Source organism: Pavona decussata, unplaced genomic scaffold, assembly GCF_977016875.1.
Source record: "Pavona decussata unplaced genomic scaffold, jaPavDecu1.1 SCAFFOLD_9, whole genome shotgun sequence".
Taxonomy (NCBI): Eukaryota; Metazoa; Cnidaria; class Anthozoa; order Scleractinia; family Agariciidae; genus Pavona; species Pavona decussata.
The window spans coordinates 1436392-1508480 of record NW_028145432.1 but is presented as its reverse complement, the minus strand read 5'-3'; the positions used below and the strand labels follow the sequence as shown (position 1 = coordinate 1508480).

Here is a 72089-nt window from a genome sequence, read left to right as displayed (position 1 = left end):
ATCAAGACATGAAGCAAATCATAGAGTCTCCTTTACCAGAAGACCAAAAAGTCCTCATGTTGGATCAACTTCTACAGCGCTATCAAGGGCTGACAAGACAAATGAAAACGGAGTCGGCAATAAAACCGACTGTGGTCCTTCCCAAACCAGCTCCTTTGCCTGCTACAGAGACATCCGGCACAACAGATGAAAGTACACCTGCAGAGGCGTCCAGGAAAAGAGACTTCAATTCATCTCAATCAAAGTCTACAAAAATACCAAGAAAACTGCCTGCGACATCTGTGACTACACTGGAATCCAAAATTCCTCGCCGGATTGAAACGATGCCTTCTATTTCACCCGAGGATATGGCAATCCCTTTGTTGTTGGATACTGCACCTGAATCAACACGCAAATCATCTAATAAACGAAAGGTGAGAACACCCATGGTGGCCAGGTTATGGAGCAGGAAACGATGGGAACATTATTAAACTAAACATTATTACTCATGCAGGGAGCGGTATTAGTTAAAATTTGGGCTCCGTTTTTCTTGTTATTTTTATTTGTGTCATGATTATCACTTCCGGTTCATAGCGCTGCTATAAAGACTTCCGGTTTGTTGACTTCCGGCAAATGTCACATCCGGTCGTAAGCAAAACAGCGTTACTGAAGTGTCACGAAGTTGTATCTTAAAACCCGCGTTACATTACTGGCTTCCTTGTGGAACAGTGTTCTTTTATAAATACCATAAACTTTTCTTACGCATGCGCATGAGTATAGGCTACTTGAAGTCTCTTGTTCATATAATAGTATAATTTGTTACAGCCTTGAATAAACTTTGAGGTATATGTTAGTTTTGATAATTGACACGGAACTTGTTAGAACGTCAAGTAATAAAAAAACTGTGTGATCTTTGTATTAAAGAGTATTTTAAACCAAGATAAAGTTGGTCTCCAAATGTTTTCTCACAAATACGATTCATAGATTGAAATCTGACGAATAAGAGGCATTGGGAACCATTTTGTGAAGTTCGTATCATTGGTCATTGGCTTTTACAATATTTGGTGGCTCTTAAAAGAGCCCTTGGTGTCTTGGTAATCTCTGTTCTACTCCTCAATCAATGGACGAAGAACAGAGAGCAGTCCTTAATAAATTGCTCTTTTTCCGCCAACCGCTTCCGCAGAAGAAGCTCCCTTGAATGTTTCAAATGTTTGGTGTCAGTTCTCGCCATGAAATTTCTGTCAAGGCGGTCTGTACCGTTGAACTGAGGTTTCGGCTGTATAATGACAGGCGGTGGCGTCCCGTCGACCACACTGTTACCAGGCAGAGACAAGTCTCGTTCGACTTCTTGAATTGCTATAGCAAGAGTTTCCTGAAATTTCTTTGAGATGTCCATGGCGAACTGAAGTTGAGGTTAATGCAAGTGTCGATTCTGTTAGCCTTTTTATACTGGCCTATTACCATAAAAATGCGGTGTGGCGGCATAAAAAAAAACAAAGGTAAAAAGGTAAACCGGTTCGAAAGAATGCGGTAAAGTTTATAAAATGCGGCAGCAGAGCCTCTATCCCACTCGACGCGGTAGTTTTAAACGACGATTGAGTCTTGCCCGTCAAAGAAATTAATGTTGCGGCAAAAGTTCCCAGCTAAATCAATTAATCACAGAACTATGATTCAGTTTGAAAGATAAACCTGCGATCAGGTTTTATTTTGGTCCTAAAAGTGCACGGTCTAAGAACTAACATCATCAGGCAAAGAGTTTGGAAAAAACTTCATCTTGATTTGGCGAGCGCAACTCAAAGAAACCAGCACAAGTTTGTTTTGTTTTCGCTTTTCACATATGCAAATTCGTTGTTGACAGTCTCTTGAGAGATTTCTTGCGCACTCGCGCACTCGCACTCTCGCGCTCCGATAAAAAATATAAAGCGCTTGATCGCAGGTTATTCGAAAGATTGCAGCGGCAAATCATCTATTCAAAATTAACTTTTATTCACTTCAATGTTCGGCGTTCTTTTTTTCCCTCCCCGCGCTGTCCCGCTTCCTCGCATACTCGCGCTCTCGCGCTCTGAAAAAAAAATAAAGCGCTTGATCGCAAGTTATTCGAAAGATTACAGCGGCAAATTATCTATTCAAAATTAACTTTTATTCACTTCAACGTTCGGCGTTCTTTTTTTTCCATCCCCATGCCGTCCCGCTACCTCGCGCACTCGTGCTCTCGCGCTCCGAAAAAAAAAGCGCTTGATCGCAGGTAATTCGAAAGATTGTGGCGGCAAATCATAATCACTTCGACGATAAAAAGAAACGGGCGAATAAATGCGGTTAATGCATATAACATAAAATTCATCCGAATGCATCACAGAGGAAAACGTATTCCCACCAAGTCTGGATAACCAACGCTGACACAATGTGATCAACATGTCCTAAATCAGTTTATTAAAAACAAGACAGTTTCTATAATTTACAAGGTAGACTTTTCGTCTTTGTTTATAAAGCTAACTCTTTCGACCTTTTAATGTTTACAAAGCTTCATTTTTTTTACATAAATATTAAGAATTGAATAGTTGTTGCTTGGCGTTTACTGAGGGATCAGGCTGCTGAACTTGCTGAAGCTGGTAATCATTACGTACGAGTTGTTGGAACATTTTACGTTCCAGAGAATCTCTGTTTCGTTTGGATAACGGAAGATCAGCCCACTGAAAGAAATTACACTTGATCTTGTTGTTGCAGTTCAAGAACATGCGTCCAGGGTTCTTGATTGACTTGCCGACCTTCAGTACTGGTTTAGCAGGATAATCACAATCACAAGTCAGGACGGGAAACTGCTGCTTTAGTTCAGGATGGAGTTGATGACGGGCAGCTTCCATGTAAGGGGGCGCCTCTCTTTGACTAGCAAACAGCCAACAATCGTGCACTTCACATTTCAAATAGCGCCATCCATTCTTAGAGGTACGAAATTGCATCACAGTATCGTGAATTGGACACCACATTACGGCTGTTGTATTCGGTGGTGGAAGCGGTTGTGGCATGTTCACCTCTTCAAGGAGGTCTGTGACGGCCTTCTCGTATTCTTCTGATACACTGAGCTGAGGTTGTTCAGGTAATGGTGCCATACACTGGATAGCGGGAAGACTTGTCTCTTCTTTCTTGTTCACTTTACTGTCATTTTTGTTTAGAGCTTTACCTTCACGTTTCCTTTTTGTCAGGTTTGGATTCTTGGCGGGAGGAAAAGTTACCTCATAGGAACAGTCAGTAATCATCTTGCTTGGCTTATTACACGAATGGTAGCTAACAAACAGCAGCGTGGGTTTTATAGGGTATTGCACAATAAAACTTGTTTGGCAAGCCCGGCCTTGTCCGGGCATGCCCGGTTTATGTGGGTCCCAATACATGGCTCCTTTTCGATCACATATAGATACGGCCATGTCCGGGCATGCCCGGCTTATGTGGGTCCCAATGCATGGCTCCTTTTCGATCACACATACATACGTTTCTATTTTACAATTCGTAAGCGGCCATTTTGAATTCATTATCCACCCCTCAATGCGCTTTGGCGCCATCTTGAATATATTAATCCAGAAGGGGCCATCTTGAATTCATTATCCACCCCTCAATGCGCTTTGGCGCCATCTTGAATCTATTATCCAGAAGGGGCCATCTTGAATTCATTATCCACCCCTCAATGCGCTTTGGCGCCATCTTGAATCTATTAACCAGAAGGGGCCATCTTGAATTCATTATCCACCCCTCAATGCGCTTTGGCGCCATCTTGAATATATTAATCCAGAAGGGGCCACACCCGTATGAACCGCTCGACATTTTTACTTATGTTCCTCCTGATCTGGAATCGAAGATGTTCTTGACGTAAAAGCTCTGGTTACGGGAGATCATCTTTGTAGGTGTTGATGATCTCATCGGTGTTTGGCAAATCACTGGTCCTGTCACACAGCACTGACCTTACGAGACAGAGGAGGCTTGACGCCAACACAGACAGATCTGTTCGGAGGAAAGAAGAGCTTCAATACTTCAGTCGAACAAAGAAATGTACGAGCTGATGGGGAGGTAAAAGGAAAAAAGAGCAATTCAATAGAGATTTAACTCGAAAACTCATTACCGGAAAATTGCTCATCCAGTTCAGCTTTGATATGGTTAATAAGTGGAACGGCCACATTTCGCTCATGGTACTGCTCGGGATTGTCAGCAGGTGCATTGCAACGATGGATCTGGCGACCATCCACCCTCGGCATCGTAGGGTCCACATTGACGTTACGTGCCACCCTCACTCCATGCTTATAGACATGCGCGAATTTCTCGTCCATTTTAGACGTTATTTTGTTGTAAGTCCTCTTGACATCTGCAATCCTGAAGCCATTTGACAGTGTAAATTCTTGCTATTTTAATTTGTCATTAATAAGGCTGTAATTTCTTTCTCACATTATTTTAAAAAAGAATAATGTTCCTTTCAAGATCAATTGACTGGCCCTGCAGCTTCACGGTGACACCTGACAAGTGAGAGAGAGGAATTCGTAGAGCACAAGAAATGATACAATGAAGTCAAAAGTTGCTACACTTGCCAACAGTGCAACCGCGTTGTTCTTGCTCTTTCGGTCCCAGGTGGCATCTTGGTACTCTTCGCCACACATCTCGTGATTAGCCCCACAGGAGGTGTTTTCTAAGCCTGCAATGACGTAGGGGTATGCCTGGTAGAAGTGCGTGTATGCTGTGTGGCACGCGGCGCGTGGCCCATCTAGTTCTGCACATGTCAGTAAGTCCTTTATGGCGACTTGCCTCTGGTATGGCCTTCGTACTTATGGACTGTAGAAGACCTTTGACGGAAAGGTGCACAATAACAAGTTTGCATTCTTATCACAAAATGATGTCTACATTATTTTTAATACGTTACCCTTTTAACATAATTAGTACTTAAAATGTAATATTAAAAACAAAATTACGAATTACTACAATATTATAACTACAAAAGGTCAATGACAAGTAAAGCTATAATCCGCCTTACCCTCTCGCTTACTTATAACTGTGGCGTTTCAATTTAGTCTTAAAATCATTCAAGGAAGTTGTTTGCCGTGATTCTGTTGGCAAACTGTTCCACAACTGAGCCCCACTGTATGAGAAACTTTTCTTTAAATAATCAGTGCGCGGTTATGGAAGAGTTAGCGTGTTTTCAGTATTCCTTAAATGATAAGGATTCAAATTATCGCGAAAAACAAAGTTAGATCTTAAATATTCAGGTGTCATCCCATTTAAAGTTTTATACATCATAATTGATTTTTTATCCAATCTTTGATGGCAGTGTTTTCGCCACCCTAGTGCCCGGAACAAATCATCCAAGTTGCTATCATATCCAGCGGACATCAAAATGCGGGCTGCGCGATTTTGAAGCTTTTGAAGCTTATCAGACAGGCCTTTGTTACAATTTCCCCACACCTCATTACAATAATCAAAGTGGGGTTGAACAAGGCTATGATAAACATTGATTAAAATATTAAATGGCATTAGATATCTTATGCGCTTAATTGCACCAATAGCGGAAGCAATCTTTTTAGAGATATTTTCAATATGACATTCCCAATTTAAAGTTTGGTCGACGTAGACCCCAAGAGATTTGGCTGATGCTACCTGTTCCACAGCCATGTCCTTTATAGTTAGAGAGGGTCTCTCTGAAATATTCGATAACTTCTGCCTAAATGCAATGAGCATAAACTCTGTTTTTGTTAGATTTAAAGTAAGCTTGTTGGCTGATAAGCAAGTGTACACTTTGCTTAGATCATAATTAAGACAATTATTTAAATGGTTAACGTCAGTACTAGCAAACGTCAAGCTGGTATCGTCAGCATTCATCCTAGTCTGTGAAAATTGCAAGCAATTCGGTAAGTCATTGATATATAACAAAAATAGAAGAGGTCCTAGAATTGTTCCTTGTAGAACACCACATGACAATAATTTGGGGGTTGACTTACAACAATTTACATCACAGATTTGAGTTCGTTTATCTAAGTAAGAAGTAAACCATTGAAGACTAGTCCGTTGTATTCCGTAATATTGCAATTTACGTAATAAAATTTCGTGATCAACTGTATCAAAGGCCTTTTTAAGGTCTAAAAAGACAACAGCGTTGACAAAACCACGATCAATATTCAAAGCCCAGCTATCAGTAGCCTCAAGTAGTGCCGTAACCATGGAGTGTTGAGAGCAGACACCAGATTGATGACGCGTAGTGAGGCTATTCTTAGTTAGATATTTATATATCTGGTCGTAAATTACGCGTTCAAACACTTTGGCCACCACTGGAATTACTGATATTGGTCAGTAATTTGTCGGCTCAGTACGCTTCCCAGAGTTTTTATACAGTGGGGTAACTCTAGCAGATTTCCAGTCATTAGGGAAGATACCGGTTATCAAGGATTGATTGAATATTACGGTGAGAGATTCAGCGAGTAAGTCAGGGCATTCCCTCAATAAGTTCGCTGAAATGTTATCTAAACCAGTTGCCTTTGGCCGGCAGAGTTTTGATAGGAGTGAGAAAACATGTGCAAATGTTGTTTTTTCAAACATGAAATCTTTATCAGTCTCGCTAAGAAACTCTGCGAAGGAGTTATCAACCTTTATTACATGTCTGCTGAGGTTAGGCCCAATTTCTGTAAAAAAAGAATTTAACATTTCTGCCACATTAGTTTGGTTTTCCGATTTTTGCCCATTGTATTCTATCTCATTTATAACGGTTTTATTCGACTTGCCTGAAGTCAGTTTGTTAACAGTTTTCCGTGTTTTGCGTTGATCACCAGAGCAATTTCTGAATGCGTTTTTATAGTAATCTTGTTTGGCAGTGTTAATATCCCTATTTACTTGATTCCTCATACTTCGGAATTGGTTCCAAACGGATGGATCATTTGCTTTGGGCTTCCAAGGAAATACAATCAGAATTGCTTCAGTTTATTGATCACGTTCCTGATTTGTGGTAAAGCACAGCTGTGGGAAATTACCAGATTCTGGCAATGACCACTGCAGTGTACATATTCAGCCTTTGGCGAACACTCTCTTATTCGATGCTGAACCCCCGCGTTGTCACTGGACATGTTAGTGGCACCATCGTACCCCTGACCCATCATGTTCTCTATTTTCAGACCAAGACCTTGCAAAGTAGACACTATCGTTTCCACTATTACCTCGCCGGTTATTCATGGCAGATGAATAAAGGCAATAAAGTCCTCCCTGACATTGTTGTTCTTGTCGATTAAGCGTGCACACAACGCTAGTTGCTCTTTGTTGTGACTCGTTACCTCGTCCGCCATTATACTGTAGAGCTTGGCAGCCTTGATTTCCTCTAGCAGATTCTTTAATATGATATCCTGTCCAATAATTTCAATGATCCTATTCCGGATTAAAGTCAACATTAGTAATGTTTCTGCTGGAGAGTTGGATATTGTCTCAGTGTTGTTTCCAAATGTCATTTGTTGTAAATCTGTCTCTAACACAGTTCTAAACCTTAACTTTAACTATTCTCAAGAAAGAAACGAAGTGAAAACTGCCAAACACGTGCTCTCGCACTGAACTCAAACATGGCCACCAAAACAGTTTGCGGGGTGGCCTGGGAAACAGTCAGGGACCCAGAATCCCGTGGGGTCACTAGTCAATAACATTACGACATCTCCCCTCTAACAGGATTCAATGAGTCTTTGTGGCTTTTTAACTTGCCGTCCAGATCTTGTAGTAATGGGTGACCTGTGTGCATCTGCTGTGAATTTGGTTGGTACTTCTGCTTCTGTGGATGCCGGTTGGTCAAATTCAGGCAAACGTGGACTCCTGGGTGAGTCATGAAATGGTGGAATTACAGGATCACGCAGCGGTGAGTGCATGGGCTGATCATTTGGAACTGAGATGATCTGTCTCCTATTTCTTCTGTAAATACGCCCTTGGTCATCTTCCAAGAGGTATGACCTTGGCAACACTTCTGCTTTGCGCCATTCTTGCTCTCTGTTTGGACGAATTCGCACCTTGTCTCCCACCCCAAGTGGAGGCAAATCTTTGCTTTGTTTGTCATAGTTCCTCTTAGAAATGTTCTGGCGAGGTTTGAGTGCTTTAGCAACTTGGTCAGGGCCAGCAGCTTGTGGTAGTAAGAGACGTCTATGAGTCGGGGTCATTGTGCGTGTTCGACGACTCATCAGCAACTGTACAGGTGATACACCTATATCTTGAAAAGGTGTATTACGATACTTGAGCAGTCCTTCAAATGGGTCTTTGTGGTCTGCTGCAGCCTTCTTTAGGATACGTTTCGCAGTCTGTACTGCCCTCTCAGCTGCACCATTCGATTGAGGATACTCTGGTGAGCTTGTAGTATGGTGGAATCCCCACTCCTGGGCAAATTCTTTGAACTCTTGTGTACTGTCAAATAAATTTCTGGTATTGCTGTACTGTGAGCCATTATCACTAATATCATTACCACTCTCTCTTATCACTCTCTCTCAATGTTGGCATATCTTCCCTCACTTGTAGTTAGTGTCTTGGAGCTGAATGCAACTGGTTTACCATCTTGCATGATCACTGCACCAAGTCCAGTGCTACTTGCATCCACATTTAGCACTGTTTCCTTGCTGTTGTCAAAATAGGCCAATACAGGTGCAGTAGTTATGACAGATTTCAGTTTGTCAAAAGCCTCCTGCTGTGGTTTCTCCCAAACAAATGCTGCATCTTTCTGAGTAAGTTGTGAGATGGGTCCTTGAAGATCAGCTTTGTGCTCGATGAACTTGTCTAAGTAATTGATTGTTCCTAGAAACCGGAGAACACCTTCTTTGTCTGTAGGTGGGGGCATTTGAGTAATGGCTCTGATTTTCTCAGGATCCGGTTTCAACCCTTCTGACGAGAGAATGTGTCCAACATAGCTTACTTCTGGAACTCTGAGTTTCACTTTCTGGGGGTTGAACTTCCATCCTCTGCTCTTGTCAAGCACCGCTCTCAACCTCTGATCCATGTCTCTCTGATCTTCACTATGTATCAGGAAATCATCTACTATTATTTGAACAGGTACCCCTTCAAAAAGTCTGTCCATCTCTCGTTGGTAGATTTCAGGAGCTGGTGAAATGCCAAAAGGGAGTCTCGTGAATCGGTAACGCCCCCAAGGGGTATTAAACGTTAAAAGTTTAGAACTTTCGTCATCAACTTGGAGTTGCAAGTACCCACTGCAGGCATCAAGGGACGTGAAGCTCTTTGCACCCGACAGGCGATTTGCTACCTCCTCTACAGTAACCATTGGATAATAAGGCCGTTTGAGAGCCTTATTGAGGTCCCTTGGGTCAATACAAATTCGAACATTGTCCTTAGATGGTGGAATGTTCATGTCTCTATCTTTGGCTTTCCTTTTGTCAACAACTAGCATAGATGACACCCAAGGTGTATGTTCCTCCACTTTGACAATAATACCATCTTCTTCCATCTCTTTGAGTTTTTCTTGTGCTGGCTCTAACAGAGCAATCGGTATTTTCCTTGGCGGGTGGACTACTGGAGGTACTGAAGGATCAATCTCCAAATGCACTTTGGTTGGCAGTTTACCAGGCTTGTCACTGAAACAGTCCTGATATTCACGCAGCACAGGGCCAGTCTCGAAAGTACTCTGGTCTTCATCTTGTCTTGATGTGTCTGAATTCACAACATGTGGCTCAGGTGTATCTATTAATTGAAGATTCATAAACTTAATCACTTCTAGATCCAGGTAGACATCACAACCCAACAGTGGTGTGAAGTTGCCTTCCACAACAAGGTACAACACATCGAGTTTTTGGTTCTTGTACTGAGTCAGAAGAGATACAGAGCCCTTCGGGTGTATGGGTTTCTTTGCAAGCAAGCCTTTAAGCGGTTGATGAATCTTTTGTAGAGGTTTCTTAGTGATTTGTGTGTAAAGGCTGTAGGGGATTGCTGTGGCTTCGGCACCCATGTCTGCCTTGATTCGAACGTCTCTTCCTGCAATCTTGAGAGTAATCAAGCTTTTGTTTCTCTTTCTACTGTCAGAAACAGTTCCCAGTTCAACAGATCCAAAATATGTGTGCACATCCTCACTCTTGCCCTGACAGTCTTCATCAAAAGAATTCTCCTGCTCCGCCGTGTCAACTTGTGAACCTTTCTTAGCAATGTCTTTGCACACCTGTGCAAAGTGTCCTTCTTTCTTACACTTCATGCACTTTTTTCCAAATGCAGGACATTTATTTGGCTGATTAAATGGGTGCTTGTAACTGCAGAATTTACACCACCGAGCAGTTGCCCTGCCCTGTCCGTTTGACTTCTTCACAAACTGAATTCCTGATGAGCGTTCGGTACCAGCACTTGTGGGCACATTAAACTTGAACTTTTGCTGTTCAGCTGCCTCAAAAGTTCTACAATAATCATGAGCACTGTGCAGAGTGAGATCTGGCTTTTTAAGCAATTCGCCTCGTAATTCATCCGATAACACTCCACCAACAATACGATCCCTGATTAATGAGTCTTTTAGATCTCCAAATTCACATGTCAGGGACAGTCTCTTTAGTTCACTCACAAAATTATCAATTCGCTCTCCCTCCTTCTGGTTTCGCTGATTAAACACTAATCGCTCATAGATAACATTCCTAGCCCCCATAAACTTCTTACAGACATCGTCATAACACTCATTGCTCTCGCCCGTGTTGAAAACAAAATGACTGTACTCCTCGATAGCTTCTGGCCCAGCACAATGAAGTAACATGTTTACCTTTAGTTTATCTGGTTTCTCATCTTCCGCTTTCGCCACAAGGTAAATTTCAAACTGCATTAGAAACTTCCTCCAGTTTTCCGATGCGTGTGCATCCAGCACTAGCGGACCAGGTGCGCGGGAATCTCTTTCGGCCATTAGGACACAACTTGTCACCTTTTTCGTACCTTCTTGCAATTCGTTCACTTCTCAAAAATCGACCACGTCTGACACCATGTTGTAAATCTGTCTCTAACACAGTTCTAAACCTTAACTTTAACTATTCTCAAGAAAGAAACGAAGTGAAAACTGCCAAACACGTGCTCTCGCACTGAACTCTAACATGGCCACCAAAACAGTTCGCGGGGTGGCCTGGGAAACAGTCAGGGACCCAGAATCCCGTGGGGTCCCTAGTCAATAACATTACAACATCGTCGTGGTTAGCTATCATCTGCAGAGCCGCTAAGAAATTGCCTGTATTTCCACAACTGTCTTAGCTCAAGACTTCGTTATCTCCATGCAGGGAAATGCACTGTCGACCACAGAAAAGGATGGCTTCTGAAACATTTGACGATGTGCCTATTTCTGATAATATTCTTCCTCTGTTCGTCATCTATTCGGTTGTTCACGTTTTGCTCTTGGTTTTCAACCGAAGTAAGGAAGGATTCGGTAGCGATCATTGTGTCGTGATGGTACTTCATTTGCTCTTGTCTTTTTGCCTTTTCTTGAAGCTTATGCCAGTTTACGAAAGGCTTGTTAACAAAAGCGCCCTTGTCTTTCCTGCAATGCATAGGTGTCATCAAAGCACAGTGTTTACAGAATACCCCATCTACTGAAGAGCTGTAGACCATCCACAAGTACTCACTGAGGTGTCGTGACTGAAACCCTCTTCGGCACTGATGAAGAAATCGCGTTGGAAATTTGTAGTTAATCGGTGGCACCAACTGACTTTTAATCAAGTGATACTTCAGATCAACTGGCAGCTTATTTGCGGAAGAACTAAATTTCTTAGAGGTCGTTGAAAACTTTCCAACGTCATTTATTTCTTGTTGCATCATTGGTTCTAAGTGATGCTGCGTTAGATTGTCATCAGTATTTTCAGGTACTGGAGCTTGAGAAGTCTCTACAATTTTATAAATAATGCAGAATTGTTAAGAAAGTACACATCGGCTTTTCATAGAATATTGACATGACATCAGGAAACCATGATAAGAGACCAAGAGAAACATAAAATGTATTTTCCGTCTTTGTGTCTCGAAAACTTTTATTTTGATGGTTTGGGATGCCTGTGGATTTCCAGAAGGTGCTGCTTTAGATTAACCCTCCCCCAGTCCTTCTCCGAATTGTTACTCTGTGTTCCCTCACTGGCTATTTATTAAGCGATGTAAGTTTGTTTTATATCGAGGAATAGCGGCTAAATCTCAGCATCCGTGAGAAAATATCTTTGCTGATCATTGTATTCACTGAATAACCCAAATTACAGTAACTGTCATTGGTGGAAGCACAGCTGGGGCTGACTATGTTTTGGTATCTGCTTAATAAAATCAAAGGCTCGTGCATGCAGAAGGATTCGTGGACGCCATGCCGCATTGCAGAAAACGTTATGTATAGACAATTAAACAATTAAATTACACACGCACTCTGATTCCTTCCGATACGCGAAGAAATACAAAGGTGGACGTGTGCGTTTTAGTGGTGGTTTTGCTTGGTTGCCAATCGACACGAGAGTGTCCAGTTTTTCGTCCAAACACCTCCGTAATTTTTTCCTCGCGTCGTGTTGTTGCCAAATGAAACCTGATACATCTGAACGATTTTGGTTGCCTAGCACGTGACCTAAATCTTCCTGTTTTCACATGGTTATATTCCTTTCTACGTTCAAACAATGGCTTTTGTCACGTTTAATAACATCGGGAAAAGGTTTTAACCTTCCTAAAGTTGCTATTTTGGCCTGTAAACACTAAAAATTTGCATCACAATGCTTGATCTAAGTAAACGTAAATATAGAAATACATCAAGTGTTGTGATGCAAATTTTCAGTGTTTACATTTTTTCTGTTGAATCGATGTTATCGCTCAAACTGGACCCCAAATGAATTTTATTGCGGCTTCTGTTTGGGCGAATTTCATCCACTAATTGCGAGGACATGTGTTTGTTTACAATATGCTTAGTTGTCACATTTCATCAATAAAAATAGAAAAACACAAAAAGCTTTCCTAAATAAAAAATTTATTCAGATAGCTAGGTCTTTTTCAGGCTGGTTCTCATAAAATCGTTATGATCGCTGGAAAATGCGACCAGCAATCCCAGCGATCAAATGAGAATCGTTCTGTTCAACGATCACGATCGCTGACATCCCAAGTATCCGACGGTCGCGATCATAGTGATCAAAACGACCATATGAGAATTGGTTTCTGCGATCGTAGCAATCGTAGTGACTGGAAATATCCCATAAGTTATTACAACATTGGACTTTGTATCCCATAATTCAACACAAAAATATAACTTCTTTGCGGGAAAATGTCGTCCACAAGCAATGCCCAAGTCCATAAGGCAGAATTTTGTGAAGAAGTACAGAAATACGAGTGCCTTTACAATAAGTTTAACAAAGATTACAAGAATAAACATATTAAAGCCGATTGTTGGAGAATAATTGGCGAAAGGTGTGGGATCACTCCAGAAGATGCCCCTCATGGATACAAAATCGCGGGAATTCCAATATAAAATTTTAAATAGATACCTAGTAACGAATTAATTCCTCTGTAAAATAGGTCTAATAACTTCGCCTTTATGTACATTCTGTGAACGTGAGAACGAATCCCTCGAACATTTATTCATTACATGCTCCTATGCTACGAGTTTCTGGCTGGACTTTATTTGTTGTTGCAAAAAACTAAATATAGACTTAGAGGAACTTTCTTATACCGATATTCTTTTGGGAATCTGGCAGAGAAAGGACGATTTTCTTTTATTAAATCATCTTGTAATTTTAGCTAAGCAATGTATCTATGATTGTCGCCAAAAAGGTACCCATCCTTCTTTTAGAATATTCACCAATAAGATCAACTACGTTTATCGATTAGAATGGCAAATAACGAGGTCAAATAAGAACGAGTCCAGTCACAAACTTAAATGGAAAAAATATAGACTGTACGCTTTAGATACTTTATAACGGTATAGTGCTCTCGTGTTTTCTCCCTTAGTGACAAACTGTAGAAAACTAGGTTAAAAAATAAAAATGATATGTATTATAAAAATAACTAGCATAACTAACATAAGTGTTGTATTTATAGTTAGTATTGTAGTAATGTTACTATATTGTAAATAGTGTTACGCATTGTTAGAAATTTAGTTTTTGTAAGTAATGTTAGTATTGTAAGCAGTGTTAGTGTTGTAAGTAATGTGTGGTACTTAAATGAAAAAAAAAAACATTAAAAAAAAACTCCAGAAGATGCCGAGAAGAAGTTCAAGAACACGCACACTGCGTATGGACGCTACTTGAAAAAGATTAAGAACATTCCTTCTGGCTCTGGTTGTGATGCTGTTCCACCAAGAGAATTCGAAAATCTCGAATGGCTGCAGCCTCACATGACTTCAAGATCGACTACGTCGAACTTTGTGAAAAAACCCGTTGGCGGGAGTGCTGGTGCCGCCGAAGAGGAACAAGAAGAAAATGAAGCTTTCGAAAATGATAGCATGGAATCTTTGAATCGAGAAGCTGCTGTGGAGTGTGAAACTGAAATCGGAAATGGATCAAACAGAAGTTCAAACGATGTAGAGCCAGAATCTGTCAATCAGCCTTCAAAAAAGAAAAAAACGATAAAAGCAAAGGGATGCCATGGAGCTTTCACAGTAAGAAAAGCAAGAAAGTGAAGGACCCTGTAGAAATCGTTTGCTCAAAAGCGCTAGTAGCATAGCAGAACATGTGAAGCAGGCATCTGAAGTGAAAAAGCGAAAGTCAGCAGGGCCATTGGATTGCGAGGACACTTTGTATTGTAAGAGCCTCATTGGAAGATTCAAGAGACTAGATGCAAGGTCCAAGGCGTACATACGACTTCAGATTGAACAATTGTTTTTTCCAGGCTGAAGACAATTTTGGAGGTGATAATGCTCCCAGGCACTTTAGTACCTCACAGCCTAGTGATATCAATTACCAAGGGCACAATTCACATCTGATGGTTTAGGCATCATTTCAAGAAACTGACCCTTCACCCTGGACATTGTTTTGATGTGTATTATGACACATGTTCTAGTTTTACTATCATTACAATGTTTATTATTTATCACTAACAAACACAAAAAAGACTATTGATATTATTGTTGCCGAAGAAGAAACGAATTCACTCCGGCATTTTTTACTCAGCAACTGTATTGGAGGTAGACATATGGTTTTTCAATATTCTGGGTATGTTTTCTATTTGGGATTAGTAAACAGAACCTAATCACTATTCGCAGAAGCATTTGAGCAACAAAATATTGAATAGGATGGATAACTCCAGACCAATACATGTTAATGTTATGTTGGTGGCGTGTATGGTGTTCGCAAGTATCAATCAAAGCTGCATAATGAGTCAAGAGTAAAAGAACTATTAACTTCGTTTTTTTATAGTTCAATAAAGCTTTGACAAAACTAAAATGATGTATAATTAACTTCAGTTGAAAAGTGGGTAGCTATAGCTGTAATCTACAGAATATTTGCAATATTACAATACTACAAGGCTGTAATCTACCAGGTATTACCTGGTTAGATCCCTTCCTCATTCTACAACAACTTTCAAGCAGTAAATGAAGTAATCATGAGGGGCCTAATATTTTAAAGCCACAGTCCAAGTAACATTCAACAATAAATTGTTGTAAAGCCCTCAAATGCAGCTGGAAAACTAAAGATTAATAAGAAAGTTTAGGAGGACAGCTAAGGAGGAAACCTTAGTAGGCTTCCATCATATCTCATCCATATTTGTTATTTTAATAATGTTTGATCCTTGGTCAATGAGGATGTGTGAATCTGAGTGAAACAAGCAAACCAGCCTCTTATCTCATCTAAAACTGACACTATAATTGTAATCATTTTACATGTTGAGTGTGAAGAGCCAGCATAACACTGTGCTGTAACAGTATTGTATTTTCCCACAAATCATACAATGTTCACAGACATAAAATTGAAATATTATAGTTATGAAAGAATGACCATCCTTTCCACATATACACCTTAATTATTCTTGGAGATTCTACCAGAAATGAGATTTAATGTCTTTTTTCTTTGGTGTTTTAAATTAAGAGCCAATTATTACTTTAACCTACGTTTTCACACAAACCACAGCTTATTTTTTGTTTTTGTTCAGCGACATGAACTTCATTTTAATTTTTTTCTATCTTGTAAGTTTTATCTTATATGACCCCACAAACATTTTCATGCTTTATACTTATACTATGTGTTTGTTGTCTTTCTATTCTGTTTAGCTTTTTTCTTCTGTCAAATAGCCCTGGCTTTCTTATGTTGGATGTTGATATCTGTGGGTTTTTACTTTGGCCTTCAGAAAATAACCAGAACTAAGAACAGGGCCAGCTTTAAATATCAAAGCCATTTTTTTTATGCCAATAATACCACATATTTTACTTTATTTCATTTTATTATTTTTTTTTTTTTGGGGGGGGGGGGTTGTTTTGTTTTTGTTGTTGCTGTTATGACATAACGCTCAAATCTCCCTCACTATGAACAAGCCAACAAAATAATTGGCCATCGGTAAACAATTTCCATAATCCCTTCACTGTTTATATTAATGTGCTTGACCTATATCCAGGATATTTTTTTGAAGACTCTCCTATCAGCTATGTTGGCAGTTTCTAAGATCAAATTTAAAGTTATGCCTTTTGCTGTGGCCCTCTCTGATAACCATTAGAACAATGAGAATACTCAGAGCACAAGAATGCATGCCGTGATCCCACTGGCCAAAAACCTTTCCTGTATAAAGATAAGTTTACCCTTGAAGTCAGAGGCCAGTCTTGCTGTCTACTCTCACCTTGCCTGCAGCATTGTGGTTCTTGATGACATGGGTATGACAGCAACTTTAAAAAAAGAAACACACTGTCACACACACAGTCTGCATTACCAGTACCTACTTGTCATATTGATATGATATCAATGCTAAATATTGCAAAAATTTGCTGGTAGTTCTCCTCCTCTCCCTTCCATTTAAAAATTTGCACATTATGTACAATGTAAACCTTAGTGTAAGATCCTGGCCCATTCTTCTGGACAAGGTATCTTCTGTAACTGTGAAAAATGCCTTCATGCTTCCCTAAACTAACCCTAATAATACAGATCCCAGTATTTTAAGGTTTAGGAAGTGTCGTTGACAGATCTAAACTAAAAGCTAAGTGAGATTTACTATGGCATTATTTACCATGGGTAGTCCTATTTACCATGGTGTGCTTTGGTGACCTTGTTGACGCCTTTGTACTGTCTCTGGTATATACCAAAACAGTGCAATACTTTTTTTTAGAAATTTATTATGTTGTTCAAAAAATGCTGTAAAATTGGCTGTCCATATAACAGACTTTGCCAAGAAGACAAAAGAAGGCACAAATACAAAATTAATAATTCAAACACAAAGATGAAATTTACCAAGCACTGGTAGTTTTCCACACTCTTTAGAATAGGGTATTGGACAAAATACTGTCTCATAATTTTGTCAGTTTGGTTCATTTGTTCTCTTTAGTGCAAACTAATATGGTTTAAATTGTAGATATTATCTTGACTTGTCCCACAAGATAACTTTCAGCATAATATTCACTGCAAGTCTGCACAAAGGTGCAGTCAAAGCATATTTACAAGTGATATTTAAAAAAACTGCTCAATAATAGTATTATAATTAGTTAATAACACAGACGAAATAGGATTGCTACAAGACCTTCTTGACTCACAGTAATCAGTGATAGCTACATTAGAGAACTTTGCAAGTTGGAGTGTCAGCAGGTCCACATCAGCTGGAAAGTTGCCTGCAAATTTCTTCTGACCTGTACTTTCACTTATCATGTGATTGTTTCAATATAGAGAGATTAATTTTTCATGTCAATGTCACAATCAGTTTAATTACAATTGCTCATTTAATACAGATCGAAAATCTCGCCTTGCTGTGTATTTTACAGTCGGCATACAAGTCTTTCAGAAATGTGTTGGGTGCTTTGTACGAAGAGAGCATTCGAAAAACTCGAGGCAGTTGATTGTCAATATTTATTATACCACAAGCAATTATTATTATTATTTGAATAAAATGGAGTACCTATGCACTTTTATTTTACCAAAGCATGACACTTATAGGAAGTAGACGTAATGAACACTGGACAAACAAAGCATTACAATGAGCTATAAACAAAACATACACACCACCACTCCGCGCCACTTGCTTTCATTGCACGCATTCACGAAAACACTTCGTTTCCGATTAGTTACCTTGGCCTAATCGCTTCACTTAGTCCATCGCTTTACCCTGGAAAAGTAAGCATCGAGGCAGTAGCATTGCATGGCAGTCCTTGCGTTTGAGTTTCCCTCGAAGCAGCTGTCGAAGTCGTCGAGAGGATATGTCTTTACAGACTTTAGTACTTCGGTGCGATGTACAAAAAGACGATTTGTCTGAAGAAATTACCCCCTTTTGACGTATTTCAGAACCATAAATGTTCAAACAACCACCATTAGGTTTCTTTCGGTTGCCCACAATACGTGTGCGTTGTAAAGATGGCCCTTGAGCCACTAAAATAAAAAGAAATGGCTTCTTTCAGCGAGATCGAACATTCGAAAGCAGGCCATGTTGTTGTGCGCGTATGACGTCATATTGCTGTCGGTGCAACTAGATCCAGCTCTCTATGTAGTTCACGGCCATTTGTCGTTCGAGTAATGGCGGCACAGTGAAGCTGAACTTCGCGTTTAAAATAACTGGTCTTCCCGTTGGAATTTCGATGTAAAATTTGGCGTGGTTAGTATTTATCACTTCTACTTTCCAAAGCTGAAGAAAAAAAGGGATGCAAAATTTTGATCGTAGTGGCACTTTAACAACAGAACCAGCCAACCAACCAAGGAAAACTCCACTCATCGCTATAACTCGTTCATTGCACATGCGCGCATTTACGAGTTAAAAATTGAGTTTGCTTAATACAGTGCTATTAAGTTTCTTGCTAACTCCATTAATTTGTTAGGCTATTGACTGGTCACCCAGTGAAGAACTCAATCCAAATTAACAATAGGAGGACGAAGGTTGGCAAGGGCGGCACATACTCTGATTATCTTTTCAATCAGTGGAATTTTGCTTTTGTCCTCGGAGTTGCACATGAGGTAGTCTGTTGACAGGGTACTTTGTAAGATCGTTTATTTTTGTCTCAGAATTCTTATCACTCTCTCCACATGAATTTTGACATTGGCAATTTTCCATGTCTTTTCTACGTAAACTGGATCTAGATGGTTTTTGCCCCTGGTAAATGCAGGTATGTTAAGTTCTGCTTGGTGGAACCACACCTGCTCATGAACAGTAAAGCCTCTGTCTGCGAGGACATGATCCCCCGGAAGTAATTATTTTTTGAAAAACCACAGTTCTCTTTTAGAAACTTGTCTGAAGTACGTCCCCCCAGGCCTCATTTACAAATGATATATTTCCTTGTGGTGTTATTCCAATCAACACTTTTGCTGTGTTATGATGCTTGTAGTTAGAAAATGTCTGTTCGCTGGTTAGAAGATTAGATGTTCTATCAATGAATATCTCGAAACAGTCGATGATCACACTTGTTTTCAGACCAAAAGAATCCATGAAACATTTTGGCATTGTTCTTTGAAGCTGTTCCCGGCTTGGCCAGGAAATTAAAGGTGATAAACAAATATCTATCATGGTTAACCAGGTGAGAAGAATACATGAAACAACAGGTCTTGAAACATTAAAACGATAAGGAAGGTCTTGGTGTGGAACAGCCAGCCGTAGTTTTATCAACACCAGAACAAACTCCTAAAATTTACTCAATGACAGAGAGCGTCTTTTGACATGCGGCGAAACAAAAGAAAACGTTTTCATAAAAACGTCCATTGAGTGCAAACCAGTATAAAAACGAACTTTTTCGTCATCTCCCTCAAAGAAATCCTGTTCAAACACGGTGGATTTTTCTGGTAGCCAAGGTTTCGGTGTTTCAACCATGTAACAACATTCCTCTGTTTGAGTGCACCGTGAAAATGTGAACTCGCTTGGATCAGTTTGCGTGCCAATGCTGTTTTCATTCTCCTCCTCATCCACAGTCTTCTTCAACCTCGAAATGAATATCCCGGATTCGTTCTCCGTCACCTCCCTATTCGCCTTCCTTCGGTATTTTTACTTTAACAGCTTCCTCTTCCTCGCATTCCCTCTCACGTTTACGTATTTCTGTTAGCCTCTAGGCCTTTTCCTTTTGTTTTTCTAGTTTGTCCCCAGAGTTGTTCAACTTGTTATGTCCCAGATGCAAGCTTGGAACCCAATTTGGATTAAATTCATCCCAAAGGGAAGCTGCTTTTCCAGAGTGAAAGAGAATACCGCAAACACAGTCTTGCTCAAGGATCCTTTCTGTCAAGTCATCACGACTTATGGCTGCTAACCATCTCGTTGTCGTTCAGTGGTCAAAATTTCCGTATGGTCGCCTTGACTAGTAATAATTTTCGGCACTCTACGAAAACTAAGGTCTGGACGATTATTTTTATCGTTAGAACATCCGACGATGGCGGCAAGCAATTTTTCGCCTACATCACAGTCGTGACCGAACAGAAACTATAAACTATTGAGTGCCGAGAGGTGAATCCACAGACTAATTAATTTTGAAGTTTTAAAAGGAGAACCTTTTGAAACTGTTCACAAAAGCGGCTTCAATTCCTATGCATGCAGCCAGTTTTCGACTGGGTTTTCAAAGTTCTTCAAATTCTACTTGATAAATTTAAATCCAGCATCGTATATTCAATGTGCAACTTATATTCATGGCGGTTTCTGCGCGGTAAATTAGCAAACGTTTTTCTGCGGAGGTCATTATGAAAATGGAATTTGCAAAGGCCGTCGTTCTTAGGTGAAAGAGAAAAGTTGTAACGTGATTAGATAGAGATAATTTCTTAAGCGCCCAAGAAAGTTATAAACATAAACTACGCAACAACAGAGAATTAAGCAGTGTTTCATTGACGTAAAAAATTGACCATTTAAGAGTTTTTTCCAATTTTGCCCAGACATAGTTTTAGCAAAAGGATAAACAAGTGAAATAGCGAAGTGTTGTAAATAGCTGAAATAGGGTATTCGACGTTCCTGCAATAGTAAAAAAATTGATCGTAATAGTGTGAGTCGTCAATTTTCATAGTCTAAATGGATTAGTTAACTTCTCACCTTCATGAACTCTGTGAATGATTTTTTGCTTTCATTTCTATATTTTATTATTTATTCTTATTATCGGATAGATAGATAGAGAGATAGATAGATAGATAGATAATGATAAAACTATTCTTAAATCTATTTGTTCTACAAATAGGTACGTGAAAAGCGTGCTTTCTCCTTAAAGCTACGGTACTAAGATTACGTGGCGGCAAAAGACCATGTAATTTGTGGAGGCTGTTGTCCTTGATCTCATTGAATAGTCACTCCGTCAGCCATTAAAGCCGTTGATGGAGGGTGGTAATGTTGCACTCTTTAAGAGCCTCTTGGTAGCCTAAGTTTTAGGAAAATAATTCTAAGTGCACGGCGCTGAATTTTCTCTAGCTCTTCAGAGAGATACTCAGGCAGACCATTGTGGAAAACTTGGCAAGCATTTTCAGACACGGATACACGTAGTATGGAAACAAAGTAGCTGTGCAGGATCTCCCTTTGCACGCTTAAGTTGCCTTAACAGATAAAGCCTAGAGGCTCCTTTTTTGATAACATTCTCGATGTGAGCATTCCACTTTAGATTGTTTGAAATTGTGAGACCAAGAAGTTTTACGCTAGTTACAACCTCTATTGGTTTGTTGTTAATAGTAACTGTTTCGAAGGGATCTACAGACTTTGAGAAACTTATCTGCAACTCTTTACACTTGTTCTCATTCAATCGGAACTTATCTATTTCGGCTTGCCTAACTAGGTCGTCTATGGAAGCTTGTATTCCACTTGGTTGCCCCTTGTGGACTGTCTCGGCCATCGATGTATCATCGACGTACTTCCAAAGGTTGACGCCATTGACATTGATGTCATTTATCATGACCAGGAAGAGCCAGGGCCCCAGTTTGGTCCCCTGCGGTACACCAGCACTGACAGGACCCCAATCCGAGTAGCAATCGTGGGCGAGTTTCACTCGTTGCTTCCTTTTAGAAAGAAAATCTGCAATCTAGTCCAGCACCCAAGGTGGGAGCTCATAATTTGTAAGCTTAGCCATGAGAATTGTGTGGTCGATAAGATCGAAAACTGCGATTCGATTGTAGACATTGAGTCGTAGAGTTAGAGCAAGATCTCAGAGCCAGAAACGCCCTTGTCTGTCTGTGGATGGTAAACATCCACGTCTGTTGATGGTTAACATTGTATACATTGTATATACATTGTATATTGTATACAGATTTTCATTTAAACCAACTATGCTGAACTGGAATTTCTGTATAAATAATGTGTATAAATAAATAAATAAATAAATAAATTTTGAACTTCCGAGGGGTCCAGGGAGGAGGGTTTTCAAAACCGGGAAATTCTAGAGGGGTGTAGGGGGGGGGGGGGGGTAATCATAAACCCTCTGGAACAGAAATTCCGAGGGGGTGGGGAATGACAATTAAATAAAAACCTTCCGTAGGGGGGTATGGATATTTTCTGGAACTGTACAATATTGGTCCATGCTGACCTATGTTTAACAATTATCCTGCAGAATATCGCCTGATACTTAGCCGACGAGGCCGTAAGATTGAGCGGGATAATTGTTTTATTATTCAACACATTGATAACAAAGCACAGGTTTATAGCAGAAAAGCTGGAGGCAAACTTTATTTGTCAAATCAAGTTCACCATGACCATATTTTGGCAGTGTCACAATGTGTTGAATAGCAATGGTCAACATTGGTTATGGTAATTCATATTGGCCAATATTGGTCCATGGTGACCAATATTGGTCTATGGTGATTCATATTGGCTAATATTGGTCCATGCTTGCCTAAATTGGTGAACATTGGTCCATGGTACGTTACCCATACTGGCGTAATATTGGACAGCAGCCTTTCTCTGAATGAGCAGATCGATTATGTAAAGAAGAAAGTTTCCAAGATGCTGGGGATTTTTTCAAGAGCACGACTCTCATTAACAATTGAATTAGCGAATAGATTGTTTAAATCGATGATTCTTCCAATTTTGGATTATTGTGGTGCTGTTTTCCATAGATGTGGTAAGGGGAATGAAGAAGGTCTGGAATGTTTACAAAGACGAGGTGGTAGAATAGTCTTGAATACTGCCCATTTGAGTAGTGTGTCCCGAATGACTAGACCAATTTTATTCATGTATTCAAACAGATTCAGGGGTGACTTAAACCGGTTTTAAGCGTTGAATGAGTTGACATGACATGTGGTAGATATAGGGAAAGGGTTTAATGAGATGCAAGTCATCTAGGTGGAAGAGGGGTTTAATGAGATGCAAGTGTATGTATAATTTGGAATTTGTTGTTTATTAGTCAAGTGTACTGTGCTCTGGTGGTATGGTTCCGCCCAACCAGCCGGGTGGTATAGCAAATGTATAGGGAAAGAACAATGGGTAAGTTGAGAACCAATAAGTAGCCACTGACGTCATGGTCAAACAAGTTCAACCTAGAAAAACCAGACCAAACCAGTTTTGAACACAATTCATTATTCAAAATGATCTCCTTAATATCTCAGACTAGACAAACCTGTCAAACCGGTTTTTTATCCCTGTCCCTGTCATTAGCAGCACCCAAAAACGGACACGAGACAATATTTTGTATGAACACCATTAATTTTATTGAATAAATAATAATAATAATAATAATAATAATAATAATAATTAATATTTGTATGGCGCAAATTAGCATGTGTATATGATCAAATGCGCCTAGATATGAACATGATAAGATATTACAATCAAATTCCAAAGAGAATAATGGTCCTGCATTTTACATGAAATCAGTCACTTTATCGATTCTGGCAAATTGTCTCTGAAGCTTGGGTCTTTGCAGCTGTTTCCCATATGTTTTCGTCATGTCCACCTCAGTTTCTCTTGGTTTGTACACCGGAGGCTCCCTTTGAGAATATGCATCCACAGGCATTTCATCACCCCATTGAAAGTGTCTGCACACTTCCTTTCTTCTACATGTAAAGTAAGGCCTGAACGGATTCTTTGCTGATCTTGAAACCCTTAACGTGGGCGTGTCCATGTGCTTGCACAGTAGCGGCTTACCACCTTCACATACTTTGTACTCATGGATCACACGGTCACACACGCATTGTTGATAGCCATGGATACTCTCTTCAGAGCAGAAGAACGGACATTCTTTCCAATTTGAACACCGAATGTAGGCTATACCAGAGGCGGGTTTGATCACTTCGAGGTCTTGGAGGCAGAGTCCACATTTTGAGTAACTCATCTTGGAAGTGTTTCTTGGGAGCAGTCGGTCGAAAGTGACGTGTGATGATCAAAGTCACGGTCACTTTATACAGTTTTTAAATAGCAGTTCTTTCAAATATAATAAAACCAGTTTATAACCTGTCAGCCTCATCAATGTCGTTAATCATCAAGTCTAACCAGTACCAACAGGTTTTGCAAAACTGGTCAGGTGGCAGAAGCACTTTCTCAATGTGTTTCCGCTCTTCATGTGGTTGTGTGTTATCGATCCAGTCTTGTTCATACGGCGCCACTGCATCCAACACATCTAATAAATCGTGCCACAACCAATAAACATTGCTACGATATTTATCCAAAGCTGCCTCCTTCAAACATGACGTCACGTTTTGATGATCATGCAATGAAAGCGGTTCCTTTTTAAAAATGTCCTCATACACCGAGAACGCAAAACAGATCCAATACGCTTCCTTTATTCTCTCATCGTCACAAGAGTTGCTTTTATTTTCAAAGATGTTTGGCGCCATGATCTGGACTCAATAACCATAGCAATCATATCCTTCTGTTTTATATCTTTCTCTTTAGATAAACAGGTTTTTCCAGTTTAGTACGGTTCCCATTGTGTATTGCTTCGTAACCTTGCGACCAAGGGTGTTCTTGCCTTGTAATGACGTTTTCCTGTTTTACGCCTAGAAGTTGGTGGTGTATCCATCATGAGTGCATGCGCTAATTCTTCAGTTAAAACGGAAGGCGGTGTTTCGGTTCGAATGGGAATTTTTGACCCTTTAGTACTGAGAGGAGTACCCCTCAATGGTTTAGAGACTTTGGTAGATTTTGTCTCTCTATTATGGTCTACGAACTATAATGAACATGGGGAAAAGTACTGATTATGAATCAATTCTTAGGATGGCAGACATGAATACATTGGAACATAGACGCATAGAACAATCTTTGATGATATTTTTTAAATGTTTCAAGGAGAATGGTCCAGGCTATGTAGCCAATTTATTCAAATCCCGAGTTACACCATATAATCTTAGAAGCAATGGTCTAAATGTTGTACAAACTTCATACAATAGTAGATTCCTTCATGGCTCATATGCGTACATGATCTCACACATCTGGAACCAGTTGCCATCTGCTGTAAAAAACGCACCTAATGCATCATCCTTTCGGAGACTTTTAACTAAGTTAAATTTTAACGGCTGTCAATGCAGCAATTGCCTCTGACCCGATTTATTTTTATTTATTTATATTTAGATGTTACTTTTTAATTTAATTAGTAGTTATTATCTTTTTTTTATACTGTCAAACACTTATATCATGAGCCTGTGGCTCGGGGGACTGGGAGACCACCCCCTGTGTATTTGACACTAAATAAATTACTTACTTACTTACTTACTCTGGTTTGGGGGTAGACTCCTTAGCAGGTAATGGCTCTGACTTAGGTATCACCACTGTTGGTTTCACCGTCACTTCAGTTTTGATCTGTTTTGTCAACCCTTGATACCTTTGCAAAAGTTGATCCAACAATAGCACTTTTTGATCTTCAGGTAAAGACGAGTCCATGATCTGCTTCATGACTTGATCTAAACGTGTCAAAGTGGGAAGCTGAGCTGGTGCAGTCAACCGGTGTTCTGTTTCCATACTTTGACATAAATGTTCAGGTACCATCACCATCTTCTGCACGTGCTTCATTTGAACACTTTTCCTAACAACTCGGTAACAAGAGGAGCAATCAAACTAGCAAGGGCAGACAAGAATCCTCCCTTTTGATTCAACACTGCCTTTTTCTGCTGAAGACTTGGTTTCTTGCAAGTCAAATAGAGGAGCTTTTACTTGTGTGGCTTCAACTGTTTAAATGATGAATTCGGTATCACAATGTTGCCTTTAAGGAGATTTAGAGCGATTTCGCCAATGGCTTCCATTTGCCCTTTGTTCGCATGTGCTATCATGTCTTTCCGCTGTTTTCTATTACTCTTGAAACAGGTACAAAGAAAGGGTAAATGTTGTTGGACTCTTGACTGTTTGGATACTCTCACGCGATTTCTATTAACCCCTTTAGATCGGGTGGTGGTACCAGAGCGTAACACCATGTTACCACCACGTTGATTTTTTCTTGTCCCTTTTGCTGTGTGACGTGACCTGCAGGAAGTCATCACGTTAACTGAAATCCACCGATAGTGGTTCCTCTGTTTTATGACATTTCTTCTGTACGCAAATCACGGGATAAGAATGTGATGTTAGTAATATCCTTGTCCGTAACCGTTGGATATTTCGTGTACGAGGATGTAAATCCAAGACAAGATAACCGAATGGGTTTGACGTCGCATCTTGAAAGCTTTCCCATACGTAAGGTACATTTCCTGCGAATGTCTGCTGAGCCAACGTTCTAAAACCCAACGTATCGCGAGGGTTGTTAAAAGCAATGATGTAGTGGGCATTCAGAGAGATACTCCGCAAAAACTTTCTAGGTGGAAAAAGGTTCTGGGTCAAATAAATACAGGTTACATCACAGTGATGAGACACCTTAGTAAACAGATTGAGAATGCGTTCGTCATCACTGCAATTTCTCATTAAGTCATCCAGTACGAGTATTCCTGGTCGGCAGTTTGCAGGAAATAAACTAGGAATATCTTTGGGAATACCCTCCACATATGTCACTTGAGCTGTCATGTTCCTAAAACATTCTTGCCATTGTCCATCGCAATATACAATTTTACGAATAGGCCGTTCAAATAAAGTCTGCTTGTTCAAGTAACTGTTTCGTAAACGTCGTCTTTCCACACTGACTTGGCCCTGCTATCATAATACTGCTTGGACATTTGAATTGGGACATCTTATCACAATGAAAAGCAGCAACGTTATGATAACTTGTTGATCGATGTTCCTTTTTAAAGTGATATACCAAAGACGCGCACACATCATTCATTTATTTATTTGTTGATTACGCCAACATTTGAAGGATTTACAAGCTTGCTCCTCAAATTGTGAGACGTTTTTATTTCTAGCATTCGTTGACGACTGAATGTAGGTGTGTACAAATTGTGCTACTTGTGAATCGTTCCATTGTGAATCATATCGCAGAAATTTATTTTGAATAGTGTTTAAATCACATTTCGTGCACGATGAAGTAAGTAAAACAGGCAATAGTCTCCACACACATCTGAGGTTATGCCTTGCACCGGTTTGTCATTGTAATATGTTTTTCCACTCAGTATGTATCCATCCATACCATAGCTTTCAGGAGGAAATCCATAGCTGTCAAAGAATTTGCTTTCTTGAGGCGATATAAAGTACATGGCAATTCAATGCGTTCCAGGTTGATGATGAGGATCTGTATTTGCAATCATTGCTGTAGGATACGTATCAACGATTGATAACTTGTCACTTGGAAATACTCCTTTCATGATAGGTGCTAGGAAAGGATCGTGCATTGACGCTTCCCATAACTCTTGAGTTGTATGCATCTTCAAGCACCTTGAGACAGATCGTATACCAGGCATCTATTGCGCTCAACCTGCAAATGATTTTGGAATTCTGCGTTTACGATTAAATTTAAAACCTCTGGTGTCGGCGCTCCAAATTTCAGATACAAATTGACGTTACCTCTGCGATGAGGAATCAGGTGGTCTGGGTGGCCACTACCCGCAGGAGTGGTATCCAAGCGGAATAAGCTGTATCCACCTTCCCAATCTTTTCTGTCAATATCAATACCATGACCACAGTTCATATCACCACTGCCTGAGAAGAGTGTATTGTACCCATCGATTCTCTTTCCACCTGTCAAATCTATCACTGAATAAGGGATTTCTCCACCATTGACCGTCAGTCGTAGTGCATTCACGTCAAACAGCTGAAAATTGAAAGGATTTCTTGCCAAGCTACCATTGTAGGCATCATTTTGTACCATTACAAATATGATGCATTGAGAAGTAAGTCCGTTGAAGGGATCCGTCTCGATATGATTCAGCACACCCCTGGGGATAATTCTAGCGTGTGTTGGCGTCCTTGTCAGCGTGTAGATAGCAGGTAGGGCTTTTTGTCCTGACCGTCCTTGCATGATACTAACATGCTCTAGTTTGGTACTGTCAGCTACGCGTACTGTGCGGATTCTGAGAGTGCTTGACATTATGCTTATCTTGCAATCATTGGCCTCTTCTCCACTCATGAGAACAAATTCATCGCTGTTTAGATCAATCTTGATTTTGATTTCTATGTTGTCCAGCAGCAGCTTATTGGTGTTGAACAGATCACACAGGGGTACTCCAACCAATCCTACTTCAGCACCAGCATTGGTAAATACACCCCTCTTCTTGAGTCCCCAGTTTTGTCAGAAGTGTTATCTACTACATCCATATGTCCTGCTGTGTCTTTGTAGTACAATGCTTTGGTTAGGTAGGATTTCTTTGTCTGTTCAGTAAAATTAAACAAGGTCTTGATGTAGGCATTGTACGCCTGTGTGTCGGACTGTTCTGTGACAACTGTTTCGTTCAACTTGATGGTAAACTGTTTGATGAGCGAATGAAGCACGTTGTTGATGAAAGTATATTTCTTTGCACCTCCTGTATTCCCGCCATTTCGTTTGGTAATCTTCACCACCAATCGCAGTTGTGTTTTGTTGATGTCAATGTAATCAGATAGAGGCTTGATGACAAACTCGATGGGGTTGGTTCCACTTTGAACTGATTCATCATCCACCCATTTACTTTTGAGAATGGAAACATCTGTGACCGGTACTTGAAATAACTGTAATCTCGAATTTTCACCGGGGGCAGAGAGAGGGTGAGCTGAGGCCATCTTTAGTCGAAAATGGTCTTGAACTTTGAAGGTGATGTTCTCCGTTTCTTGGTCTGTCTTGAACTGGCAGGAGTTCCGTTTGCGCTTAAGTAGTCTCCCCCCACGACCTTGTTGCATAAGGTCCTGGAAAGCACAAGTCAGAAACTGTTTACCGACAGTCTTTGCCCTCGCTTTTGCTGCTTTCTTCAAAGACTGACCATTGATGACATCTTTTGCAATTTGCATTCCTCTATCCACTTCTGTATTGAGTAAACGTTTTCCTACATTGCCAAACGCAAATGGTACCAGATGGCCAGTGTCACATCTTATATTGATCTCCACGGAAGAAAATACAGATGTACGGAGTCGATGGTAAGTAGGAGTCTTTATTTCCTCTGCCACCATCTTCCCAGGTTGACCATGAGGTACTATGGTTCGAAGTATATTCGCTTTTACATCCCCCACTAAAAGGGACTCTATTAGGTCAGAGTAGATGTACATAGTCTGAAATGAATGTCTGCTTAACATACCCCAGACCAATTCATCGTCTCGTCGCACATTGGTGGTAGTAGCCGTAAGTGTCACACTCTGGTTCTTATTCAGTTGGACAACAGTGGGAAGACTGATCTGATAAAGAGCCGGTACCCGATCATGATGGTTCAAGTATCCTAATGCCCGAGCTAAGTTCTTGGGCAACGTTACTTGAAATGTTGGAGGTAACTTGAATTCGTAGTAATGTTAAGCTTTGGAGTAAATGTTAAAGGAGTCACTTCCACCGATGCGCTTGATCCTTTTCCACATTTAAGATAAACATCTGGAAATGCACTCTGGAGTCCTGTTACCATACCATTGACCAAGTCATCAACTGTTCGATAAATGCCACTTGGTAGATAGATGGGTAGGGTCCATGGTAAATCGCTGTTACAGCTTAACAGGTGAGACAGTTGCCGACTTTGCACATTTTTCCAAGTATGTGGGTAAATGATGTGTGTCATTGCCACTTCCCAATCCTGACTTAAGTGTTGTTGATTCAGAAGTTGCATCTTAAACTTGGCAGGTTTGTTTTCAGGGTACTGAGCTGTGCTTGCGTCACTGGTTACAACGATGTAAAAACTGTTACTCATCTTGTACGCTGTCTAAAGTGAGGTGTCACCTTTACGATACCACCTTGGAATGAAAGCAGCTTTCCACAACCACTTGTTAAGTAGATTTCAACGGTCTCCAATGTTTTGGTTCATAAAGGAAAATAACTGACGTGTGTTGCTTCTTCCATTTTAACGTGTCACGAAATCTACCGTGCGGTACCATTTCATATAGCAAATGCAACTGTTTTTCACCCACTTAATGTGACTCTATGAGATTGGTTTGCACTTGCACTACTCTGTGTGTGCAGCCACATAAAAAACGGTTAAAGGAATTAAGAATGTCTCGGGAAATGTGAATGAGTAACGAAGCGGTAATGCACACCATTCATAACCATAAGTAGGAATCTGTCCAAGGGTAGAATAGATCTTCAATGGAAACATGGTGCTTTCTCGGACTTTGTTTTCTTGGGTTATCCAGCCAAGAGCTTGAGCCACAGGCTTGGCCACGAACATCCATTCCTCTTGAGTTGTAAAGGTAATGTTCCATTCATCATCCACGGCAATGTGAAGGCTTTTTCTTTGCACACATTGCAGCGTGCCTTCTATCACGTCCAGTGCTGAACGATATCTTCCCACAGGTAGAGGTATCCTCTTTACTTCTTGGGTACCAGATCGTCGGAGCATGAAATGCGGATAATTACATTCGTGGGGAACTTCAAAGCACGAGAATGGGTAGATTACATTATGAAGTCCAACTTCCCAATCCTCTTCATCTTTTAAACGGATTTGTCGAGGTAACGTTACATGATAGTATGACGTTGAGTTGGTTGGGAACAAGTTCGTATTGGCATTGCTAGGAAGCATCAGGTAAAAATCATCATCTTGAATATCATCTTTGCTCCAGATAAACCAACTGTTTACAGTCAACTCCCGTCATAGTGGACACCCTCGGGACCGTGATTTGGTGTCCGTAATAGCGAGAGTCCGTAATAGCGGGGTGCGAGAAAATTTTTACTTTAAACCATATTTACAGTAGGGGGTCACATGTGTGTTCATTTTCATTAACTCCAGTACCTTTTTCAGACCCGTTGTCGCAAGTAAAGAGCGTCAGAACTTTATTTACAAACAGAACAGAACTTAGCAGAACAGGAGTTACGTACCCTTTGTGTACAGTAGTTCTTCTAAGTACGTAAAAAACAATCATCGTATGTTGCAGCAATGTCCACATACGCATCGTTTTGGTTTCCTACTGTACTGAAGTACAGTAATCTACAGTTCTAAAAAAAATTACATTTTCGAGGAAAAACCTGAACATCAGCTATTGATTGCATCAGCTATCACATTGCCTGAAAATATCGTTCCAATCGGCTCTGTGTACTTCTCCTTTGGACTGCAACTTCCCCCACTTTGTCGCCAAGGAGACTAAATTCATTAGCAACCTTAAACTTTCCTCTATGAATCAAAAAAGCAGAAATGTTTTGGACACTGTCCAGAACGTCCTTGAAACTTTTCAAAGTGGTTGTTTCGTTCGAGCGTTCGCCTTCACCTGGGGTATCTTCTTTTTCCATTTCATTCTCGTCGTCACTCTCTATTTCCATGACATCGTGAGAAGTACCAATGGCCTCCAGCAGCTGTTGTTCGTTAAAAAGACTGTAACAGGTTGGAAGTTCGTTATCGGACTCCAGGTAAGCACTGATTCCACTTCCAGGTGCAACCTGTTGGACAAGATTCTCCAGTTCCTCATCCGCCGAGACATCAAGATCAGCAAAGGGATCCTCCTCTCCTGTCACAGTACTGACGGTAGCTGCTTCTGAGAAAGTGCTGGGAATTTCAGCTGCTGCAAAACATTTAATAATGGTATCGTTCTCGACCTTAGACCAAGCAGTCCCCATCCACCTTATGGCCTGCAGCACGTCCAATGTTTTGGCAATGTCTGTTGCACTGTCGTGGTCTGTGGTCATTGTAATAATATGACGAAGTAGCAACTTTCTGTAATGGACTTTAAAGTTCTGGATTATTCCGAGATCTAAAGGTTGCAGCTTGGACGTGCAGTTTACAGGAAAAAAACACTAGTTTAATATTGGAATAGCGTCCCTTGAGATCATAGGGGTGACATCCAGCAGAGTCAATGAATAAAAGTATTGATCGATTCTGGGCCTTGAAAGAGCTGTTTAACTGGCTGAGGAGCTTGTGAAGGATATCAGATGTCATCCAAGCCTTCTGTTGATTCAAATACTGACAAGGAAGATCATCTTTGTTTATATTCTTCAGGCACCTTGGATTCGTATACTTTCCGATTACAACTGGTTTTCTCCTTTCCTCAGTAGTAGAAACGAAGAAAGCAACAGTTAACCGCTCTTTTGACTTCTTGCCTCCTTTGCATTTCTTTGCTTTCTCCGAAAGGCTCTTATCCGGAAGTGCGCGATAAAAGCAGCCAGTTTTATCCATGTTCCAGATGTCTTGCATCGCATATCCAGAGATAATAGACCCAAGACGCTCTTTCCAAGAGTACACTGTAGCCTCTGGCACATCAGCAGATTCACCACGGAGTTTGTGTTGCGAAAGGTTGTTGCGCTCTTTAAATCTCGTAAGCCAGCTTCTTGACGCCTTGAACTCAGGGTAGCCAAGTTCCTCTGCTGCTTTCATTCCAAACTCCTGGATAATAGGACCATCGACTGGAGTGCGTTGTTTGGTTTTCTTCTTGAACCATTCCCATACAGCATCATTCACGTCCAAGTATTGTGAAGTACGGTTACGCTTCTTCGTACTGGAAAATCCTCTTTCGTACTCCTCTCTTACTCTCTTACTTGTGTTTTTCCACAACTGAATTTCTCAGCAAGTTTGCATACTCCTGTCAATCCTTTACCATTTTCGTATTCTTCTACGATTTGAAAACGTTTTTCTAAAGGTAATTCGTTCCTTGCTTTCCGCTTTGTTTTATCTTTTGGCATGATTCAATGGTGTCTCCAATAGAACACAACCTGGTCAACACACGCTTGCTGCAAAAGACCAAGTGTAAACTTGACATGTACCGGATGCATCAGTTGCAATTACACAAAAGATTTTACCGACAGCATGCATTTTAGCACGACCTTTCTGTGTGGTCGCGCTAGAGATCAAAGATCGCTGTGGTTCTGTCAAGAGCAAACCAAACTCATTTCGTGTTATTTTTATTTACTGTACCGGTTATGGCCAGTCCTCAAATTGGAATAGTTGAAAGCAAAGAGTACTACTCGTGGATGCGAGGCCACCATGCTTACAAGGACATTTTTGAGCCTGTTATTGGTACCACGCTCACTTTACAGCGGGAACCAGAAAATGCAAAAGATCCGCATGCTGTTGCTATTGTAGAAGATACTGGACGCATTGTTGGCCATATCCCATTAGCTTTATCGAGAATTGTGTCGTCTTTTTTAAAAAGGGCTAACCACAAGGCAACAGCAGAAATCTGTGGAAAACGGATAAATCGAGGATCTGGCTTGGGAGTGGAACTTCCAGTTATTTATAAGATTTACGGCGAAAGGAAATATTTGGACAGACTTTACGAACTAATTCATGGCAGCGAGACTGCAAAGAGGGCCTTAAGAGAAAAAGATGAAGGAATTTTGATTGATGGACAGAAGAAGCGGAAATCGACCAAAAGAGACAAAGACAGTCTCAAAAAGCAGAAAAAATAGACTTGATATGTGTGCAAGATGCTGCTTGGTGTCCGCTATAACGAGAGAGAAAACAAAATTGTGATGTTGGGACCGAATAAGGTGTCCGTAAGTCCGTAGTAGCGAGAGTCCGTAATAGCGGGAGTTTATTTCAGTCAAACGTCTGTAACTTTCGCCGGGGATTTTGCTGCTGTCCGTAATAGCGGGGTGTCCGTAATAGCGAGGTGTCCGCAAGGCGGGAGTTGACTGTATATGGAATCCAACTGTCGTATTTCTTTGGCCAACCTTTCCAATGCACCAATACTTCTTTGTTGACACCTTTTCCTCGACGTTTCAAAATTTTCTCAATGCAAAACAGATGATCTGAACTTTCAGTCACTTTCTGTAACTCAGCCTTGTGGAATGTTCCTCTAATCAACTCACCGTCTGCCTCCTTCAAACAATACACTGGTGGGTTTCGTGGCAGTCTCTGTGCCACCGTAAAGGATTCCTCTGTCCAAGACGGAAGGTATCCTTTCTGAAAGACACGTTTGTACTTACTGATCTTCACTTGGTCTCCCACCTTGGATTTATATTTTATGATCGAGGCGTGTTTACCATACAAGGTTCTCCATACGTCTTGAGCATTAAAAACTGTCACATCTGCGGGTTTCATTTTTATACTACGATGTATGCTCTGATTGTAGTTCTCATGGACCAAATTGTCTAACTTGTCCAGGTAATGATATGAGCTGCTCATAGTAAATAACCGCCATAGAGGATGTTTCAAGGTCCTGTTGAATCCTTCAACTATTTGCGCCTTCGTCTCGTTGTATTTGACAAAATGACGAACATCATGATTCTTGAGAAATGTTTGAAAGCTACGGCTCATGAATTCCGTCCCTGCATCTGTCTGCAACCTTTCCGGTTTACGTCTTTTCTTAAATATGCTTGTAAAGGCCGCTACCAAAGCCGAAGCAGACTTAGATTTCAATGGAACCACCCATGCATACTTGGATAGGACATCAATGCAAGTTAACAAGTATTTGTGACCACGACTCCAGCGACTCAAATTCTGAAGATCTGCCAGATCCGCTTGCCACTGTTCATCCAAACCGTTGACAAATACTCTATTGCGACGAAATCGTTTTCATGCTGGTTTGTTGAGAGTGTAGCCAGGTTGTTGCTGCAACCACTAAGCAACTTGCAAGCGGGTTAGTCCATACTGACGTGCGGCTCGATACAACTTTTGTACTCTACCTAATGCGGAAGGGCGATCAAATTCATAATACAGTTTCTCTAGTAAACGATTCATGTGACGGATTGTATTCTTCTTCTTCGTTTCCCTCTTTGTGTTCTTCTGTCGCATCTCTTAAATCGATGTGTACTTGACCAGCGCAACGTGCAACTAAACAGCGCATCCTCTGACATATATCATTTAAAGCCTGGGTAGGAGTTGAACTTGCACAAAGACGACTTGTAGCACTGCCCATGGTTGTCTTACGAATGACCAATGCAACTTGTTAAGTAGGCCTTTTATCCTTTTCCATAACATTAGCCAAGGAGCCTTTATTATTTCTCGAATCATCCACCAGGGAGAAGGATAATGCGATGGATACGTATCACATAACATTAGATGAAATGCATATTGTTCTCTCAGAGGTGCGTTGCTTCGAGCCATATAAGCATAAAAGCTCAGCAGCCTACCCCAATGCATTGTACTTATTTCTTTCAAAATATCCAACCAATGGTGAGAGGAAACGATTGGTAAAGAGGTACGTTGTACAAGTGTTTGAACGCAGCCACGCACCAGGAAAAAATACAGTCTGTTCATGTTCACTGTTCAATGTGTAATGAGCTGTAGATGGCCTCCAAACCTCCCCTTATAGCCATCCCTATCCTCCACAGCGTCACCATTTCAAATTGCAGGCGCCAGTATGGAACGGTAAAGTCAGCGATAACTATATGGCAATGTTGTGAAACCGTGAATAACTCGTTTGTCATACACGAGTCTGTACCTCTTCTTTAAGTTAACTGTATATATTGTTTTTGTTTTCGCATCTCGTTTGATGAAGTGTGGGTTCTCCAGGAAGGTGGGCTGTTCATTAGGGTTGCAGACATGTGCACACATGGTTAAAAAAATCAATTTCTGTGATCCTCTGAAGTTTAGCGTGAATCCTCTCACTTTGCATGTAGTTTTACCATTCTTGGTTTGGTAGGCATAATTCTTTGGACCCCCGGACACAAAGGTTGTGATGTAGTCATCAGCGTCCAATTCATTCGTTAGCTCTCCGAGATAATCCCCAAGGGCTGGCATCCAATCATCTGGTTGGCTAGTAAAGATGACAGAATCTGTGTCAAAGTAAAGGACCCTTGTTTGTAGACGTTCAAGGACAGAATAGAGTTTGAAACTTGCATGGGCTGTCGTGAAAGCAGCAATGACAACATTCGTCTTGTGTGATCCTGATACGAACCCTTCCCCATGCGTGTAGTAAACTTCTACGCACTCATCATTTACAAACTGAATGTTTTTCACTTGAGTTGATTGACATGTCAGTAGTCGAAAGTACCGTTCTGGATCCTTGACGAGCTCCACTTGAGGCATGTTATCACGTTCACCAAATTTTCCCCCTTGAAAGAGGAAAAATAACCATAATTAGTTTATTGAAGCAAAGTAAAGTAATCATAATTATCATTTTCGAACTGTAAGAGATGATACTTACAAAACGAATTCAACACCAGCTTGGCCAATGAACGTAATCCAGGGTTCCTCTTAACCTTTCCATAGTCCAACTTGATACCTTCCTTCTTTTCATAGTCTTCGATGTACTGTTGTTTTTGAGCTTCTGTCTCACACCAAGAGAGCCACCCACTTGCCTCTTGCTTGATTTTGAGGAAGGTATCGATGTACCCTGTGAAAAGCTCGGACGATTTCTGAGGGAAATGCCACACCTCCATCATTCGAACTGTGCGGTATCTCAGCTCCAACGCTTTATCAATCTCAACAGAACACCAGTTTCCAGACAGCATACGTTCTTCATCTGCGTGTTCGCAGGGTGTCTGTTGTAGGCTCTCAGCACATGTCCTGCTGAGAGGGAACATCAGTTTTCCATTGGCACAGTAGGGCAACACAGGGTGGAACAGAAAGGTGGGTGGAAGGATGTCACACTTGGTCAGCCCAAAGAACTCACGGGGTGAACGGTTGATTAAGGCTTCACTTGTTAAAATTTCAGGATGCTGGATCGGAATTTCGCAATACTTATTTGTCCAAGGGTATAATGATGTAAAGTGCACGTAATGAATCTTCTCGTTCTCATTTACTTCCTTGTGGAGACAGATAGCATTTGTCCGTCCACCGAAAAATGCATGCCGTGGCTCTAAGGGCGTGTCAAACTTGAGGCTTTCAACAAAAGATTTCATCTCGGGGTTGGTGGCTAGTTCTTGCTTGAAATCACATTCCCATTTTACTTCTACTCGGAATCCAAGCTTCTTGAAACGCTCAACTTTGCGAATGGTACCTTTCGGGAGATCTTCCATACTTGTGTCATTCACTGGGTTCACTGTGTCAGGTAGGTAACACTTACGACAATTATGCCACAGGCACCCCATGAATTCATAGATGATCTTCTTGGTGGGATCATAATCGTCAACATAGCTGTTATCGATCCTTTGGTCACCACCATTCAGAGCATGCAGAATTTGGTCACCTAACTGATGGTGGATCCATGCCAACCACTGGGGGGCCATGACAGAATATTTTCGGGCGGGTTGGTACCCTTATGCAGGAATGAGACCAATGGTGTCTTTTTCTAGGAACTCTTGCCTGAACACACGGTTACAGGCACTTGCAATGGTAACACAGTACTTGAATGGATCGAGGTTGCACGCTTCCTCCATTAACTGTTTAAACTGTAAACAACATCGTCTCAGAATGTCCACATCACTACGACTATATTCCTCGATTTCTTTTTCAAAATCAAAGACATATTCTGCGTTTCTCCGTTCTTCATACCACCTCACGAATTCTTGACGCTCTTTCGTACTCATGCCATCTGGGTCGTAGTTTTCAATAGGTGGAAGAGGACCAACGTACTGCTGATTTTCCTTGCAATTAAAAAGGTGAGGAAAGTAGCCTTTCTTAAGCTCTGTCAGGCCAAAGGTTTTTGGTAAGGCTTTAAGTGGCATGGGAAGGAAATTGAGAGAGTCGCAGAACTTGATTTCAGCTTCTGTTAGTTCCATAGACATGATTTTTGCACCATTCAGGATCAGACTTGGAAGCAGGCATTGTTCGTAGAAATATTCACACAGTAGAAATCCATTGTACCCCCTTAGATTATGCGCAATGATGATAGCACCTTGGTGGGTTCCATCCAACAACCACGTACCGAATTGGTCAATGCACTCGTACACGGAACTCTTTGCAGATTCCGCTATACATAACGGCTATAGGCCAGCGCACATTTTCCTATAGAGGGGCCTACATATGGAATAACTTGCATAATGAACTTAGGCAAAGTGCCTCATTGGCATCTTTCAAACGCACCCTGAAAGACACACTATTGAGGCAGACATTTCCTTCATAAGCTTTAAATTTTAGTAAAATACCAGCATGAATTGTGATTTCGAGTTTTTATTGTCATTTTTGCTTTTATAAATTGGAAATAGTTTGTAAATAGTTCCTGAAAAACCTCACGAGGATGTTACTATTAAAGTTATTTATTTATTTATTTAATCATCCCCTTTAAAGACCATCTCAAACCCTGTTTCATCTTGCACGATGAGCAAATTGGCAATATGTCTCCCCTCGTCTTGGCGTGATTCTATGTCAAAGAATAAATACACTTTCCCTTCCTCTTCTTCTCTGTCTTCGTTTTCAACTTCATCGCTTATCATCTCTTTAGAAATCCGTCTTCTCTTTGTTTGCCCTTTTTTCTTTTTCTTCGATTTTGAGTGTGCTTCACGTGTTTCGCTTGACTCTTCTTCTTGATTGATGATCGGTTTCATATAACATCGGTGCGTATTTGGGTCAACAAACTCTTCACAATTCCAGCACATCTTTTCTCCACACATGTGATCTTCTGGCTTCCTTTTTTTGATGCGACAAGACGTTGTAACATTTTTTACATTTGTAGAATTTTTGACAGACAGATTGGCCCTCTCTATTCGGTCGGCAGTGGTTGGCATAACATTCATCTCCGACGAACATTCTGTGACAGGCTCCACACTCTCAAGGTGCTTTCTGCATCAACCCCTAACACCCATCTGTGAAGCAACATTTACATACTTTGTTGCAACGGTGTTCCACTTTTTTGTCGTAACCTTTCTTGCATTCCAAACACCAGTAGCCCCTTCCCCAAAAGCTAGAGACAGAAGTGATGATGTCAAAGTGATTTTCGTGATGATACAGGTAAATTTGTTTTTCTCGTCGCGGTCCTTCGCAGACAATCGTGTTGAAATGTTTAGCAGACAGGACAATGATTTGGTAATCTTCAATCACGTTTTGAAATTTGGCCACTTCTGGTAACCCACAGAGACCTTCGCGCACACCAGCCTTTTGATGTAATCGTTGAGCAAGGATTTGTGGCTGTTTACGTCCTTGACGAATTGAATTCCACTCGGGATGTTTCTCCTGTCGAGCAATATCAGTCACTATAGCACGGGCGAGGCACAGAAAATCTTTGTTTTTGATGCGCAGGACACATTGTTTGCTGTCTAGGAACTTGGACAATTTGAATCCATAGTGTTTCCTCTTGCGCAAGGCCACTCCGCCTTGTGGCATACCCACATGAACCACATGTACTTGCATACCATCCTGAAGGTTGACTTGTTCATTAGATTGTAAGACGTGCTGTACTTCGCCCAAAATCCTTTCTGCATTCAATTCATGACGTGGCATAAACGGTAATGAAATGGGATACTGAAGAGAACGACTTTGGAGTACAAAACGTACAAGATCAATGTCGGCCATACCTGAAGTCATCTCGTCTACAAGGGAATCAAAAATGTTGCCAAGCTGGTCAAGTAACGGATGTTCTTCGGATTGAGGATTCAAGGTAAGGAGATAGTCAGTAGCAGTGGTATTAAATTTCCGTACGTTTCGGGAGGCAACTTCACGCAGGGTATAGTACTGTTCAGAGGTCCACAGATTGCTGCCAGCCCCGAGCTGTTCCTCAGCCAACAAACATTCTGCATCCTCCAACTGTGAACGAAAGAAATTTGACCATAAGTTATATCAGAAAACTCAAATTGCATACTAATTAAAAGTGTTACTTGCAGAGAAATAGAGCAGTAACGTCATGGCATACTAATCAAAAGTGTTACTTGCAGAAAAATAGTGCAGTAACGTTATGGCATAATTATGAGAAATATTACTTGCAGAAAAATAGAGCAGTAACGTCATGGCATACTAATCAGAAGTGTTACTTGCAGAAAAGTAGTGCAGTAACGATATGGCATACTAATCAAAAGTGTTACTTGCAGAAAAATAGAGCAGTAACGTCTTGGTATACTAATCAGAAGTGTTACTTGCAGAAAAAATAGAGTAGTAACTTTATGGCATAATAATCAGCAGTGTTACTTGCATAAAAATAGAGCAGCAAGTACCTGTGTTAACGTTAAGGAAATGTGTTTACTTGATTTTCCAGTAAATAATCGTAGGAATTTAAAGCGTCATTCATTTCTTGTTCCCACTGTTCCATAGATTCTGCCATTTCGTCATCCGTCAATTCATTGTTCAGGGTTGAGATGTCATCTTGCCCTACATTTTCAGGTAACGGCAAATTTTCAAAAAGTTCGGGATGCGCGGATTTCAGTTCTGCCAAGGCCTCTGAAACCACATCAAACTGAAGTTGCGGTGTGATAGTATCATCAGGGGATAGTTGTAAATCGTCTAAGAGTTCAGTATCAGAAGAGTTTGTTAATCCCTGTACAAGCTCGTTGAACCAATGATTGGAAACGCCAGCTCGTGCAATCAATCGTTCTTTCATTTTTTTGAATATTTTCTTCCTCCTTAAACAGTGAGTTTAAAAATCGGTCGTGAAATGGTACCATGTGATGCTGTTCCACAATGGGAAATAAAGTCATCAATTGTTTCCGCCATCTTTTAGTTATTTCATTCTTGTTCACTGAGGTGATGGCTTGCACTGCATATGTATCGACATCTTCAGTGGTAGCAGGATTGTCAGCGATGTCAATCAGTTTCGTCCACGCTTCGTCTTCATACGTAGACCAGAAGAGTTCAAGAATGTCATCACGCATGAAAAGTTTACTTCTCTTTCTTTTATTAATATGATTTTCATGCAAGGCTTGTTTTTGTTGTCGTTGGATTATTTGAAATTCCGAAGCGCGTCCGGTGACCTCGCTCTCTGCAGTTAACGGACATGGTTCCACCTCTTCAATAAAACGCTTAGTCCCTTTTGTCGGGTTAAACACAGCATGGGAAGCGTTATCCTTGAATCGTACTTGCTTTGACATCTTGTCTCGGCTCTCAGGTTTCACTTTAAGACACACTGCATGAGTCTCTCCTTTCATTAATAAGTTGCGGACGTGTGAGAGAAAAGTAGGATCGAAATCCACCAATCATATTTTGCACTATCAGCTGTTTTATTCTTATTTAGCTTGTAACACTGGTTTCTTTTTATTGCGCGTTCAGCGTTTTCTTTCAAGAAAGACATGTCGAGTCAGCAAAACGTACGAGCTTTGTTAAAAATCGGATTACATTTGTATGCAGGAACAGATACTTGCAACTGATTGGTGCGCGCCATTTCACTCACCGTGTCAGTGTAAAAAGTTGTTCCCTCGGTGGTCCGGTAAAGACGTTTGACCTTTAGTAGTCCTGAAAAGACGTTTGACCTTAGAAATCGGTCACATTTGTATGCAAGAACAGATACTCGTCTCTGATTGGCGATTATGGTTAATGGTTTTTGGCTATTTCGAGGAATGGGAAGCAAAATAAAATAACCAATCACGTTAGCGTTTAATTCTTAAAAAATTGTGCGTGCTTTGTTTCGAACTGTGTGTTAGGTTTCGAGCAGTGTGCGTTGTAAAGTTCATGTGCTTATTCTTCATCTAGATTTACAGTTGAGTTCTTCTTGCGCTAGTTTGAAAGCGTTTGTGTTTAAATCATATTTCTCGAAGGGCGTTAAAAGTTTTCACTGTATCTATAATTGTGCGATTTCAAAGAGCGCGCGCAAATTGGTGTCCTTTGTTTCTCATTGAGGTTTCGAGCAGCGTGCGTTGTAAAGTCCATGTGCTTATTCTTCGTTTAGATTCACCGTTGAGTTCTGCATTTGTTAGTTTGAAAGCGTTTGTCTTTAAATCATATATCTCGAAGCGCGTTAAAAGTTTTAACATTAAGATTGTGCAGTTTCAAAGAGCACGCGTTAAAGTTTCTCAAAGGTTTGCGTACCTTCAAATCTTTTCGTTAATGGCGTTCAAAATGGCGTCCTTTGTTTCGAACTTTATGTATTAAATAGCTTCGATTGGATTGCTAGAGATTTTACGAAACTCAAAGTAACATTTCTTAATTACGTTGCAGGTATTAAGCACTTGCTTTATATGCATGGAGCAAGGGTGGAACCTACCAGAATCTGGCTGTTGCAGGCAGTGTCGCCACGAAAAATGCGGTGGCGCAGGACGCTGGTCGCAAATTCAAGCAAATGCGCCCACTGCCGAGCAGATTCCCAAACAGCCTCGACGAATGACTATATTGACGAAGTGGACCAGTTTATGGCGGAGTGTAGAAGAATGGTAAGTATTTTAAAACATTATGTACTATACCTTATGTAAGCTTGCTTCTAGTTATGCGCCGTAAAAGTAATTCCAAAGTATTTAAGCGGACGATACAATGAATTGATCTGATCTTGTGACACATGAGCTCAAATATCCATACGTACTCAGAGGTGTACGTGTGAATGATGATTGTAGTTATTGATGAGGGTTCTACTTTCGAGACTCAATTGAAAACTAAGTAAAGTTATTTTTAATTATTTTTCCTTTACAGGTTTGTGGTACCCTACACCCAGGAAACGAAATTAGATGGAACTGTGTCCTATGTACATATTTTTACAAAACGCAAACGGAGCTACATAAAGTTGAAATATACAGTTTGTTTAAAAAATTGGTCGACTGTAATTGTGAAGAATACCACTGTAATCATTGTCTAAAATCATTAAACGGGAGGAGACTAGTTTAATTATTGTGTTTTAATTTTCTTATTACCTTTTAAATGTTAAAAGTTTTCAAATTCAAATTTTTCAATTTTTCAAATCTTATTTCTTATTTTCGATTAATGTGTAAATAGATTTAAAATTGCCTTTTTCCTATTATTACATTTTCCAAACTCACGTCAAGTTTTTTCATAAGTAATTATCGTAGGTGTAGGTATCGTAGTACAGATTCGTAGGTACAGATTTTGTAATATTCATTTTTATATTAAAGTTTATTCTTCTCTCACAATCAGTTGTCTCCTTCACTGTCTTCTTCAAGGGTTAAAAAAAGTTTCTTGACACACCACGGGGTAAATGGTTCCATACACCAGTCATGTAAAAATGTTTGTTGAATAACAGCATTGATCCAAATCTCATCGCGTACCTCCAATTTCAGAATCTTGTTAAGTTGACGCGTAAATTTCTCTTTGTCGTTGGGCGGAAACGTACCACCAGAGCACAGTACACTTGACTAATAAACAGCAATCTCCATTTTCTACCCCCACTTGCATCTCATTAAACCCCTCTTCCACCTAGATGGCTTGCATCTCATTAAACCCTTTCCCTATATCTACCACATGTCATGTCAACTCATTCAACGCTTAAAACCGGTTTAAGGCACCCCTAAATCTGTTTGAATACATGAATAAAATTGGTCTTGTCATTCGGGACATACTACTCATTTGTCCACCGAACAGATGGGACACCCTTACGAGAAGAAGAGAAAACCACATTGTTAAACTGGTTGAAAAGTGCCTCAAGGGAACGGCCTCAAGTTATTTTTCCAATTATTTTCAACTTAAACGACATGATATTCATGATTATGATGTTAGGAATAAGAACAAACTAGTTATTGATAGGGTTAAATTGGAATCGACCAAAAGAGCGTTTTTTTTTTTTATAAAGGGGCAGATATTTTTAATAATTGTATGTGAATTCTAGTTTTAGTCGTTTTATCTCTTTTCATATGGATGATTTCTCGATTTCTTATATAGCTTTTTAGATCTAGTTTTTTTTTTAATGCAGGACCCATGTTGATAGCAGTTTTTATAATTGAAATGGTCATCCTGTATAAATATGTTTATTATTATTATTATTATTATTATTATTATTATTATTATTATTATTATTATTATTATTATTACTGGCTAATATTTGTCATTGGTCACCCATATTGGCCAATGTTGATCTATGATGACTCATATTGGCTACGATTGACCCATGGTCCTAAAGGTCCTATTACGTTATGGGCCAATATGAGCCAATATGGGTTGCCAAAGCCCCAAATTGTTCAGACTTCTCTTCATCAAATCCTAGAAAGAGTTTCTGCCAAAATGTCACAAAAAAAAATCTTCAGAAAAATTTCTTTCCCGGAAAAGTCTCAAATCGCTATTTTCAAACCTCCCAAAAGCTTTAAGAAAATGTCCGTTTTGTGCGTTTCCGTCACTAATATCTTTTCGTAGGTTTTCCGCTAATATCTCCGTTGATAAATACTTGTCATTCTATCCTGTACTACCCTGGAACTACACTGTTGTTGTGTTATTTTTTTGTCAACGTATTGCACAGCAGCAAGTTTAGCTTTGTTTATTAGCTTTTGTGTTATTGTGCCTGTTTTTAAGTTTTGTAATTTTTCTCTTGCATGTTGTTTTCATATGCCACACGGAAAATTGAGTAACTATTCACACGAGCAAAAAAGTCAAAATAAAAAACCTACAACGAGAAATTTATCATCTAAGGACACAAGACCAAACACTTTTCTTAAAGAAACTCTTAATTAAAGGAAAACTCGCTGATGTGCATTACCCTCCAGTCTGTCACATTTGCCGGCGATTCCTTTAGACAAATAAGAAACCTGAGGCAGCCCACGGGCTGCACGTTCGCACCATGTTTTACTAAGAAGACCGTCGTCTTGTTCTCTGAAGGCGAATAGAAGCCGCTGCGTCTTGTTCTGTCTTGATTGACCGAGTAAGCAAACGTCACAACTACTCCTGCTCCTTGGCGTAAAGTTGTTTGTAAAAAGCTGGTACGCGAATCATGTTATTCCACCTTAGATTAATATTTCCGCGTTGAAAAATTTTGATGAATCAATGTAGAGTGTCATTTGCGTCTACCGGCGTGTGGCTGCCTGTTCTCAGTAGAACAAGGGCACTCGCAATAGGCGCTAGCGAAATCTAAGATGGAAACCGAACAACGCCAATCTGCAAGGTACATAATAACGTACTCAATATTAAGCGTCCAAAACTGGATAACAAAATTAAAAAAAAAACCCTAACGCTCTCTGTAATTATGAGCCACGGAAAATCATACGGAACAAGATGGCCCATTTATGGTGCCTTTTAGATTTGCTGCGACATCGAACCGCACTCGATCACTCTTGTTGAAGCCAAGATCTGAACTCAACCGTCAGCGAGAACGAGTAACTTTTCAAACCCGAATACGTCTAAATTTGAATATAAAATTTACGATAGAATAGAACTTAAATTATGTGAATTATATTATCATACAATGATAGCTGAGTTTAATCGTTTGTCTGACGATTGAGTCACATAACGGAAGTCGGATATCCCAGACAATTGAACGAAGCAAGAATCTAAGGTATTTATTGTTTGAGGGGATACATGCCGTCTTAAGTAATGATTTTTAGTGAATTTCTGAACGGCAAAGTGAAAAACAGTATTTCTGTGTGTGTTTGTGTGTGTGTGTGCGTGGTTTTCCGCGCGCGGAAAAGTCATACACGTGAACATAGCTTCTGGAAATACTGATAGGGATTTCGAGCAATTTCTTCTTCTTCAAATATACTGGGTTTAACATCGTTGAAAAAAAAAGCAACATCAACGGATTGAATGTATTGTCCGTAAACGAAGAAACGTTCTTGCTGTCGTCTTCCCAACAGTGACAAAGTTGAGGCTAATTTGGATGCAGACAAAAGAGATATTAAAAGGTCAGTCATTTTTCCATAAGGTCTATATTGGGACACAATGCAACTGCTATGGGTGGGAGGGTAGGGCAGTAATTAAAACGAAGTGACTTATCTTGAAACGAGCGATACAACGTAACTGACACAGGATCCTATCGTACCACTGCCATTAAGCTAAATGAACTGTATTTTAAAATATCACCAGACGCGTGTTTGAACCTCAACTGAGCAATTTAATATTTAACAATTATTCCCTGAGCGCGCGTTGGATATGAGATTTTATTAGAATCTGGATCATTGTATAATGCAATTCCAGGAATTTGATTGGCTTAACAACCATGGTATATGAGCCATTATACCATGCCCGAGAAATAACCACCATTAAATCGTCTTCTGGTTGTTCTTTTTTTTTTTTTTTAACAGCTTTATTGACCATCACACATGTTAAATACAATAAATTAAACAGCCAGAAAGAAATGAAAAATATGTGCAAGGTGATTTAAAGTGATAAGGTCAAAAGGGCAGGTGCGAACGGGACGCGAGGACCCATGCGAGGCACCTCCCATGATACAAATAATAATTAAAACACGAACAACCAAAAGACGCTAAAAAAACTAGGGATGGCAGGAGCAGGATCGTACAATTGACCAGGTACAGGGATAGAATATGTCAAAGTGATTTTGCAAAAGGTGAAACATGTGCTCAGTAACAAAGTTGCGGAAGAAAGCAGTAGTTGAAAAACTGGTAGGGGGTGATAATTTACAGATATAGTTCCAGAGCTTAACAATACGATTAAAGTAAGAGGCCTGAAAAGTGCTACTTTTACATACAGGAGTTTTAAGGTTATAAGGATTACTTAGTTTGGTTCGGCCGTGAGAAACAGGAGAAACAAAATCATAAACATTAAGATCAGTAAAACCTTTCCGACATTTGTAAAAAAAGACAAGATCTTTGAGTTCGCGGTCAAATGTCAGAGGAAGAAGTTTCAAAGTTAAAAGTCTGTCTCTGTATGACATCACGCCTACACGTTGTTTGAGGATCCACCTTGTGGCCCTCCTTTGAACCCTTTCAATTTGAGTTTTTAATGAAATCTTGTCCGGGGACCAGACTTGGGTCGCGTAGGATAACTGAGATTTCACAAGTGCAAGATAAAGTGAGCGTCTAGCAGAGACATCGTTTAATAGTGGGCACGTGCGTTTTAAAAGTCCAAGTAACTTGTTGGCCTTAGCAGTAATGGAATGGATATGTGTGTTCCAGGTGAGGGAGTTGCAAAGCGAAATCAGCAAGATCTAGCAATATTTCTTGATTGTTTTTAATAAAACAATTATTCCACTCAGGCTTGTTGAATATGAGATCATCATAGCCAACTCGGCGCTACGCGCCTTGTTGCCTATCTATCGTCTCATATCCAAGGCACGCTCGTGGAATAATTGTTAAATAGATAGCCAAGGAGGCGCGTAGTGCCGAGTTGGCTATAATTATGTCATATCCAACAAGCGTGAGCGGAATAATTACTTTATTCAAAGCAATCAAGAAATATTGTTAGACAAGAACAATTAGAGACAAGACAATTAGAAGACAATTTAATGGTCTCTATTTCCCTGGCAGGGTATAATGACTTATATAACATGGCTCCTAAGCCAATCAAATCCCTCGAATTGCATTATACAATGATCCAGTTTTTAATAATGTATATTGGAACAGAATACAACTGCTCAAGGACGTAGCCCAAATAGCATAAGTCATAAGAATTGGGTAAAAACGGGTCAGTCCACTGGTAGGGAGTGGTACTGGTAGGAGAAATCTGTTGCGCAATTTTAAGAAACAGGCTGACAGGCGGATATAGAGATTTTAACAATCAGAAGACCAAGTCAACCAAGTTGATTTCATAGCGGACCTCCGAAACATTACAATTTGTATAGTTAAAAGGTTTGTGGAGAGCAAGTATCGTCCATAAAATATTTCGTAATCAAAATATCCAGCCTTTATGTCTCCTTTCCCACGCGTAATACAATTAAGTGCCAATATTTCGTGATGTCAGTTTTATGCCAACAGACGAGCTTCGTTTGCTTAGAGCGTCAAAACACAAATAAACCAGCCAGTATTGGGATTAATATTGGCCATGCGTCATGGCCGCTTTTATTAATTATTAATTAAATCCAATAATGTAAAATAAAACGAATGAATAACTATTATTTTAATTATTAAGCTCTAGCAAAGGTGAGGGCACTATAAAAAAGGCCAACAACAAGTTGAAATGTACATAAACGAAAATAATTGAAAAAAAAATGACAAAGGTGGAGAAAGGGGAGGAGGTGGGTCGAATTCGGAGAGCGTGTCAAGTCTGAGACTGAGAGGACGAGCACGAGGCAATGGCCACATTTTATACTGGCAGTTTGAAGTCGAGGCTAAGTACTTTTCCGTGAAAGCTCGTGATTATTGCTCAATGTACTTTTTATTGTTACTTCGGTCACAGGATAGTCTTGTGACTCTTGCTCAATATTTTTATGTAATGAGAATTAGGGTTTTAGCGAAAACATACCTCCAGTCACGCCCTGAAACGATGTTCCACCACAACTCCCCCACAGGTCTATACCGAGTTAATTAATAAGCCTAGTTAATCTATTTAAATCACTAAGAAGGCGGAAGTCATAAAAGTTCTTATTTGCCGGCAAAGAAATTCCTTTATGTCTCCTTTCCCACGCGTAATACAGTTAAGTGCCAATATTTCGTGATGTCAGTTTTATGTTAACAGACGAGCTTCGTTTGCTCAGAGCGTCAAAACACAAATAAACCAGCCAGTGTTGGGATTAATATTGGCCATGCGTCATGGCCGCTTTTATTAATTATTAATTAAATCCAATAATGTAAAATACAACGAATGAATAACTATTATTTTAATTATTAAGCTCTAGCAAAGGTGAGGGCACTATAAAAAAGGCCACAAGCCTCCTGAAAGGAGGCTTGCCCCACCCGAAGACTGTTGGCAGCAAAACTGAACATTCTCTATATCATCACTGAGAAGTCATCACAGCACCTGCTTGTGGAACTTAATTATGACTTAGACTAGTTGCAAGGCTAGGCGTTCATATATAATTAAGAAAAGCATTCGACTTCCATCGACCCAACTGACGAATTTGTGAATCAGAAAAACCTTTGGCGGCGGCCCAACTGGTCGCGCCGATGCGAAAGCTGTGCGATTTATAAAGCGACGGATCTAGATTACAAAATCTAAGCGAATTGTTGAGTTTTTCCACAAAGAAAGACCTCTTAATGGGTGCCCCATCTGGCCAGCAAAATAACGGACTACTAATCGGTCCTCTGGCTAAAATAAAATCTAAAATGGTTGTAACTGGACAACATGACTCCTCCTTATAGATATATATAACAAAGGGGCGCCGTTCTGAATCACTGTGCTTGTATTTGAAAATAGTGAGTTGCAGGGCTTTGACCTGCTGCTGGCTATCCACTAGCCTTTCTAACTGTGTAACGTGAATCAAATTACTATGATCATTAGTGTTGAAGGTGATTTCACCTATACGCAAAAAGGCAAAGAAAGCTAAGGAAGACATTGCTGACAAGAGCTTCGACTGATACGCTGTCGCTGTAGTGTGCGTAAAAGAGTTTATAACTTGCTGCAATATCGGCAATGTAATTGGTAGACGCACATCGTGCGCCGGAACTAACTTCCGATAGCCTTTAATTATCTGTCTAATTATCACCGTTTCAGTCGGATCACCTACGCCTGCCAATTTATGAGTATAACCTATGGCTGATAAATAACTGGAAACAGTAGAGGAAGCGTAATGTAACGAATACAGATGCGAAACAAATAGCGCTATAAAAGCGGGTTGTATAGGAAGAACTAATTTTGTGTCACCTAAAGTCGACTGAGCCCATTCTGTAAATAGATTCCATGACCTTTTATAAGCTGCCGTAGAACCTTTACTTAGACTAGCAGATAGAAGGTGCTTTGTGATAGAGGCCAACTCACCGGCAGGAGATGAGTTGGAACTACTGTGGGTTCGGAATCCATGCCCTGGCCAGGGGACTTGAATTTCGTGACCTGTAAGCGCGATAAGGCGTCAGCTTTCGTATTGAGCAACCCAGGTATATGAATTGCCTTAAATAAGATATTATGTTTCAAGCACTGTAACACCAGGGCACGTAACAGAACCAATAGCTTCTTATCCTTAGTTGTTTTCTTGTTTATCACTTCAACTAATCCTAGATTGTCGGTGTGAAACATAGTTCACCTGTTGGAAAATTGCGAGGCCCAAATGGCAATGCTAAGAACGATCGGAAACATTTCGAGAACTATAATGTTGTGGCCCACCCAGCTATCAGGTCATTTACCAAAAAACCAATGCGAGCCAAAGACTACACCATAACCTAAAGATCCTGATGCATCAGTGAAAAGATGCAGGTGAGAAGACGAATGCCAAATATAATCCAAGAAAAAGGAGCGACCATTGTACGAGGTCAAAAATTCGAGCCATAGTTGAAGATCTGCTTTAGTTTCTAGGGCGTCGAATACCTACGGTGAGGTTAATCAATCGACGTAAAAATGTGCGACCTGGTACTATGACAGAACAAGTGAAATTTAGCGGGCCGATTAAAGACTGTAATTCCTTCAAGGACACCTTTTTCCGTCGAAGGAAATCTTGTATCAAAGATCTGCACTTGATTAATTTATCACTAGGAAGGCGAGCTTCCTGTCGAGTTTAATGCCTGCGAATGACATAACACAGCTGGGACCAACTGTTTTCTCAGGCCCCATGGGGACACCTATGTCATCACATGCCTGAAGGAAGGTCTGCAAATTTTTACCACAAGAAGAGAGCGAATGGTTAAAAATTAGAAAATCGTCTAAAAGGTGTAATATACCTGGGATACCCATTATACTGCGAGCTATCCATTCTAAAGCAGAGCTAAAACACTCAAAAATTTTCCAAGAACTGGAAAGCCCCATGGCAAGATTTTTATCAAAGTAAAATTGGTTCTGCCAGCGGATTCCTAGCAAATTGTAATCGGAGGGACTAACAGGAATCAATCGGAAAGCATTTTTGATATCAGTTTTGGCGAGCGCACAGCCCCTGCCAGTGCGCCGAATTAACCTAACTGCGTCGTCAATAGATGCGTAATGTACGCTCGGCGCGATTTTTGGAATATGTGAATTCACTGATTGACCTTCCGGAAAGGACAAGTGATGAATTATGCGGAACTCCCCCGGAACCTTTTTAGGAATTAAGCCCAAAGGAGAAATGTGAAATATCGGAAAAGGTTGAGTTTTGGAAGGACCAGCTATTCTTCCTGAGTGCAACTCTTTTGCTAGTTGAAGGTCTAGAGCAGACGAAAGATTTTTGCTGGAAAAATTATTCCTTGGCCCAACATAATCAATTGAAAAACCAAATCGGAAGCCATCAAGAAGGTATTGCTTAGACCGAGGCGGATATCCGTCCAGATAAGCCTGCAATTTATCTACCTTGATTGGTGTTGACATTTGACGAGACAGGGCGGGACTGAGAGGCTGATTTGTTTGCTGTCGCTGAGTGATTTGCACAGGCAACCCTGGGGTTCGGTTGTTGTCTGGGCAATGCACATTTTCCGGCTGGATGCGGGGAACCACATTTGAAACAGTCGTGTTTAAAATTGCAGCCAGAACACTTTCCCCCCCCGGTGAAATTTCCAGCAATTACCGGACGGAAAGGGATGAAAAGGCACCCTAGTACCTTTGGGACCAGAGTGGATATCGGAAGAAAAAGATTGTGAACCTTTGGGAATGTGGTGCGCCTGCAACCACAACTCCCAATGGATTTGGTCCCAAGGGAACAGGGTTTTTTGCCTCAAGAAACGAAAGTTTTCGTCGTAATAACGCAAGTGGGCGTTTTTAGCCGCTAGATCCCGCACTGTCTCGCTATGTTTCATCATAGCCGGGGCCTCGTTTGAAAATCTGACAGTATAGACAGCTACAAAGGTCTGAAACGCTGTGATCCATTGATCAATGGTCGTTATACGCTTTGTTTTCTGAGTTGGTTTGAGACTAATGACCGGCCGACTCGCTGATTGCGAAGATTGTACCACCAAATTGTACCTAGAATCGCTTGGCAGAGTAGTATTCAATAGTGTACCTAGATCAGTGTACTCGTGAGCCCAAATCTTGGACTGAATTTTGTCAGGAATTCTGGACGCGAGCGGCACTGAAATTTGTTGATGAATACGGGCCGGGCGGTCACCAGTCTCGTTTCGTTGATTAATAGGTACTATGTGTGGTACACTAGGACTATCTTCACTAATACTAATGTTAGAAATCACACTCTCACCGGCTATGTCCTGAATCACACCTGCCACTGACCCCTGTACAGAGGCAGCCAGATCAGAGTTCTGTCCCTTTGAAAAGTTCTGGTCTTGTGGAAACGTGGACATAAGTCCAGACGCCTTGAGTCCTTCCACAACTGCATCGGACACAACAGCCGCAACATCCGCAAGTGAAGTTGAGCCTTGCCCGGTCGCCTTATCGCCCGATAATAAAGGAACGCGCTCCAACTGGCTGGGATGAACGGTACCTTGGTCACCGGGCGCCGGTGTTTTTCCAGCTTTTCCACGCTTGGCCTTCGCACCACCAGATGTGGATTTGGCTTTACGTTTGGGCGCGCGTTTTGCCGTCCCAGGGATAACAGCAGCAGGGAGCACAGCAGGGGCAACACGTTTTTGGCCTCTGGTCATCATGATCTTTGAGAAATAAGAGAGGATAGAAACTGTAGACTGATCATGAAATTACGACAGAAAAACAAATGGATCAGGGGTGCGTCCCAAAAATAGGGCCCAGCAGGTCCTTGCGTGCCACACGTGTACATTGTACACAATGAACAACAATAATTAATAATCATAAGATTAACTGAAAGAAAAAGCAATTAAAAAAAATAAAAATAAACACGGCAACATGTTTGGCAAGTCAACAAAAAAGCCGGCTGCCGCAAGGAACATGTTAAAATGCCGCAAATGACAGCAGAACCACTGGTTCCAAACCCGACACATATGTCAAAAAACAGCGACGAAGATAAAGCGTGCGCTGAAAAGTGGCGTGCAAATGACCTAAATTAAGCTGGGGGCGTGGTAGGATCACCCGCCTGGAAAATTTGCTTGAGAGCGAACAAAATGGCTCCTCTGTAGCTTCTATATAAAGCATAATGGCCTTGCGCATTGAGGTGTACCCCATCCCCACATATTAAGGGTATATTCGGCTTACGTAGCCCTTTATGGCACCAAAATTGAACAAAATCTAAAGTCTCCAGTACTACGCTGAGATACTGGTTAAGGATAGCCACTCTTTCATGGTATAAAGGCACCTCCCGTGGGATGGCGGCGCGGTTGATGACTTGGCACACCATAATGTAGTTAACGTGGCATTGGTTGTGCAAGATATGGACAAGAGCCTCAATTTTGGAACCCACAGTCTCAGGTTTTACACCAAGTTGGCACAAGTCATTAGAACCAATCTCCAAAATAACAATATCGGGTTTTAGGCGCCTAACACCATAGAGGTCTAAAGCGCAGATACTCTGGCTGATCGAGACAGATGGAGGTCCCGCTTAACCCTTCTATCACCACCCTGGTAGACGAAAGTTTTAAAACGGTGCACAAAAGAGTGACCCAAAATGAGGACTTTTGGCTTATAAGGCATAACAATAGTATATAAAAACAAATTGATAGATATACTCAACTCTGAATAAACGAAGATAGGACAACTCCTGAATGAGGTTGCAAAAGGATTTCCGAACTCGGAGAGCGAGTCAAGTATTCGAACTTGGAGAGCGTGTCAAGTCTGAGACTGAGAGGCAATGGCCACATTTTATACTGGCAGTTTGAAGTCGAGGCTAAGTACTTTTCTGTGAAAGCTCGTGATTATTGCTCAATGTACTTTTTATTGTTACTTCGGTCACAGGATAGTCTTGTGACTCTTGCTCAATATTTTTATGTAATGAGAATTAGGGTTTTATCGAAAACATACCTCCAGTCACGCCCTGAAACGATGTTCCACCACAACTCCCCCACAGGTCTATACCGAGTTAATTAATAAGCCTAGTTAACCTATTTAAATCACTAAGAAGGCGGAAGTCATCAAAGTTTTTATTTGTCGGCAAATAAATTCCTTTTTTATTTGCTCACTTAATTCTTCTATTTCTGATACATACTTAGTTGTAGCCCATAACATTGGTGTGCAGTAGTTCAGGTGTGACCAACCAGCTGCAAAGGGAGTACATGTACAAAAGGACAGCAACATAACGGAAATAGAATTATAACAGCAAATGCCCCTTATCACTTTTTCCACATAAAAGAAACACAAACAAATAAAATTCAGAAGTCATTAGTCTTATGGATGAAACACAACAGGCTTACAACGTACAAAAGTAACTGCATTATATGGAGTGTGCAAAACTGAATCTTGAGACCTGAAATCCTTTTTCCATCCACAACACTTATCTGCTTTCAAATGTATCCACAATAAGTTTCAATTCCATATTTCTGCATTTCTAGGTTTAAGGTGGCAAGTGTCAATAGACACGAACGCAAACGTCATGGCATCAGAACTATACTGAATGACAGGAATGGTCATTCCTTTTGGAGCTCAGTATTAATGTTCATAAGAAAATGATCTATTGCTACTAGTATGATCCCAGTGACACTATCAACAATTAAGGTTTGGCAAGAGCCTGGCCTTTACAAAATGCAAGGATGAAGAGCTCTTTGAACTCATCTAAAGAGCTCATGTGCGCTACAGGAATGGTAATCTCTTTGCCACATGCACCTACAGTTGGAAAACATATTCTGTGTTTAGGGTTGTACTTAAGGCAGTCATGGTTAAAGTACACAGTCACCTTAAACATTTGGTTATCAATTGGTTTGTGTTTCTGTCCAGTTAACCATCCCATGCCTCCTGCCACTGTTAAATCTGGATTTTCAAACGTTTCTGCTCCATCTGGAGTCTCACAGTCAAGGTTGGCATCTTTATAATTCCAGGCAACTGCTGCTGAGTGACCTATGATGCTGCTACCTTCAAACAACTTTAGGCAGTCTTGGAAGTGATCCATTAAATCTTCTTCAATTCGTCTTCTCGAAGACCCTGATGGTGAGTACTGAGGGTCCATTAGGGAAAACATGTAATTGGCATCAGGTGTCAACTGCTCCTTAAAATTTCCACTGAAAAACAGTGGCAGGCACACAGATGGGTACTTAAGTATCAACTCTGCCAATCCATAGGTAGACATTCCTTTAAGGAATTCTTTCATGTGCAAGGAACGGCGATTTACTAGGCTCACTTTCAGAGATCTTAAAATTTCGTCGATGTGGTCATCATCCACTACACCAGTGTATACATGTTCGAAAATCATCTCAGTGAAGTTATTGCAATTTTAAATGACATCGTTCAGAAGTTGCTGTTCTTTTGTTGTCAGATGTGATTCTTCAATGCTTATCATGTCAATGTTTTTTGACATTGATTCATACACACACTGTTCAAGGAAACATGGAGGAGGTCCTCCTTGGGCCAAAGAAACTGTTACAATCTCACCATAGGTGGGGAAGGTGCCATTTTGAACATATTATGTAGAGTCTGTGGGACTTCCATCTGGGAACATCTCCCTTCCCATGTCAGAAATAACTTCTGCTAAGAATTCTTGTTACATAGTACCAGTATCAATACCAGCCTCACCATTAAAATGCACTTTCAATACACTTGTGTGTGGAGATTTTCAGGCCTGCCTTTGCCATAATGCAAGTGTTCTTGAAAAGGGTGCACGGCGTCGTGAAAAAAGAAAAAATTCTTGCATGCGATCAACTCTTTCTGACAAAATTTTTACAATTTGGCTTGGAAAAATAGTACTATAATAAAAATCATAAAAAAAAACCTTTATAATTTGTCGTTAAAAATAAGGACCTCCGTCAGGTGTCTTCAATAATTGCAGATTCTAGTGAAACTGCCTTCCAGAACTGCTGTCAAAGAGATCTCCTTATCACTTTCCATAACAGATACGAATAAAGAATCTTAAGCTTATGCGATTGAATGACAAATTTTCAAAGTCGTCATCGGTACAGGCTAACAAAGCAAGTAAGAGAACCTTCACGCGAAAGACAGCTACTACTTTCGCTTTCTTTCTTTTCTCTTTTTTTTGTTTTTTTGTTTTGCTTTGTTATCAATTGCAGGTTAAGAGCCAAGGATTATGGTCGCGAGGGAACTTGAATGCGAGAACTCTGCATCACGAGTCGAGCGTCGCAACCGACAGGGTACGAAACATAAATAGTTAATTGTGACAAACAGCTGAAACTTGAACGGGCAAGAAAATCAGCGCGTAAAATACAATATTCTTTTCGCGATGTGTGTGTGTAATAAAAAAAAACATGTCAATATTCCCACAAGTAGTAGAGTGGTCAAGTACATTTTCATTTGGTTTGCGTTTATTTTGTAGTCATTTCAAGATATAATATATTATTTACATTGCCACCAGCACGCATCCGTGGTTAGAATGGTAATTTCAAAAATAATAAAATCTGAAGAAATTCTTGCCAAGTAAACACTGTTTCATCCACAGTTCATTCTGAGCTGTTTTGTCTGTAATATCTGGTCTTTAAAAATTTTGAGGCAGTTCCAGGAATCAAGAAACTGCAAAAACAAGAGTCGTAAATACCTGATGATAAACAAAGGCGTTGCTGCCTACTGTGAATCACAGAATAATAATCTTATCATTACGACGGCTTTTGGTTGCTTTTTATCTGATGTTTCAAGTCTAATAAAGGCCAATCAAAAAAATCTCCAGAAAAAAGTCCTCTTTTGTCAAGTAATTTTAAAAGAATTTTTAAAGCTTGTACATTTTACTATTATAGTATTTTCTTACTATCGAGTAGAATGTGTAATGGCAATGGCACTATTTCTTTAATGTAGTATTTATTATCTTTCGCATGAGTCATGTAATGTTTATCTATCTTTTTAAACATTTCCTATCAGTTTTCATACCTTGCTTACACTTGAACGTGATAGTTAAAAAGATGATCCACTGTTTAATTCGGCGTTTTGCACTAGAGTCAAAATGATCGACCAAAACATTTAATAAAATAGAAAATGCCAAGAAAGGTCTTCACTTAAAATGTTGGAAAATTTACAATAGGTTTTATCATGAATAAATACTGCAATAACATTGTACAAACAGTGCTTGTGGCATCCAGGCACGCAATTATAAAAACGCTCGAAAACCAGGGAGGAAACTTCCTTATTACCCAGTCCAATATAGCAATATGCATGGTATGAATCCTTTCATTTATATTAACAAAAGTGCATGGGGTGAGAACAAGCAATCAACGAATCACAAAGTTTGCGCCTCCAACAAATTACTTAGAAACCGCAGTCTCATGCAAATACAGTGAAGTAATTCGCGTCAGACGCAGCTGAAGAATAAAAACAAAGGGAAGTGTATTTGAATATTGTCAAGTACATCGTGCGGAGGCTTGTTAGAATTGATATTACACGTTTAAATGCGTGGTCGAGATATCTGTAACAAAACAAGGTGCTAAAATCCGGCTAAATCGAAAGGATGGCGTCCAAACTTTACGACGTCGTGGCTGCAGTGGAACACGAAGTTAGTTGCCCTGTTTGTTTAGAGGAATTCCAAGAACCCAAATGCTTACCAAACTGTGCTCATAACGTTTGTCAAGAATGTTTAGAAGAGATGGCCTACAAAAATGCCCGAGTTAATATCGAATGTCCAGTTTGTCGAGTAGAGTCGTCCATTCCTACCGCTGGTGTATCAGCGTTTCCGAAAAATCATCTGTTAGCACGACTAGTCGAAAGGAATCCCTCTAGCAAGGCCAAAGATAATGAATTTATCAAGGAAGCCCTGAAAAGAAGTAAAGAAAATGTGGAGGGCTTAAAAAACGCCATTCAAGAGATGGATGTACGTCGCAATTCCATAAAGAAACAAGGTGAGAACCTAAAGCAAGAAATAAATAGTGCAGCAAACCAAGTCATTCAGATGGTTCGAGACCAAGAAAAGCAATTGCTCCTTGAGGTTGAGCAATACATGAATGACAATTACCCTGAGACAACCTTTAGTAAACAAAAGGAAAAGCTGAATAATTTACTTGCAAAGACTTCCAACGGCGTTGAAACCATTGAAAAAAAGAAAGAAGCAGACAAACGCACGTTGAAGCAGGCGCAGCATCTTGAGGAGCTAGCTAAAGTGGCTGGCATTCAAATTCTTTCAGCGAGACGCAAATGCTTTCGCAAGTTCGATTTGAATTTTATGAAAAGTGAAACTCCTGAGAGGTCTGCGAAAAACTTTGTTGGAGTGCTTAGCACTAAGGGAGATGCTGAAGGAGATAAACATCCACTAGTCGGTGTAAATGAATGTCTCAGCAACGAAAAAGTTATCACGCATATTGACGGATCAAAAATTAACGTACCCAAGTTCTTCCCCTTTGCAGTAACAGTGTCACCGAAAACCGGTGAGATGGCCGTTTTAGATGCCGAAAATAAACGTGTTCATATTTTTGACCGAGAAGGGAACCACCTCAGTCAATTTATCTTCATTTTTGGGGACTTTTGGGACATCACATATTCACTAAATGATGATATAGTGGTATTGAATAGAGATAATAATTCCTTGTTGCATTATGACCGATCTGGAAATCTCAAAAAGAAGTTTTCGATGATCCCTAGACCAAAGGTGAAATGCACTTTCCTGTCGCACGACTTATGTGGGCGTTTCTTAGTCACGTCAACCCCAAGATATCAAGAGTCGCCTTCAGAAACAGATGCGTGTGTTCTCATTTACAGCGGAAGCGGAAAACTTGAAACAGTGTTTGGTAAAGGAGTACTTTCGTCTCCCAAAAAGGCAGTCTGTTTCAACAGGAAATTCTTCGTTCCAGACGCGGATAGCAAGAGTGTGAAAGTTTTTAACAGCGATGGTGAGTTTTGCCGAGAAATTGGAAAGGGGATGCTTGAAGATCTCGCTGGGATCGCGACTGATTATGCGAATGGGTGTATTTTGGTGTGCGATTGTGAGGGTTATGCTGTTCATGTTTACAGCAAGGAAGGGACATTAGTAAGAACAATACGAACAGCTGCTCCCCCGGTGGAAATCGCATTATCCAAAGATGGAAAGAGACTTGTGGTCTGTTTTGACGGGGAAAAGGCAAAATGCTTTCAAATTATTTCTTATACGGAGGGAGCGCAGCCTTTTGGACACCAGGAACCGAAATCCAATGAGTGAAACTCTTGCAACTGAAATGTGACCGGTCGACAACTTATACGAGAAATTGGTCTTTTTACATCGATAGTATATGATTTCAGAGCAACAAAGAAACGAGGGAATGTTACTTGATCACTGCGATAGAAAGCACCTAGTCTAAAACCAGTATCGGGTAGGATACGCAAAAGTCGGCCAAGCAAACAAAGCATTACTTGTACCATGTAAGATTAATTGACTGAAACATAAGAAAAACATCATTATCAAGATGAAAATTTATCTATTGTAGCAAGACTCATTGCCCAGATTCCCAAAGCAGGCTAAACTAAACGGCCAGGATTAAGATCAACTTTAATTCAGTTCAATTAGCTATCACCTGAATTTTTTTCTCTTGTTCTTTATCTCACATTTTAAACTGAGACTGATATCGGTTTAAGGTAAGGTTGCCATAAGGTCGCCAATAATCGCTTGATCACTTAAATAGGGATTGGCGAAATGAAACCCTGAAATGCGGCGATTCAGTGATCAACCTACAGTAGCTTCCGATATGATCGTTGACGTTCGCGAAGCTTATGCAACGGCAACGATGGTTAGCGATTGTTAGCGATCATGTGGAAACTAGCGTTAACACTGATATATGTCACTGATGTGACATGGAGCGTCATTCGGGACAGGTTTAATAGGAAGATAAAACTATGTAGTCTCTTTTCCAGTTGTCGTATACATATTGCGTGTAGGATCTGACGGGAAAGGGCCACAGTTTGCTGCCTACTAATAAGACAGAAACAAATATAACAAGTAATTTGTAATGTTCGAATCTGGGAGTGACTCTCTCTTTTGGTGTTCTATTTGTTGCTGAAGAATATTCAAGAAATGTATCAATTGTGTTTTTAACCATTCGAGACCAACATCAAAATCCACCTTCTCCTTACAGTTCTCATTTGTCTTTATGGCACCAGTTTGGAGAGTTTACATCGAGATATTTTATGTTTGGTGATGATATCCTTTATTATTATGACCTGTATGCTTGATCAAGTAGCGCTGTTGTTAGGAAAAAACAGATGTTTACAACGAGCAAAAACTGATTTCTTTTTCATTACAATTGGATTAAAATTCGCCTAAACGTTCACAATGTTCAGCAAAACTTGATTGTTAACATAGCTTATTTTTACATGAGCTCGGAAATTCTTTGTTCTTTTCGGGGGGAATATATTACATAACCCCCAAATCAACTGTCTGAAAAGCTGGTTGCGGTTTTGATCGGTGAGGGTAAAAGGTGGAAAGAGTTTGCGGAATGGTATGTGGCATGGCGTGCGGAATGGCATAATTATGCGAAATACCATTTACGCGGGGAATAAATTAACTGAAGAGCGCATCCTGTTTTCGCGCCAATTTTATAAGAGCAGCAGCTATTTTGATGCTGCGGACTCTTGCTAAATATTAACAACAATTCGAGGATTTGATGGCCTGATTGTTGATTTGGAAGAAGTGAGGGTAAAGAAAGCGATGAAAACTGTTTATAGTTTTCGCATTCAAGGAACTATGAGTACGAAATCCGTAGTAAATTAAATTTCATGTTCACTTTACTCCATGCGACTTCGGTTGACAAAAATAACGTGGCAGCGTGAAGTCTTCTCAGGACAAAGATTGATCCTTTACCGAGGGCAAATAATAAACATTTTTTTCTTTTTTTTTTTTAACCCTCGGTAAAAGATCAATTCTCATACCCTGAATGCTCGATGATTCATTTATCATGAGCGGGAAAATGAACAACAATTTGACCAAAATGCATTTGCGATAAGAATAGTTTCACAACCTTTCACACAACCAGTGTCGATAATTAGACACCATACTTGTCATCTGCTTTTTTGCTCCAGGGCTTTTTCGCTTTTAAATCTCATTTTAGGTTGGGACGTCTGGCACTGAAAGACCTTAATTAAAGACGGATATGTTAAGTTCGATAACGCGTAACTGAACTATAGCTACCTGAATCGCCGTATTGAATAGCTAGGTAGCTAGCTCAGCAGCTCAACAGTGACTTGCGTACTCGTCGCTCGACGAAAATGTAAGGTGAGAAAAAGTAGAACATATTTTTCCCATGAGTTGTACAAATTGTTACCGTCAAAGAGTCTGATAAAATGACCGAGTTTAAATTTATAATTTCTCACGCAATAGTTTTGGCCTTGGACTGATGTTATTTCTCCAGTCTGGTGTTGCTACTCGCTGCCACGTTCTTTTTGTCAACTAGAAATTTAATTTATTCTTAGTTCCTTGAATGCGAAACTTCATCGATTTCTTCTCTCTCACTTCCTAACCAGCGATCAGACATGTTCTATCCCAGGCGTATATTTTCTAATCCTCGGTCTGTTGTTTGGTTGTTTAATAGTCCGCAACATCGAACAAACTGCTGCTCTTATAAAATTGGTGCTAAAAACAGGATACGCTCTTCAGTTAATTTATTCCCCGCGCAAATGGTATTTCGCATAATTATGCCATTCCGCAAGCCATGCCACATACCATTCCGCAAACTCTTTCCACCTTTTACCCTCACCGGGCTTTGATTGTTTGAAGGGAAGAGCGGGGCTAATGAACAGCTAATTTAAATGCGAAGGGATTATGTGTTAATATGCAAGGGGGATAAGTCACTTATCCCCCTTACATATTAACACATAATCCCCTCGCATTTAAATTAGCTTTTTATGAAGAACAAATTTACAAATGTTTATTTGGAAATATTAAGTACGACGCTACAATTTCTATTATTGAACGCTGCAAACCTTTACACAGTAAATACAGTGAATTTGGAGGGTATTCACTCTTATCTTTCTTCCTTACCTCATATACAAACTTGCTCAGCCAAAACGACAGTTCGAAATTACACAGTGTATTTAAAATTCCACTGTTTGGAGCTACCACGAAAGTGTCGCTGTAATTTATTGGTAACGAGTTTCGCTCGGTAACCCAGTCATCCCAAACTCGTGTACTCCATGAAGTTGCCCCTTTAGTGTTTTGTGGTATTCTTGCATCATTCCTCGCCTGAATTTCCTTCTAGCTTACAGAAGCGATCCCTCGGCCGGAATCTTCTTTATCTGTAAAAGGGTCGGTCAAAAGATCCTCGGTGCGTAAATTGAAATTGTCAACTGCTTTCTCGTCGTTTGCACCCGCAAATAAAGATTCAAAGTTGTTTTCGAAGAAGCAAAGACTTAGAAAAACATTTGACTATAAAAAATTGCGATAAAACATTTCGTAAAAACATTATAAAAAGGTTAAAAAACACGACGTTTCGATGTACATTACATCATTATCAAGTGAAATTAAAAATGCAAGATTGCGGCTATAAATACAAAAATGGACAATAGATATTAATTAAAATAGTAGCATTGAAGAATGCTACCGGTTAAACAAAAAGTTTCGCACGTATAGAGTCCGTTTAATTAATATCTATTGTCCATTTTTGTATTTATAGCCGCAATCTTGCATTTTTAATTTCACTTGATAATGATGTAATGTACATCGAAACGTCGTGAATTTTTTAACCTTTTTATAATGTTTTTACGAAATGTTTTATCGCAATTTTTTATAGTCAAAAGTTGTTTTCCGAAAGCTTAATTGAGGTGCTGCCCCTTAAACTGCTTTGAGTAACAAACAGTTCTGACTCTGAATCACTTAACATTGCTAGCCTATTCCTAGCATTCACTGCGAACAAGACGAACAACTAATTCGAAATGCGACTTTAAAAAACCAACATAATTAAAAAGCCGACAAACTTGTGAATCCCACCAGTGCCATCATGGAGTGTTGAAAAACAAAAGAAAGATGAAAAAAAGGGGCATTTTTCTTCAGTATATTTTTGCATCCCTTGAGGAATCCTCGCCAATGTAAAAATAAGCTGTTTATCGGCCTTCAGCTCGTGGTTATGTGATTTATTCCCCTCGTGCGCCCGAGGGCAACGCACGAGGGGAATAAATCACATAACCACGAGCTGAAGGCCGATAACTATTACATAAACGTGTTTCATATTCTGGAGAAGAGGAAGACAGGAGAGATCTGAGATTACCCTAAATATAATATGGAAACTCTCCTAAAAAGTTGAAGTAAATTACAGCAACATCAAACAGATCCTAGCTAAAATATATTAACGTGTAGACAAAACAGTGAAAAATTATCAACTGTAAAAAAATAAAATAAAATTACCAACGCACTTTTTATTAATGGTGAAATTTTTGGCTCATGATTGTCAGATGCTTGGTCTGCCACCTGAATGGGAAAAATGTATTTATTCCCTGGTAACTGGAGTCCAAGGGGATATACCAGAAAATGCTTGTGTCCGATGACTTCTTGGTTAGAAATATTTAATCATTGTTACTTTTTTTGTTTGGCTTTCCTGGTCCGTAGTGGCCAGACCCCCGTGATTCCTTTTCTTTTGTGTGAGGGCCGATGGTCTAGAGGCAAAGCTGACCACTGACAAAGACTTTTTTATGATTTTTTTCGGATAGCCGCGTGTTTTGAGGCACTCTTCAAATATTGAAATAAATGTGATAGAATATTTTAAGCCTGGTGAATTAATGAGAATGATGTATTATTCAGTGAATGACACAGGCATACTCGGAAAGAGGAAATCCGAGTGCTCCTATCAGGAGTCCAACCTAAGACCTTCCGATTACTAGTTCGAGTATGCCTGTGTCATATTCCCTCACATTCATTTCATTGCGCAAATGCCACACATTGAGATTCCAATCCAAGCAGTATGCAGTACTCCCCATGATGTTTGTCCCATGAACCTAGTTTAATGGCCTTAGGTCCCATGAGTTTCCTGTAGCTCAGTGGTAGAGCATCCGAACTGGTAATTAGGAAATTAGGAAAGACTTGTCATCTAAGTTTCGCATCAGAATTCTTTTTAAAACATTTTTCTTGCTCAATAGAGAACAACATTTTAAACCGAACACTTTTGGAAAAATGGTCAAAGGTTGTCTAAACTACGTATACTATGATGCATTCTTTTTCAAAATGTAAACAAAACTAGGTAGATAGATTGTTTATTAAGTTAATCCCATTGCAGCCGTAAGACTGAATTGTTTAAAAACCTTTCAAGGTAAAAACAATTAAAACAACAGGCAAAAATTATGTACAAATATGAAACACCTACAGAAAGAGAGGAAAACTATTTACAATTGCTAAAAGAAAACTCATGTTTAGTCTGGCAACTTGGAGCAAGTTACACAACTCACTGCCCCGACATCGCACGGAAATTTATAGATATTCAGTGAAGCGTGGGGGACAAATGCGGTTTTCATGATCATAAAGCCAAAAAATAGGAACTTCACTTCAGAAAAAAGGTAATTTAGAGTTTTACTAACAACAATTATCGCGACGGCCTCGCAGTAAACGATCTTTGTAATTAACGAAACACTTCTTCACATGCTAAGAGATGTCGACAGAGCAGTAAGATTGTGGAATTTGTTTCAAAATTTGTGTCACAAAAAAACGAACGAAAGTAATTTACAATGTTAATCGCAAGTCATATACTTTACGGCCGGTACGCCATGACAAACCATTGAAAGGTACTAAATTACTGTTTGCTAAGCACCAAGAGTTATAATCAGTTATACTTCCAAAACTTCCTTCTGCGTATCCAGGAAAAACGTTTTAAAACAGATTGCAACTAGAAATAAATCACTAGCTAAATACTATTGAACGTGGGCCGTCGTCGTTTAATACCTTTTGTTTTTGTATTGTTTTATTTCGTTTTATTGTTTCTTTCCTCTTCCTTTTAGTCTCACTTATTGTAATTATACTCCCACTCTCCTCTTTCTGTACTTCTGTCTCTAAAATATAGCTTGTCACCTGAAAATTTCAACATTGTAAATAGTGAAACAATTCCCAGTGTAAGGTACAAACAGAACAATAAAATGGAATAAAATAAAATAACATTAAATGGAATAAAATAGAACAACAACAGCAACATTCATGCTGACCTTTTTTATGAGAGATGCCATAATGCCCGTGGGCAGTGCCGGAGCATCCGGCCACCAGATTAGCCAATCATGGCAATTTTATCACTGGATGTCATTTAAGAAATAGGGAATACTTACTACTTAAAATTTACGGGGGATCTTTATGGCTTAAAATGATAATGTGAGATTTTCACTCCCTTAAAAAGATCAGTATGGATGTAGATGAAATTTTTCGGAGCCGAGAATACGCGTAGCCTAGAGACCGTAGAGTAATCGCTATAATAAAAATGTCTGTCTGTCAATACTTGCGTCAGAAATTTCAGTGTTATATTCCTCATCAGCCTCTTCGAGCGATGGCGGCGTTGGTTGTTTTGTTGACGTTGCTCTGTTAATCTTTCCGAGTTGGCTTTTGGAAACATGGCTCAGTACCGCGGGAGATGACTGCAGTCTCCTGCGCCTTCCAGCCTTCTCAGATTCTGCGGGAAGTTCTATCTTTGGAAGAGCTAAACTCTTCCGCTGTTTTTTCAGTGACACCGGGAAATCCAGTCTCTTGTCATGTCTGACTGGTGGCAAAGGCCACACAACAAGGCCCTCGTCTGTAGACTTTAATGGCGGTAAACGTCTTAATTCAAGAAAGCTCATGGGCGCTCTCGAACTACATTCGGAGTGTCTTCGCTGATACGAGTTTCCCTCTCGTTTCGCGGCACTAGCAAGAAAGTCTCCTTTATCAGCAACATGTGTTACAACGTCGTTTCGCACCTTTAGTCTGCTGTCGCTCGGAGTTCCTGGTTCGACGACGTTAAGTTCTCGTCGTAGTGAGACAAGACTTCGCTGAATATTGCGTATTTCGCGTTCTTCTTCTTTTGCTAAGTCTCCAAGTCGGCGACCGAGCCTTTCGCTCTCACGCTCATTCCGTAGTTTCGCCTCGACAATATTTTTTATTAGTTTACGACGTAAAATCTTTGTTTTTTCGTCGTCCTCATCGTCGGCGGTTATCATGTTTTAGTTGCAGGTAAGTAGTGTCCAAAGTACTAAACAACTGTTGTACATACACTTTGCTATTCAGGATTACGTTGTACTAACAAACTTTGAACCTATCGCGTACCGAAGAACTCAGTGCACAAAACAAAAAAATAAATTAGATTAATAATTGATTTGTTGCCATCAGTGAAATTTTGTTTAACGAATCCTCTTTCACAAAAAACTATTCATCGCGGCTCGATATTGGCAAAACATTCGATGCAATGCTTTAATTACACTCGTTGAATTAATGGAAGAACATTCGATGCAATGCTTTAATTACACTCGTTGAATTATCTACACAATCGGCGGGTAACTAGAGCCTTCTGTTTTTAATTAAGGACAAGAAACTTGGAACCAGTTCGATAAACTGTCTTAAACAAGAGCCAAATTTCACACATGCCATAAAAATATTCAACGCGGCAGGTGTTTCACGTATTTTAACACACAGATATCGCCAATGGCATTACCTTCTTCATATACTGGTGTGAAAGGTGTATAATCAACAAAAATGTCCCGCTATGCGAATACAAAGTCGTAGATTAGGAGGCTTAAGGTAATTTTCCTCTAAAGCATAATGTTGCTGTAAAGGGAAGCTTACCGGTCATTTAGTCGAAGGACCCGGACTCAGCGTCAAATTTGAGTTAAGATTTTATTTTTTCTTTCCCTTCCCCTCCCTATAGTTTTACTCCGTCCGAGTATTTCGGTAATCCTTCCTCCGATGGCTGCGACCTGTGAAGGCTATATCACTATCGTGGAGTTCGCTAATATGGAAAATAACAAAACTCCAGGGACGGATGGTTTAACATAATATTGTAATACTATGAGTTATATTAAGTAATATTTCTGTTAATAATTTTATGTTAGTATTGTAATGTAATATTGCAATTATCCTTATTGAAAGAAAACAAAATAAAGATGTTAAAAAGTCCTTCCTCCGCGAAACTGACATTTCAAAATGTCAATTCGATCAGGAATCCGAAGGCGGGGGCTCATGATGAAGGAAGTCCACAGCCTTGTTAGAAGTAATTTGAAGGTAAATTGTGGATCCCTGCCTTGTCGAAACCTTGCCGTTGAGGACCAGGTCGTCACGGAAAATGCAGTAGAAAAAAGCTTGAAAAGTGGCGAAGACTTCATTTTGTCCCGATGTGATTGTGATATCTAGACTCTAGTAAGACTAGACCCTCAAACACTACAGTCTATATGAGTAGTCTCTTGATAATTTTTTCTGTTTGGATGTGAATGATTTCCTTGAGGTAGCCTGCTCCAGCTGAACGCACGTTTTATTGTAGCACTAACCCATTTTGTTTTTTTTTTGCTCGATTCCCTCTTAAGCGAAATTGGCGTTATATTTTAGAAAAGATACAAAGATACACGAAACAATGCAACCGATCCCTGTAATCGTTCTCTCCAGCGGCTAGAGTACAAACTATATCTTGGATTTCGTGTATCACAAAAATTAGTCATTAAATTATCGTTCAATTATGTTTTAAAAAAAGTAACATCTCAGGTCTACTCAGGTCTTCTCCTTTTATAATACTATCAGTTGAATGCAATTGAAACATCTGATGGGGCTTTGGCATATGGCTGGCCACACAAGCAGGCAAGAATCAAAGCCTGCGCTGTGATTGGCTAGCGAGAGATTTTCGTGGGAATGCGGAGAAAATAGTATACCATGGCGGAAAGTGGGAAGTGCTCTGTCTCTTCAGCTGGAATGAATCACGAGGTATTTTAGCTGTTGCTATGCGGCAAAATATCTTGTTTTATCTCTATCTTTTTCTTGTTTTTTTTTTTTATAGCCTACTAGGTCTTTTAAGCTTACACCGATATATTTTTATTTCTTCCCACGTGATTGTAATAATTTTGTAAATAGTTTTTTTTAATTAGAGATATCCTGAATGTGATATAATAAAGTTATCACGATCTCTTAGCGGGATCTAGGTTTGGGAAAATTATGTTGTTGTAACGGTGTATCGTGCCTGTTGACAGTGCTCGCGAAAATCGAGTATTATGCTCAAAATTCTACAATGGCAACAAAATTCTGCTCAGTATCATGCTACTTTACATCCAATACCAACGTGCGTTTGGGTGATCATGTGGGCGTTATGGGCGCATTGTTTTTAATTCTGCTAAGGTAGGTAAATGCGGGCGCCTTTCAGCTAAAGCCGTATGAGATGATTTGGATTTGTTTTGAATTTATCACTAACTTTCTTTACCTCTTTATCAATTGTTTCGTATCACTCTTTTGTTACCATTTTTTGTATTATTCTCAGATTCTGCTGTGTGTGTTATTATGCCGGCAAAATGCTCGCTTCCGCAAACAGTGAATTATGCTTGAAATTATGCCGGCCACTTTTTATCCAAACCTTGCGGGATCAAGCAGAAAATATCAAGAACTGGATCGGGAGGAGAATTCTGAAAGATGCCGTATGGGCCAAGAGGGAATGCAGAAAATATGTGGGATTGAAAACAATATTTCAGGATCCGGCCTTGTGTGCAATACGAAAAGTCTTGGTAGCAGCAACGCTTTAAACCGAAATCAGTTTCAGTTGAAGCTTCTACTTGTACCATTCTTCGAACGGCTGACGAAAAAGAGGTTATTTGGTGAGAATGTGTTATAAGGCTGAGTATGTTTATCATTCAGTTTTTGTCGGACTTATATACGAGACATTTTTTTTCCCTCAAACTAAGGCTTTCAGTAATGTTTTCGGTTCAATTTTTTTAAGCGTTTTGTGTGTATTTGCAACCAAATTAATTTGTCGTTTGATAATTACTGGAACTCAACAACATTCTCTCCGTAGAGATTCCTTCCGGGGAAAAACATTGATAAAGTTAGCCAACATTAAACGGTATTTCCGAAAATAACTGAAAAGCAGTTGGAAAATGGTGATGCCCTGAAAAATCAGATAGATAGATTCGTTGTCCTTGTTTATCTTCGTGCTTAAATTGGCGTATATTTATTTAGCGAAGCAGAGAATTGTTTATGTGATAATGCTCAGTCGGGCAGATACGACTAAATGCTGCCCAGATATCAACGCTATTAAATCGATTTTTCCTTCAGCAATTTCTGAGAACATAACATCGGAGAAATTTGCACTATTTTCTGGCGTCTTTAATAAGGACTACTTATGGATCTTATCGATCGTGCAATCAAGAGCACGAAAAATAGGATTGATGCCATTATTTCTTTAAAACAGCACAGAAAAAATATATTACAGTAATTGACAACTGCAAATATTGTAAGTTTTCTATTTTCATTATCTACTTTTAACAAATTTGGATTGCGCGACATTTCTTACATTGAGCACGTTGAATTGGTGATTTATAGTATATGCAGAACGCAGAACGCAGAACGCAGTATATGTAGAGAACAAGACCGGGACAACTTCTGCTATCTGAGTAGCACCGTTACGAGCAGTGGATCCCTGGACGCTGAGCGCTCCGCTGCTGTGGATTCATTCTCATGCAGTATCTATGGCCGCTCGTGTGCGTCACCAATTGGTCTTCATTTCCACATGAGGACCCACCTTGACAAATGACTTGTCTGCCTACTCATCTGTCGTATGGACAGGAAAATCCATATACATACATATAGAACGCAACTGTACTCAGGCTTCGAAGAACTTACTATAATTGTTGCGTCAGAATAAACCCTAAATACACGTGATCCAAACAAAAAATAACAAATAAAAATAGAAAAAAAAAATAAAAAAAAGAGAAATCGAAAAAATACGTTTCTCCATTTGAACGAATCAATGAAAAAGAGGAGCGTTCGATCCTCGCGATAGGTACGTCTATCTACCGAATCAACTCATTTGATTTACTGTCGACAGACGTGAGATGAATCGAAACCAGGATAAATTCAGTCAAAAGATTCTACACCAGAGTCATACTGAATCATCACTGATAAGAGTAACATAGGCTTATGTGCAAGCACGACATCACAGCTGTAAAGTTGTGGTGTAACGAAGCAGACGGTCTCCGTATAGGATATCCAGTGAATCTTCCAGGTGATAATCCGATTGTTTCCTTACCACTATCAGCAATCCCTCAAGTACCAGAGCCTGTTCGTTCAGTCAATCCTTCGGCAGATCCACCACATACTACGGTAAAATCACCATCTGCCAACAGCAGCAAAGAAGCCATGCCAAAGAAGAAGTGCAATGATGAAAAGACCAGAACCAAACCAGCAGATTCAACACCAGTGAAAATCAAACTACCTAGGAATCCGGACCTTATGTAACCGTGTTTGACTTGGCCAACAAGAAATAAATAAAAGAGGCCTTATAGAACGTTTAACAGAAACGTTTTCGGTTTCTGTGTGTAAAGGAAGGTAAAAATGTCGGTATTAAAGCCGGGTCGTACTCGTTCCACTATTTTCACCGCTCTTTTCAACTTTTCAAACGGTTTGGAAACAAGTAAAAATTTGTTCCAAGTAGGTGAGTTATCCCTGGCAAAGCGTATATAAGGGAGGTAGCTAGAGTTAACCTGGCGCTAGAGTAACCTGTGTCTAGCGCTAGGATTACCCCACACGTCGCGTAAAAAAGAAGAACTGAAAAGTGGGTTATTCTCTTGCTTCAGTAACCTTACCGGTAAGGTTACCCTCTCTTTTGTAAAAAGGCCCTTAGACTCCTTACTAGCGAAGAAGCCGTGTTTGTTTCTTAATTTTGTAAGTGCTAGCGATCAAGGCAAATACAACAATATGAGCACACTGTCAACTTTTTAAGAACTCACGATCTTTATGTACCGGCTGTAGTTCCCTTTCTAATTTCTATTATATTTTAAGTTTTGGATATTTCTATAGAGTCAGGGAATGAAATATTCCAGTAATCCAGGGACAAAAATATAATGTTTGACATATTATTATTGTTGAACGTTTTAGTAAACCCGATCACGATTCAGTTTGATCATTTTAACTTGACTAAGATAGTAAGATTGCGTGTATTTGAAACTGCACTACTTACTCACTTATTGCCTTCTCTTTGTTAACAGAAGTGACGAACCGCCAGAGACTTAGTTCAGGAAATGTTTTACAAGAGTGACAGCCTTGATTGATGCCGTTTCGATGCCGTTTAGTGAAAACACGAGTTGTTCGGCTGGCATTGTTCCCATGACCTTAAAAGGTGTCAACGAAGTTCTTTCTAGGCAACAGCCTATTTCAACGTTGTTGAGATCGGTAGACCATGTAAAATCTTTTATTGGTGGGTAGGATTTGCATTGCATTGTTGCATTGAGCAAAACCACTATCAAGCTGCGTATTTTCTTACGAGTGACTAAAATCCATTTCTTACGTTAAAAAAACGTTGACTGGTCGAACTCGTAAAATGATGATCTAGTGATGGACATGTTCGTAATTAAAAGAAATCTTTATTCAAAAATTTTGCCTGTTTCTCGGTCTTGGCTATACATTGCCGACATAAAGAAAACGTCTGAACTGCACGCAGTTTAAGAACTGGGTGACCTAATATCAGCTTAAAATTTTGCTCTCTGTGATATTTTTAGTTGTTAATATTTCAGGGAATAAAATATATCCCATTTGCCGAATGACGAAAATTAGCATTTCTAAGATGGCAAAGTGCAAGGGAAAATATTTTGGAATTTAATTATCGCGTGCAGTTGAGATTTGCAACGTATAAAGAGATTTCGTAAATTTTCACAATACAGATAGTCAAAATTTAACGTGATCTTTCTCTAAGTGCTTACAAGTGGTAAAAAAATTGCCAGTGGCCTTGGAGGATTTAAGTACTATACTAAAACGTTTTTGGAAAAGGATCTCACCCGTGAATCCAAGAAAAAAGTTATTAACTATGTGGTCCTGATCATCCGGCCAAGAGTAGTTAAGGACTGTTGATGGTGAGAGCAAAGTAAGTGACTTTGGTGCACTCGCTGTTTTTGAGTATTTGCTTTCAAGGTGTTATGTCGTGTAATAATTACCGTACATCAAGAATATGCTTTATACTTTCCTGCCGAGTTCCAGAAGAAAAAATGATAATCCAAACCAACAGCAAATGG

At 40.0% G+C, this 72089-nt stretch overlaps 4 protein-coding genes and 3 pseudogenes across 4 annotated transcripts; 2 read left to right on the top strand and 5 right to left on the bottom strand.

Annotated features, from left to right (window-relative positions):
- Positions 1-13201: 13201 nt before the first annotated feature.
- LOC146488474 (uncharacterized) lies at positions 13202-14768 on the top strand (annotated as a pseudogene).
- A 12947-nt stretch (positions 14769-27715) lies between these two features.
- Positions 27716-29043, bottom strand: LOC146488473 (uncharacterized protein F54H12.2-like; annotated as a pseudogene).
- A 2-nt stretch (positions 29044-29045) lies between these two features.
- LOC146488472 (uncharacterized) lies at positions 29046-30146 on the bottom strand. The gene is made up of 3 exons (XM_085115810.1): positions 29793-30146; positions 29200-29742; positions 29046-29150 (listed from the first exon to the last, which is right to left on the bottom strand). The coding sequence occupies exons 1-3, from the start codon at positions 30144-30146 to the stop codon at positions 29046-29048; spliced, it is 1002 nt and encodes a 333-aa protein (XP_084971936.1).
- Positions 30147-35693: 5547 nt separating this feature from the next.
- LOC146488470 (uncharacterized) lies at positions 35694-40733 on the bottom strand. The gene is made up of 2 exons (XM_085115797.1): positions 40672-40733; positions 35694-36719 (listed from the first exon to the last, which is right to left on the bottom strand). Exon 2 carries the CDS (start codon positions 36345-36347, stop codon positions 35694-35696), a length of 654 nt encoding a protein of 217 aa, XP_084971923.1. The 5' UTR covers positions 36348-36719; positions 40672-40733.
- Positions 36404-37489, bottom strand: LOC146488471 (uncharacterized). The gene has a single exon (XM_085115785.1). The coding sequence runs from the start codon at positions 37487-37489 to the stop codon at positions 36404-36406; it is 1086 nt and encodes a 361-aa protein (XP_084971911.1).
- Positions 40734-48786: 8053 nt separating the features above from the next.
- LOC146488469 (uncharacterized) lies at positions 48787-52591 on the bottom strand (annotated as a pseudogene).
- Positions 52592-57316: 4725 nt separating this feature from the next.
- On the top strand, positions 57317-61263 carry LOC146488468 (uncharacterized). Its single transcript, XM_085116291.1, has one exon. The coding sequence runs from the start codon at positions 57451-57453 to the stop codon at positions 59125-59127; it is 1677 nt and encodes a 558-aa protein (XP_084972417.1). The 5' UTR covers positions 57317-57450; the 3' UTR covers positions 59128-61263.
- The last annotated feature ends 10826 nt before the right edge of the window (positions 61264-72089 follow it).

Coding starts and splice junctions, on each gene's coding strand:
- LOC146488472 (XM_085115810.1), bottom strand. CDS start 30,146: ATGAGTAACAGTTTTTACATCGTTGTAACCAGTGACGCAAGCACAGCT. Junction 29,743..29,792: donor GATCAAGCGCATCGGTGGAA/GTGACTCCTTTA, acceptor TACGAATTCAAG/TTACCTCCAACATTTCAAGT. Junction 29,151..29,199: donor CAAAAGCGAGGGCAAAGACT/GTCGGTAAACAG, acceptor TTATGCAACAAG/GTCGTGGGGGGAGACTACTT.
- LOC146488470 (XM_085115797.1), bottom strand. CDS start 36,347: ATGCCTCAAGTGGAGCTCGTCAAGGATCCAGAACGGTACTTTCGACTA.
- LOC146488471 (XM_085115785.1), bottom strand. CDS start 37,489: ATGGCCCCCCAGTGGTTGGCATGGATCCACCATCAGTTAGGTGACCAA.
- LOC146488468 (XM_085116291.1), top strand. CDS start 57,451: ATGGCGTCCAAACTTTACGACGTCGTGGCTGCAGTGGAACACGAAGTT.